Source organism: Ylistrum balloti, unplaced genomic scaffold, assembly GCF_031769215.1.
Source record: "Ylistrum balloti isolate Yb309-2 unplaced genomic scaffold, AGI_CSIRO_Ybal_v1 Utg371782, whole genome shotgun sequence".
Lineage (NCBI taxonomy): Eukaryota > Metazoa > Mollusca > Bivalvia > Pectinida > Pectinidae > Ylistrum > Ylistrum balloti.
Window position 1 is genome coordinate 4,947 of NW_026782890.1, and position 72,089 is coordinate 77,035.

Here is a 72,089-nt window from a genome sequence, read left to right on the forward strand (position 1 = left end):
TTATGAGGGTGGCGATAATATGTCCGTTACGGTTTGCTGAGTTATGTATACACGCACACTTTAGGGGATCTACAGGAAATGTGCAATTCCACAAGGTCCGTCTTTTTATATCTTTGTTTAATTTTTAATTAACTGTCGTAAATTGCGTGCTGTCGATATGCTGTATGATTCAGCAGATAATTAATGTCAGGATTATGTCATTCAGACTGGTTTATATAGACATATATACCGTAACCTCGAGAAATTGGTGATCGTGACAGGTATTTGTTTTCGGCTAATACATGTAAATTTCTCGGACAATGGATGAAAGTCAGTACAGATCCAGTTTCGAATAAAACGTTATGATGGTCTTTAAAACATTCGTTTGATTTAAACATATTTCATTCCAAATAAATATTTACAAAATAATTTGACATACGTTTTCACATTTCATCACAGTACATTTCTTGAAAATACATCATAGATACAAGCAATAGATCGATAGGGCAATTTACGCAATTTATTGATCAACGATCTTATTTGGAAATGATAAGAGAGAGAGAGAGAGAGAGAGAGAGAGAGAGAGAGAGAGAGAGAGAGAGAGAGAGAGAGAGAGAGAGAGAGAGAGAGAGAGAGAGAGAGAGATAGAGAGAGAGATAGAGAGAGAGAGAGAGGGAGAGAGAGAGAGAGAGAGAGAGAGAGAGAGAGAGAGAGGGACAGAGAGAGAGAGAAACAAAATAGAAACATTCTATCCAAGAACTTTGCCGTTGAGAGCGGACCGCTGTGCTACCGTTACGTTATTGATTCTAGACCGATTAATTGTACAATTTAAAAAAGTTAATTTTTCTTTCAAAAATGGAAATTGAATTGATTTAAATGATTTAAACATATTTATTGCCCCAAAATTGAGCAGAGGATTAGGCACAAGTTATTTCAACTTATGACCGCCTTTCCCTCTAATAATGATAATATTTACATCATAACATTAACAAGGCATACATAATATATTTAACAGTTAGTACATTTTACTTCAAATCTGTTGCTGGATTTGATAAAAATTTGCACGTGTCTGAATACTTCTGTATTGGAAGTAAGGGACAGATTTTCATTTCCAAATAAAAATAGATGTAAATTCACTTGATTTATATTCAACATGTTTATACTTTGAAAAAGCGTTATTCTTACCCTATTTTAAAGCTTACATTCTAGGAAAAAAATGACCAACATCCTCACAGTAATGTCCACAAGCACACGATGGGTTATCAACATCTTAACACGGAACAAATCACTCTTCAAAGAGCTGCACTGATGTCTGAGTCTCGTATGTAATAAATTTAGATTACGTTGGCCAAAATTATAATAAGATGGAGGACAAGAATTAGCGTCATTAGATAAAGAAGATTTAAAAGCATTCAAAGATGGTAATGTTCTTATTGAACAGTCTAGCGAAATCCACAGACGTAAACTTGATGACAGAAAAGAAAAGTTACTTAGGGAGAATCTGAAAGAAGGAATGATATAATCATGTTGGTTCCGTAAATTATACTGATTGTTGTAACCCACTGTGTTTGGCAAAAGGGCCGATAAATAAGAAGGGGTTAAATTATTTATCATTTTGTATAATACATTTAAATTACGTGTCTTCCTTCTGTCTGATAATATTTCCAATCCCGTTTCAAAATATAGTGATTCATTACTAGCATACGAAGGTAAATCTGTTATAACTCGAGCCGCTTCTCTTTGTGCTTTCTCTAATTTCTCAGAATCCAAAACAGAGCAGCCATCCCATACCTCACAAACATATTCAAAAACAGGTAGAATGAAGTATTTATATATTTTTAACAAAAAATCTCTTTTTAACAGAATTTCAGTTTTCGTAAAACATTATTTTTTTTCGTAAACAAATTATAAACTGCCTCAACATGACTTCCCCACATTCCATTTGAATTAAAATTCACTCCTAAGTGTCTGTGAACTTCTGTAAAATTAAGAATTTTGCCGTCAAAAAATAAGTCTAGATCCCCGTCAGTATTGACTGAATTTGAAATAGAAAGAACATCTGTTTTTTGAGGGTTAAAAGAAACAAACCAACATTTAGCCAACTGATTTAAAGATTCAAGGTCCCTGTCTGTAATTCGTGACATGAAAAAAGCAGACTGAAATAATGATGTATCGTCTGCAAATAACCTAGAGGCCGGATCAAGAACATCTGAAATATCATTGATATGTAATAAAAAGAGAAGCGGCCCGAGTATTGAGCAGAAGTAATAACAAAAGTAGTATAAAATCAAAGTTTCGAAAATTAATTAACATGTCACGATTTAATAAAGTGAGCAAGTGTATTAACCAGCCATGTAGTAACAATAATAAAGTAAATATTGAACTTATACAAAACGAGTAAAAAATGAAAGATTTTACAAAACATCTGCCGTAGACCTTGGAATAAAATATACCAATCGCCATTCTGTGACCCATGCAGTCATCACCCTTATCGAGAAATGAATACCATGAGGTCACAGAAAGGCGAGGAGGATAATTTATATCAGAACATCGTGCGATCCAGCAACACATAAAGTTTAGAAATGGTTTATGTACAATATATACAATACAGATATAGCAAAGACAAAAACACTTTGCATACATAGACAAGGAAAAACAAACAAAACTTATAAAAAGACAGTGGCTTGGATTTTAAAGAATGACTTTGATGGACAGTTTTCATTCTTGAAAAATAAATATAAATACAATCTAAAACCAAATATGAGACATTTTAGATAATTTTACAGCTCGAAAGTCTCATTTCCATATTACATATAAATACTGAAACACAGATAAAGGGAATATTCAATACCCAAAAAGGTATTATTAAACAAATAGACGAGATATAATGAAACGACGACAGGAGGATAAATGGTTACTAAAATCAAACAAACGGTAGAGTTCGTATTCCGTATTAGGGAAGGCTTAAAAATACATATATAATAATATTGACTACGTACATGTCTATGTATGCTACTAACATCAGATAATACTGACGACATATGATAATAATGACGACATATGGTACTACTAGCGACATATGATACTACTGACGACATACGATAGTACTAGCGAGATATGCTACTACTGACGACATATGATGTTAATGACGACATATGACAATACTAGCGACATATGACACTACTGACGACATACGATAGTACTGACAACAAAATAATAATAATGACGACAACTAGCGACATATGATAACAATGACAATATATAATACTACTGACTGCATACAGTACTACTGACAACATATAATAATGACGACATACTTCATATAATACTATTGACGTCATACGATACTACTGCCGACATATGATACTACTGCCGACATATGATACTACTGCCGACATATGACACTACTGACCACATATGATACTACTAGCGACATATGATTATACTTGAGACATATGATAATACTGACGACATATGATACTACTGCCGACATATGATACTACTGACCACATATGATACTACTGCCGACATATGATACTACTAGCGATATATGATTATACTTGAGACATATGCTAATACTGACGACATATGATACTAACAGCGACATATGATATGAGACATATGATATACTGATGACATATGATACTGACGACATATATGCTGACCACATATGATACTAGCGACATATGATTATACATATGACTGACATATGATACTACTGACCACATATGATACTACTGCCGACATATGATACTACTGACCACATATGATACTACTGACCACATATGATACTACTGCCGACATCTGATACTACTAGCGACATTTGATACTACTAGCGACATATGGTATTACTAGCGATACATGATTCTACTAGCGACAAATAGCTACTACTAACGTCTTAGGAAACTGTGGACGACATGTGCTACTAATGACGACATGATACTTCCGGCGACATGATAAATTTCATAATTGTTAAGACAGTAACGCTAGCTTGACTATAATACCATGTGTAATTAAATAAAAGATGTTCATGACTTCGTCAAAAGGATCACTATATATATATATATTTTAAAAATGTCAGGCTAACGACATTTCACGCCCGAAATATTTGAACATTTTTTTTTTGGACAACAAAAAAATGGTGGAAATTGGAAAAAACATTTGACATTTTTGGATGATAAAAAAACACAATGGAACTTTATCCGTATGGATGTATATGGTATTTTGTTATATACAACATAATTGCAAATATAAATGTATGTTATCGCGAGAAGATTGATTACTAAACCATAACTTTGTCAGAAACCGCTTCACGCTAAGCACATTTTATTCCTGGTTTATCAAGTTTTTGTAACCGGGAATCAAACGCTCCATGTCGGCGGATGTTTTAATGATAGTGTTCGAAGATTCAGGCTTTATCTGGAGGAAAATGCGACCATCGCTTGTCCAAAAGGATCTAATTTGGAGCTTATAACAAAGTTTGTTCAAATCATTCACCAGAAGCTGGCGGAATTTGGTGAGAGCCTCTACGACCATTGTTCCGTCCGGATTTCCCTTCAAACGTTTCTTGCTATCGAAAACAGATTGTCTCTCCTGATAACGCACAAAACGAGCAACCAGCGTTGTTTTCCCATGTTTGACGGGACCAAGAGGGTGGCAACGAGATATGTCCTTGGGAGACAGGTACAGTTGAGACAAGTCCGTCGGGAGTATTGGGCCGCTTCCTCGAGTTCAGCTTCCCGGGCTCGCTGGACTTTCTCCAAACGTTTGATGGTTTCCTGTAGGGAGGCAATTTGTTGTTCCATCTTACCTACTGACGAGGTTTCGGATTTCATATTTTCTGACACCAAATTTCCAACAATATCATGTACAACTTTCTTTATTTCAATATCATTTTTATGAAGTGTCTCATTTGCGGCTCGAGTTGAGAATTTATTTCATGTGCAATAGAATTCGAAAGTACAGCAGGACGTGCATCAGAGACCGGCTTGATCAGTAACTGCACCAGGTGATTGACAAATGACGGTTGAGACAGAGCTTGATAAATAGCGTCAGAAAGTTCACGCACATGTTCTGACACCTGGTGTAGAGACTGGACATCAGGAGGGGAATCGTAAGGTTGGAGCCCTGTTTAACTTACTAATAGAATTTACACTGGAAGTTTAACAGAGGGAACAATCGTCCAGCGTCTCCCGATCACCTTTGGATTTTCCGTAGGCACCTGCTGTTGGATTTCAAAATTCAAACCCCTAAAGGGCGAAACTGTTGCAAGGTACAGTTTATTTGGAGTGGAGAAACGCCCACCATCCACCCTTTTGAGTATTCTTTATATCAGGCCAATAAAGTTGGCTGTTTGGGTAAACACTCATTTGCATATATAGTACACAGTTTCGCTCAAAATCCAATGTAACTAATAAAACCAACCTGACAAGAGGTATTTATGTTTAAAACAACAAATTACATAGCAATATTTTTACGAAAAAACTCAAATATGGTGAGATTTTGAAGCTATTGGGTACTGGTGTAGCGGATCTGTTTTACATACGTTCAATATACGTTACCTGTACCGTGATACACAAAGGATATCAGGTAAAAATGTCAAATAAGATCATGTAAACGGAGGTGAGGACCGAAATTTAATTTCACAATTTACAAAATGCAATACCAGATATTACTTCAATGTCTTATTTTCTTAGTATTCTTAAATTAGTGTATTTTGAAGTGAATAGATTTAAAACACCGCATTTAATGTTTTCCCTGTTGTATATATAGAATACAACAGCGAGATAAGAACACGCCTTCATGACGAAGTCAAGTGTGGCTTTGCAGGTAAGCGTGGTCTGTCACGTGAGCAAAGCTCCCGAAAACAGTGTTCACCTTATCCCCTTTCCTAGTCGCAGTTATGAGGGTGGCGATAATATGTCCGAAAAAAAATCAAATATGGTGAGATATTGAAGCTATTTGATTAATTTGCAACTACGTTAATTTCTATGGTATACCATGGGTTATGTCCCCTTATCGCTAGTCGAGTCGTGGACATCTGATAGAATGGATGAGTGAGAGTCATGGATGAGTGATTTTATCATACTTAGACTCGGAGACCCGTGCAGTCATTGATATATAGGTATCTATTTGTAGCCTACATAGAGGTTACACACATATAGTCCGTGCTATATCTATGCTCAAAATCACAAACAAAAAATAGCCACTTATAATGATTATTATAAATGATTAAATAAATGATTATTACAAAAAATGGAGTTTTACAATTCAGTTCAACAATATTTGTTGCATAAAAATATCACATTTTATTATATGAGTGCATATGGTTAATTATTTCGAATGACATGTAAAATCGAAACTGAGATTCACTTGTAGTTTACCTTGACAGGTGTGAACTATAGTCATCTCTTTCATGGGCTAATTTCTCATTGTCCAACTCTGTGTCCTATATGCTTTCACGCATTACTTTAGTCAATATACGAAGAAATCATCTGATACCTCTGACTTCGGTTAAAACAAATAAAACTTCGAGCAGATCTATAATTTGAAAATACATTTAGACAGAACAATTAATTATTACTGTAGTAATTAAAATTTGAATATTAACAACTGAGAACTCTTAATCAAGGATTCGGACCGGAAGGGATCTAAAACATCTACCGTTAACTATAACTTATGGTAACCCATTACACTAATGTAAAGGACATTGATCAGAAATTCGTTAACCTCAGCATTTAAAAAAAAGACATTTTCCTCTACTGTGGCAATGCTTCTGTACGATATAAATACATAGTGCAGAGCAAATCTCGAATTAACTGAACTCGTACATTTTATTTCTCGATAAGATTTATGACTTACATTAATAAAGAGCAGTCAATAAGTCAATTCTGACTTTATATTTTTGTTTACAAAATGATAGAAGTTTAGAGTAATATAGAAGAAATGAAAATAAAATATCTTTTCTGACTGTATGAGATTTTAGATAGTTCATTGCGGGGACAAACTGTTTACATATACAATGTATATGATCACGTGCGGCACTGTGGAAACAAAACGCTTTAAATTACGAGTGTATCAAACTATTCAGTCTGTATCTTATAGATCTATATGTGTGTATATATTCAGAAAATAAATAAACCCTATCCCACATTTATCTATGTCATTCATTTATATCAGCTACGATAGATTCGTACATCTGTGCGATAGCTTATTTCGCTTATTACATGGCTAAAATCCGCTAATTTGCCGAATATTGGAGCGATACAGGTCTGTTTAAATAAAAACATAATAGAATGTTTAATGAAGCTTAACATTATTGTAGTTCTCATTTTTTCAACCTCAGGTGGGTTGAGCATCTAGGGAAAATCCAGTTTTCCTAACTGTTTAATGGGATTTCTCCTTCAGATTTTATCAAATGAAAATTTATACACAAGATACTCATCACCTGCATGTACCAAGAGAAAACTTAGATTTTTTACGCTGGTGTGAAGCTGTTCACCGGTACTAAAATATGCTAAAAAAACTAAATATTTTCATATACCATTAGATTTCTTTTGAAAGAAAATCCGTCACTGATTGTAGATCTAAAACCCCGAGCACGCAAATTAACGAAATTTGATTTACATTAAATTGTACGGAACACAAGAAGCCGCCCATCGCCCTTTAAACGTATTTAAGTGAAACAAAGGGATTGACTACAAGCTATTGAAATCATGTACAGTCATCTCCGGCATTGTTACAAACAGTTACAACTGATCAGATAGCAATCTTACACATAAATAATTTATATATATCAATATGCTACAGTCATATATCATATAGTTAATTTATAGATAATCCCTTAACTCACAACACTTTTCAATATTTACATTTTCTTTTCATGCCTATGCTCCAGAGAGAGAGAGAGAGAGAGAGAGAGAGAGAGAGAGAGAGAGAGAGAGAGAGAGAGAGAGAGAGAGAGAGAGAGAGAGAGAGAGAGAGAGAGAGAGAGAGAGAGAGAGAGAGAGAGAGAGAGAGAGAGAGAGAGAGAGAGAGAAACTAAACACAAACTTTTCAAGGATGAGCAGGCGTTCTTTTGATCATGTAATCATGTCTGCAAAGAAACAAAACACATACAGTTTAAGAAATGGGATGTCAACACTAGATACTTAAAATGGTGAAATGTGAAAAAATAGATAAACGCGAGAAAATATTTATAATGGCCCTTAACATTTACTAATTGATGTGTATTTTCACTAATTGAAATCTGATCATAAGAATCTTTACAATTGTCTTATGCTGTATGATATTGATTTCAATAATAATTAAGCGATAAAGATGAACAATCAATTCTCGTTGGCCATCTCATAATTAGTTTACTTGTTTGACAGGTGTAGGTGATCTTCCGTTGATTCTATGTGCTGTAGGTGATCTTCCGTTGATTCTATGTGCTGTAGGTGATCTTCCGTTGATTCTATGTGCTGTAGGTGATCTTCCGTTGATTCTATGTGCTGTAGGTGATCGTCCGTTGATTCTATGTGCTGTAGGTGATCTTCCGTTGATTCTATGTGCTGTAGGTGATCTTCCGTTGATTCTATGTGCTGTAGGTGATCTTCCGTTGATTCTATGTGCTGTGATAACTTTTGATTGCCGTAGATACGCAATATCAAAGGTTCGTTGGCGACGGTACAAACTATTTGTGTTTATATTCTATAAGTATATACCTGTTGTAAATTTATCACCCTTTGTTGAACGTAACTCAATTATGGATTATATGTATAATGACTATGTTAATTGCTACAGATAACATTTTCATTGGTAAGAAACATCATCCCAGAACATTATAAAAAAATAATTCGTATTTCCTCTTCATTTTTTAGATCATACCATACGATTTCATTCATTCGATTCATTCGAAAATTCATGACTTGCATGCTTTCGTTTGGCCAGTATAACTTAGTAAAATTAATTCCTCAAATGAATGATTTTTGCTTGATCAAATCTAGGTAAATCAAATTACAACTATTAAACGAAATTTTCCTATATTAAGCTGTATCAAAATAACGGTTTTGTAATAGATAAAACAATTCGCCCTTTATAAAAGGAATATACTTTGTTGGTTTTCTTTTATAAGGCTCAATAATGTAAAAGTATAATTTAAGTTGATCTCTAATTGTCTAAAGCTGGGCATAGATTACAGATTAAGGGGAGATAACTACAAACCGATTTTGAATTTGATAACATTAGTACGATTTGAAATGAGTCAGCACATTAACCTCAATGTCATTTTGATCAGGCAGTTGAATAACATTTAGTTTTATACAATGTGAAACAGATGCCAAACAGCTAAACCAACAGGTTCGAAAATATACCGTTTCTTTGCAACATTGAACAGGTCGTGTTTTGTGGACAGAAAACGAAATTATCTAGTACTTATCAAATTCCGAAGAATTAGCTATATATTTTTTTGCTGGTGTGTTTTGTTTATATGCTGATAACACCAATCACTATAACGTTGCTATAGTTACAGTATGTCAATCAATGAAATAAATGAAGAAAATAGATGTATTCTGAATCAATAATGAGGTCGATCTGTTAACATTGAATTATACTTACCACTTCCTTGTTGAATGTTAGATGTCTATTGATTTTATAATGCATACAGAGTATTTCTCTGTTTCTCCAATATAAACAGTCCAACACTCAGAAAAGCGACAAGAGTGAATAGAGAGATATATTTAAACATGCACATGTTATGCATATAAGACGCGACTGTTACCCTACGTTGACATGGATTCAGGAACCTAAAATAAATATAATAAAAAATGGCACATCATAAAGACGTCACAGAGTGGTGTAACATCGCGTGACCTTGAATCAAGTGACAATTTAATTAATTGTTATTACGATTTTCGACATATTTGTATGCTGATAAATTAGATGAATATCAATTTATTCTCCCTTCCCCCTCCCCATCAACAAAATAATAATAATTAAAAAAAAAACACACAGTTTAAACCTTGTAGGTTACGAAATATGACGCCAATGATTATTAATTACAACGTTTGTAAACGCTCTGAATGAAATAGCGTTACACTCAGCAAGGTATGTTATACCTAGTTCATGAAGTTTTCTTGGCTGGATATTTGTCTTAGAGAGAGCTGCCTATAGCATGTCCCATGCTCAATAGGATTTAGATGTGGGGAGAAGGCTGGTCAGCTATTTCTTTGAATTGTCTCTTGCTCTAAATACTGCTTCTAAGTCACTTTCACAGATCTTACATTACATCATATTTATTGATATTAACTTGTAATATTGCAGTAATAATGATGATGATAACAAATGATATTTTAGGAAAGATGAATGACTAATTATGACCTGAAGACAGAATTTCACAAGATGAAACGTGTATATGACATACCAGTGATGGTTTCAAGAAATCTTAAATTCAATACATTAATGGACATTTACATTTTCACGTACTGCTTTGATCTTTCTACTAGCAATACAACGCATTACAATACAATTCAATAAATTTATTGTTTACAAGTTTCACATATCAATATCGCATGGCAACAACAAATTTACATAAGAGTAAAGACATTTCAATTTTAAAATATACAAATAGTATCGACACTCAGCCCACTTTTGCCTATGAGACACTGGAAAGCATTGCACCACCTTACAATAAGTAAACCAGTATTATAAAAATAATTATACTAAAACTATGACACATATGATAAACAGCAGTATTTTTCTTAAATGTAATGTTTGTACTTTACAAGATTTACGTCATTTGTGTTGTATTCAGAAACTTGCAGTTTATGGAAGCTTGTGTTAAGAGTATTACCGGTTTTACAAATCGCTACTGTGTCTGAAGTTACAAGAAAGGACATGAACCATCTAAATGTAAACCCTTATCTATGTCAAGAATGATTACCGTAAAACAAGCTCATTAACAGTAAATGTAAGATCAAAGACTGTACAAAAGACACACAAGTGAATAACACCTTTTCATAATTTAGAGTGATACAGTAGAGCCAAAAAATGGCTTGAACTGCATCATCTAGCTGTTTCGTCCTTCTAGGACTCGTCAGTGATGCTAAGGGCCTAAACTTTGAAGCAAATTAGGCGATGTGATCAAAAGAAAGTCAAAATCTAGACAGGGAGGTGCAGCAGCCCCATAATTAGATATATTTTGTAATTTTCATACATTAGATAAATTAAAGTAACAGGGGAAGATTTTAACGTGAGAATGACTTATGAGTTATTTATGATTGAAATTAATTTCAGCGTTTAGTGGTTATTATTGGTACACCCATTGGAGCGAACTGATCCTATCCTACACCCCAATAAACATTGCGACTGCTTACGCAATTTCACACACAAATGGAAGTGATGTTTCACATGATATATCATTCCAGAGGCCGTTTAGTAAAACCGTCATACAATTCTCTTTTAAAAAGTAGTTATTTGGTTCTCCGGGAGACCAATGTGCATTAGTGATGGGTTCCATGGTGCTGGCCCAAATCCACTCTCCCTCATAACAGATGTCAGTCCCTCCTAAATAGTATTCATTATTGACTCCTGAACGAATAGAATTATATGAGAGTTTAAATCATAATCGAAATTGAACTGGAACTTAATGTATAAAAATAAGATTCTAGCTAAATTCACAGAAATTACAATACAGATTGGTGAATAGGATGTAAATGCTGGTAGAGAACATTTAAAATTGACACCAATACTTGTTTTGGAAGTTCTATGGTGTTTACAAGGGCTGCTTATTAAAAAAAACAACCTTAAATAAACCTGCAAAATAATATAATTTGACATCAGTTAATATCAAGACTAAAGGTAAAGTTGGAGCAGTTTGATAATTAACTTACGAATTCTGCTTTTAATCGTGTTACGAATGAAAACAAATTCGGCTTCGTCCTTAGGTTCCGCAAGTTTTGCGTTGAAATTCCGGCAGTAGCTCTGCAAAACCGATGTGTATTAGTTTCATGTTAAGATATTTTATACTCTTCGATCAATTTAGTTGTTTGTTAGCTGTGAAGAACTCTCACCGTTTCTGTTTTACAGATATCCGTTATGATTTCTTTCTAATATGTGTAAAGTTTTCTATACTAAATAAACTGAATTAGTCATTAGTAATTAAATTAAAATAGTACAATTTCATTGAAAAAAAGAAAGTGAAATTGTACAAAAAGCGCTTCATGACCTTAATTTCAAAAGATGTTTGGATTTTATAAATTAAGACAATTTCTAAATCTATTTTTCTGGTGCTGTTGTTTGGAGGAGTACAGTTTTATTAAGTGATAAAGTGATTTAACAGGTAAAATATGTAACTGCACTTTATTCTCGACAGGCGTCAGAATATGATATGTAATAACAGATATTCGTTAATATTTTTGAGGAAATACGTTTTGGATTGAAAATCCTTCTTTTCCATTAAAATTTTTAAGCGAGTGATACTAGGAATATAAAACAAAACATGAAAATGCTAAAATTAATTTGATTTTACGAAAAAAAAACCTTCAATTCCATTTCTGACAATGTTCTGAAATATAACGGTTGAAAGACGTTCTGATTTGACAATTTTTGATCAATTAAAAGTGATGGTCGATGTGCTCAATGCTTGTTAGCAATTTTCACTTAAAGTCACAGTTTTCTTCCCATTTTTGTTTTAATCATGTTTCTTCATAACCAAAAATACGTGGGTCATCAATTTGGTCACCATTGGTGTCATTGACCTTCGTGCAAGTTATCGTTCGTTGAAGTATTGAATTTAGTCAACGAATTTATATAAATCTAGTAATGAAGGTCAAAGGGGTCAATAAAGTGACATATCTTTCAAAGATATATGATAGCAATGGTGACCGGGTTGTTTAAGTTAGTTTCAACAATTATGACACTTCCGAGAAGTCAAATAGTGATAATGTATTTGCAATACTCAATACATTGAATTACTTGAATTGCTTTTTAGATACAGCTTGATTCCTGTGAAAACAGCTCAAGTGAAAGAAATCGAAATGGAGGCCAAATGTTGATCACACCCTTTGGAAGTTTTGGACTTCTGAGTTTCACACAATCTTATTTAAGGGTTATCATTTAAGACATAGCAATTACTCACCCCAGCCTCTGCCCACGAGCCTGTCTGACGACTGAAGAAGTAGCAACGTTTCATATGTTTTTTCCATCCTGGTGGACACTCTACAGCATATGTAAACAGATACAAAATGTAAAGTCACATTGTGGACACTCTACAGCATATTTAAACATATACAAAATTTAAAGTCACATTGTGGACACTCTACAGCATATATAAACAGATGCAAAATGTAAAGTCACATTGTGGACACTCTACAGCATATATAAACAGATACAAAATATAAAGTCACATTGTGGACACTTTACAGAATATATAAACAGATACAAAATGTAAAGTCACATTGTGGACACTCTACAGCATATATAAACAGATACAAAATATAAAGTCACATTGTGGACACTCTACAGTATATGTAAACAGATACAAAATGTAAAGTCACATTGTGGACACTCTACAGTATATGTAAACAGATACAAAATATAAAGTCACATTGTGGACACTTTACAGCATATGTAAACAGATACAAAATATAAAGTCACATTGTGGACACTCTACAGTATATGTAAACAGATACAAAATGTAAAGTCACATTGTGGACACTCTACAGCATATGTAAACAAATACAAAATATAAAGTCACATTGTGGACACTCTACAGCATATATAAACAGATGCAAAATGTAAAGTCACATTGTGGACACTCTACAGCATATATAAACAGATACAAAATATAAAGTCACATTGTGGACACTCTACAGCATATGTAAACAGATACAAAATATAAAGTCACATTGTGGACACTCTACAGTATATGTAAACAGATACAAAATGTAAAGTCACATTGTGGACACTCTACAGTAAATGTAAACAGATACAAAATGTAAAGTCACATTGTGGACACTTTACAGATACAAAATATGTAGACAACAGATATATAAATGCAAAAGTCACATTGTGGACACTCTACAGCATATATAAACAGATACAAAATATAAAGTCACATTGTGGACACTTTACAGCATATGTAAACAGATACAAAATATAAAGTCACATTGTGGACACTCTACAGCATATGTAAACAGATACAAAATATAAAGTCACATTGTGGACACTTTACAGCATATGTAAACAGATACAAAATATAAAGTCACATTGTGGACACTCTACAGCATATATAAACAGATACAAAATATAAAGTCACATTGCTATACAAAAGGCGAATCAGCTTGCATTTCCTCTACGTTTCTTACGTAACTGTTGTCAGCTGTATTACTTAGTTCAAATCTTATGAGAATTTATTTCATTTAACGAGTTGAACGATTTGACACGACTAATGCTTTTTGCTAGTTTACCTCATAATTTTCAGAAGAGTTAACTTCATTCAATATTCATTAGAAAATAAGAAAAAATGTAATTGTTAACATATAATGCACCCGAATATTCATTCATGCAGAATGTTTTTGTCCTCATCCATATCTTTTTACAAGTATTGTTGTGCAAGATTTCGTTATCAGATCTTTTAATAATTCTATTCATAGGCAGAAGCTACAATTGGACTGCGAATATCAAAATAGTTATAGCACAAACAAGTATTTAGTTTCCTTATTAATTAAACACAACAACTTACTGCCGTCTAGATGGGAAGTAGTCAACGATTCTTTGATGGAGACTAAATGGTCTTGGATACGTTTAATATCTGCAGAATGAATTACACCCAATCATACAGCCATTTCGTCCTAGTAGGACTCGTCACACTAACGAATTACATCGAATCATACATCGATTTCGTCCTACTAGGACTGGTCAGACTAACTAGTTTCACCGGATATTGACATTTTCTTACGCAATAGAACTCGTTAATTACTCAATCATCTTGATCCAGTGATCTGTTTTGGTGCGTTGATAACATATCTGTTAATAAGGGAGATTTAATATCAATATTTGTTACATATTTTCGGAATACTTTTTTAAGTAAATGTTCTTTTCCTGGCGACTGCGTATAGCTTTGTTAGATGCCTAAGACGTTCCTATATATCCTGTTGAGTTGTCATGTTATATTTTTACGGCGAACAAAATGAAGCCCATCCTAAGATATGGTCCCAGACTTATGACCAAGTGTATACAGTGTAGTGTTTAGTACGTGTAAACTGGGTAAAACTGCTTTAAATTCCAGGTAGACGGTTATCAATTGACAATGCCATTTTTAGTAAGCACTTCGAAGACTACTGGCATCGTTCTACGTATTAAATAGGCCGAATATTTAGGCTCCAATATGTTATTCTATTGTCTAATTTACACTATTTTACTAAATGCTTTGATTCCCACGCGTTATCATTAACTTCACGTTCTGGCAAATAATGAAATATAAAGAAAAAATGCTTCGAAGACAATAATTAATTAATTAATTAATAACCGTATTGTTCTGTTAAAGATCTATACAACGACTGCTTTGAATATATCTCGATTAAGTCAGACAATTTGACCACACGGGGACATTGCATAGTTTACTTGCCTAAATATAAACGGTTTAAACTTGAAATCAGGCATTTGCAGTTATCTCCCCTTAACAAATGCTCAGTAACTTTTCATTTAAATACTGAATACTATTAAATCACTGACAGTAATTTTAGTTAGATCAAAATAAAATATACTGCTACCCCAGTTCTGAAAAATCAAGCTAGGATTTTGGGAATGATTAACGCGAAATAATAAGGGAGATATTACGATGGATATGAACATATTTGTTTTATAAATCCCGAAAATTGTATTGATATTTTACAAATACAAACCAACATAGGATTATGTAGTTGGCCAAGGAGTGAATTCTGTTCGAACACAGCCAGTCTGTAACCAGTTTTTTTTTTTTTTTTTTTTTAGAAATTTTCATTGAACACCAGAAACAGACATGGTAGCATTTTAAATGCCGTAGTATCTAAATACTTAGAACCGGTTTGCTTGTAACAATTATGCTAAAATAATAAATAAAACTTAATGTAACGACATTATAGCACTGGATATTCTGTTTTTTTTACTAGTACATAATAAACGCTTTCGTAATTATCTGATATTTTCAAAAGAACGTAAAGTGTATGTTTCACGACAAACATCGAGAGTTAACATGACGCCATTGTTATTTTGTTCCGTCGTTTATGAGCTTTATAAGGAGTGTGCAGTTTAGCATTTAACGTAATGTAAATAAAAATATAACTGAATACCTAATCGTATACAGCTAAATATAGATTGCAGGGGAGACAGGCTCTTCAAAATATCTCAAAACAGTAATAGCATTATACACCCTTTTGCACTGTTATAATTGTAATTTGTTTGTATAACAATGTGGACCTTACAATGTCATAGTACAGTCCAGACTAGTTTCATACAAAAAGGATACAACTAACTGACATACATGATTTTTGAAATACCACCGTTTGTCTTTTACAATAAATAAGCCAATGTTTACGCAAAACGAAAGTAAATGTTTCGCATACGTAAAACGAAACTAGTCGAGTGAATTTCGAAGCTTTGTATACTCTTCTTATTACGCTTTGTTTGTGTATTGACAAAGAAAACCAATAGGATAATTCTATAACATCAATACGTAAAATAATCAAATAGAGATCCTGAACCGTTACCATGATTTTGCTGGTTACTTCTGGTCACGTGTTGATTGTATGCCGCTGTGAGTTTTTCTGCTTCGGTCATTGAACGTTCGTGTGCCTCTGTGCTTTTTTCATAAATAACAATCAGGAAACTTAACTTTCGCTCCAATATGAACAGCCCACCACTAATAAAACCGACAAGTATTGCCAAAGAGAAAGATTTAAATAATTCCATTCTGTAAAGGATGTCACTGACCTAGATCAGAGATATATACGTCTCTGCCTGTATGCTATGGTTTTCGCTGTGTGTCCTATCTTTAGATGACACGCTGCGTGTAAAAATAAAACCGATGTTACAGAAAATACTGTGACCGTGAAATTCTGTGACCGCGGCCAATTTGCGCATGCGTGTCCCAAGTTTCATGGCATTACGTAAAACATGGAAGTACCAGTTAAAATCAGGATTGAATGAATCTCAGAGCGGGCAAATGGATTTCGCAAGGGGCTAAATGTACGCTATGAAACACTACAAGCCAATTAAAACCTAAAAAAAAATGGTTTACTTGCAATTTTGCGATTTACTTTTGCCGTTGAGGGTAGGGGAGGCGTAGTATAACATGTATATGTGGTACACATGTATATAAATTGCTTATGGAATTCCGATGTTGATGTTAAAATGTTTGATTTCTTGTTTGATGTATTTCTAACGTAGATCTAGCTATAGAAATTTCAATATGCTCGAGTAAATGGTAGTGTTAATTTTAAATCACTTTATCCAACTTAATATTATATTCAAGTCTCAAATAAAATTTAACAACAAAGCTGTTGTAAGCATCAGATGTGCAATACTTAATCATTTTACCTTCCATGGGTAAAATAAAGAACCGACTGTAAAAGACGATAGACCCTTCTGTCGTAAAATACTGTGAACGTCTGTAGATACTGCGAAATTCCCATTGCAATCATGAGCAGCATTGTAAAATAATTGGTACTCCATCTTTACAGAATGTAAAGTTCCCATTTCTGAATATAATACTGTGTCATTACTTATGTGAAAATGTGATCGTCAATCTACATAATACGCCAACCCTGCCATTATAGCACTACGTCCGCTCTGTCACTCTATTCATCCTTTACATTATTGTGACTTTCCTGTAAACGTTGCAACTCTCCCTCTCAAAATCCTGCGGCACTCTGTAAAATACTGTGACCCTCCCTCTGTAAAATACTGTGACCCTCCCTCTGTAAAATACTGTGACCCTCCATCTGTAAAATACTGTGACCCTCCATCTGTAAAATACTGTGACCCTCCCTCTGTAAAATACTGTGACCCTCCATCTGTAAAATACTGTGACCCTCCATCTGTAAAATACTGTGACCCTCCCTCTGTAAAATACTGTGACCCTCCCTCTGTAAAATACCGTGACCCTCCCTCTGTAAAATACTGTGACCCTCCATCTGTAAAATACCGTGACCCTCCCTCTGTAAACTACTGTGACCTTCCATCTGTAAAATACTGTGACACTCAATCTGTAAAATACCGTGACACTCCCTCTCTAAAATACTGTGACCTTCCATCTGTAAAATACTGTGACCCTCCCTCTGTAAAATACTGTGACCCTCCCTCTGTAAAATACTGTGACCCTCCATCTGTAAAATACTAAAATATTCCCACCTGGAAAATACTGTGACTTTGCTTGATTGTTATATAAAACCATTCTCCCATAAAAACTCTTGCATTGGTGCTACATGATACTGTATTTCTCCTGTAAAGTACTTTCATCCCTCAGTTATAACTGAAATTCCATCTCAGGTCAAATTTGTTTTCACGTAATGCACAACACTTGTGTTTTTATTCTGATGCAAATTTTTGTTTTCCAGCATCCCTTGTATGTTGTTCGGAAACTTTTGCAGTTGTCTTTGATAAAGAAGACGCTTTATCCTTCCGAAACACGTGGTCTTTTTCTCCTTCTGTTAACATTTCTTTTGTTCATTTTTTTGTTAACTTTGAATGTTGTATCTACTTGGACATAAGCAGCGTGTTAAGAAAACTGGGATGTTACTTGTTTGAAAATGAAAACATCGTCTTTACACCTATTTGCAGTTCAGTAGTATTATATCATTTTGACGAAGATGTAAGTTCATATCCAAATAAGCGGATGACCCAGAATCAGAGGTGTCCTTGATTTAAAATGCTTTAAGTTTACCTAAGTCAACACATCGTTAATTACCTAAATGAATACACAAACAAGTCAACAAAAGTAAACTGTTTATTCCTGAATAAATACAAAAGTAGCTTGTCGGAAGATCCTGCCGTAAAACCGAACCAAGGTGTTGTCAACTTAAGAGTTTTCAACGTTATAGATCAGTGGAATGTAAGTGAGGAAGGAAGTGATGAAAGTGGACGCTTGAAACTTGTACCGGAAACTCTTAAAATCAAGAAAATACCGAAAATGTTGGAAATACGTAAAAAAAAAAAAAAAAAGGACAATATGTTAAATACGTGTCACCGACATCAGAATGACATAAAATAACTAATATGTAAATTTCCAACATGAAATAGTGTAAACAAATGTCAGAAACGAATACCAGTCTATTGTAATCCAGTTATAAATCACGTGACAGCAACACGGACACTCTTTGGTGACAGAATTTGTAGAGGAAGTTTTTTTTTTCATCTGATTTAAGAAGCCTTTACTTCAGTACAATTCCTGGTTGGTAATCATTGAGTTTATTTATGTAGTTTTCCTTCTAGTGTTCGAAAGTCTTTCTACCAACAACAGCAGAACAGAAAGTATTTGATAGAATGTGCAATTAAGAATTCAGTTTGTTATTACGTTATTACGAGAGTTTATATTAAGCGTACCGAGACAATTGCATCAGTAGTATTCCATATGAATTACATAATAAAACGAAGGGAAGTAACTCTGGAAGATTAGATATATGAATAAGATTTATCTGTCTATTAACATACCATTTTTCTCGTTGTTTCATATATTTACGTGAACATTTTTTTTTTATTTTTTTCCCTACAATCTTCTTAATATAATATAAATACGTTTTGATACCCTCATAACACAGTTTATCAACAATGAAGTTTTCTGGGAAACTGTTATGCCATGGTTCACCGTTTTCAATATACTTTCTGACTTCTGAAAACTCCAATCGATGTCTCACTTATCATTCATTTATACAAATCGAAAAGTAAAACTTGAATTTTTCATTTTCTCCGTGTAAACTTCATCAAAGTAATCACTTTGGGCAACTGTAAAATGGTTTTTCCAATCTCCGATTTCACCTGTAACCATGAAAATCTATACTTATTATGTGTGAAGAAATTCAACTGATACGTGGGGACAAAGCATTGTGAAATATCATTCCACTGTCTCTGTCGTATTTAAAACATTATAAACATTGTTTGGCATACAATTAAACTCAAACACATAATCATTTTCTCTCCGTAGAAAAATAACACATGTACTGGAACTGGCCTTGTACAAACCTATTACATGGATATTACAACTTTACAAATGAAAATTATTTTGATAGGCTAAAGGCAGGTCCTTATAGGAACGCGGACTGAAACAAATATTACCGGTATAGACAGGACTTTAATATCTTCATTTATGTCCGCGGACTTGTATGAATTTTTCTGGTACTTAGACTGAAAGTAGTCCTCTACATCATACCTCGGACAGAGAAAAAATTCCCGCTTAAATTATTACTTTTAAAGTTAAAAGATTGTACGAAAGTCACACAATTCAGAGTTAGATACAGGAAAGCCAAACAAACTACAGCATAAGTCTTTCCAGAACTCGTCAGTGAAGCTAAGAGCCTAAATTTTGAAAACTAAAGAGACGCCTAAGGAAAAGGATCGAAAGAAAAGTAAAAACAAGGGATGGGGTGGGGGGTAGGAGGCAGTAGTGCAGTTCTCTAATATTTACCTTTCCTATAGATTGGAAGCCTTTTGTCTTTCATGACAGCTTTCCATTGTTCGGATGGTGTAAATTCTTTTGTAGCCTCATCTGCCATATTTCGGAATGTACATTTATCAGTCACCGCCTCCAGGAACTCCGTTTCGGAAGAAACCCCAAGAAATAATGCAAGCTTTTGTACATACGATCTCAGGTCCTGAAAGAATTAAACAAGAGACACACAAGACAATAATATCTTCAGTTGTGCCCGACCACATGGATTTTCCCCGGGTCCTCCGGTTCCTTCAACAGTAAGATCCCTCGCGCGCTTTTTTGACCGGGCCAACAAAAGTGATTACTATAAGCTTATTTCGCAATTGTTGTAAAATAAAGTTTATTTATTTATTTATTTATTTATTTATTTATTTATTTATTTATTTATCACCCTGGCCTTAGTCTCCAATATATATGAATATGTGGCGTCATTTTATTATCTTCCTCTGACATTAGATTCCATAACACGATAGAGGTGTATTCCTAGACTTATACGTCAATCACGTGATAAATCACCATCAAAGATTACCATCATGTTATCATTGTTAATTGAATGAGGACATATACATAAATGACAGTAAACTTTACACGGTCATACTAGTAAATAAGAAAATTAGAACAAAGATTTCAAAAGAGGAATTGATTTTTACTTCATACTTGATCAAAGATTTACAAAAGAAACAAATGGACTGCACCATTTAATACAAATTTATGATTATAGATACTGCTGTGTCAATTATTCTGTTAAAATCGTTCATATTTTTTGTCTTTCTCATACTAAGTTTAGAAACCTATGAAACTACTGTGAAAAATTCAGTGAGAATCACGTTATCGAAAAATTAACATATATTAACGCGCATTTGACTTATCAGAATATTTCTGCTGTCAGCGCGTTGATCGTCTGTGTGCTTATATCTAACCTGATTTTCGATTTCTTGATTGACCTGAAGATCGATAAAACTGACCTGTTTCATGTCCTCGTAGATGAGATACTGTATGTTGTTTCCCTTGTGTTCTCGTCTCACTTTATCCCAACTCTGTATGTGATCAAACCAGGAACCGTAGAAAACTGGATTAATAAAAAAAAGTACATACACCGTCAAAAACTCCTAAAGTAAAAACTATCAAAGTATGATGTGAAACTGAATTTATTATTTATGAGACTTCAATTTCTGAATGAATCATATTTTCTTTTTTACATATTTTTGTATTATTGTGTTTACTCATACTAGGGACTATAGAAAACAACCTGAAATTAATTCTTTTATAACGAATTGATTTTGATACGATCATCAAAAATATCATCCAAATATGAGGTCCATGAATCCTGAATCCATTAATCATCCATTATCAATATATATAATGCCCTCTTCAAGTATTTTTTTTTTTTTTTTTTTTTTTTTTTTTTTTTTTTTTTTTTTTTATTTTTTTTTTTTTTTATTTATTTATTTATTTTTTTTTTTTTTACATTTTTTACATTTTGTTTTATGTATCAAATATTATTTCATGATATTCGATAAAGCACAGCAATAACTACATAATGTAGAACATTCGTATTTGCAAGAAAAAAAATAACAAGAACGTGTTTAACGCAAGATGAAGTATCCTTATAGAACAATTCTATAAATCAAACGGTTCTCTATCAATCTCAACCTGAAGTAGGAAGAACGAAAATCAAATGATTTCACAAAAGTCACACAAGTAGATGGTACTTTTCTATACATGTTAGATTCAGTGTAGTCGAGCTGTATCACACAGCTGTTTCGTCTTTCTATGACTCGTTAATCATACTAAATTTTTAAAAAAAAAAACTCAAAGGCGCCACTAGAAATCAAAATGAGTAGAAACCATCAAAAAATTAAAAAAAAACGATGATTGAACTGATATCAATACTGGATTATTTCAAAAGAATGTGCTGTACATGTATATAAACGATCCTTTATTCGAATGAATTCAAACGTGGCACCTTTACAGAGGTGTGCTCAGACACTTACTTCTACCGTCCATGAAAAATTCAAAAAAACTCTCCCATGTCGTGTTGTAATTTTTTTTCATTTCTTCGTGATCCATTTTCCTTGCGAATAGTTCTAATGATGTGAAGACGTCCTTCGGGTTCCGAAATACTGTCACAACCTTGCCTTTTCCCTCTTTGACTTGTTTCGGTAAAAGGTCAAAGGTCATATGAGTCGCGAATACTCTAGGGGACGGAAGATTATCGAGTGTCTCCATGTCAGTATAATCTAAAAACGTTAGTGATCCAGGGTAAGTTGTCTCCTCTTTACGAAGCATGTTGACTATTGTGTAGGTCCAGTGGGTTCCTAGGGGAATAAAGCATTTTATTTACATCCAACACACTGAAGTCAAAAGTATAGATGTTGCTTAATATGTGTGGGTTGGTGTGTAATGTGAATAACGTTGATTGACTATTGTTAGTATTTGTGTGTTGTAATATGCATTTTGTTTTCAAGAAAAAAAAAAGTAAAAAAAGCAAGACAAAGGTTAGATAAAACACGACAAGAAAATACCAAAGAAAGAATAAGTATATTCTCCTACTTAGACTACACCCGCCATGTAAATCTTGATTATCATTTATTATTACGTTCTCAAATGAGAACAAGGTATACAACAACGGAACCATCAAACAAACTTACGAGTATCAAGCACGTCAAGCTTCCATATCACACAAAGAAATAAAATGCTTGTGTATGAGGTCACTATGACAACCGCAAAACTTCGCCACGATTTACATTAACACGAATAGTTTGAAACTTTGTGTTACAAGTTTGTCCATCAGTTGACGACTTCTTGCAGGAAATCGTGATAACGGGAACATGCCCTGGAATATTGAAGCAACTACGACATGTAAATGCCGTAGGTTAAGGAGGAAATGCTACCAAGAAAGGGAAAATTCACAATATGGAAATTAGAATTATCACGAATATCATACAGCTTATTGAAAAGCTCTCCGTGGTAGTTTCGTTGTAGGAAAAGATCGGGAAATCAACCAATGTAGAAACGACTTGTGTCCTTGATTTTCAATGCTGGTGAGTATATTAGTTAATTAAAGACAAGACGTTATCGATATAACTGAAAGTGAAATGAAACTACTTTGCAAGGTCTTCGTGACACGATTTGGTAATTTCATCCTTGTAAGAAAACAAAAACAAATCACACAGCACAATTAATACTAAATGTATGTTAATAGTCTGTTGGGATATCTTACCACCAAATTAATCAATTAGTTTTATTATTTTGTCATCGGTTCATTTCGTCTTTAATTTGGACGTATTTTTCTTAAAATATGCTTCAGTATAGTTCACAACCATATATCTGTATCGTCGTTCACCTTTCTTGGTGAAGAAAGCTATCATTACACAAGAATGAAAGCGTTCTTTCAGTTTAGAATGGGATATTGTACAGAGTGAAAAAAATAAAATGCTCTTATGGAAGAAATTCTAAAATAGAAGAGGGCGTGGAAGAATTGTTAAAAGTTCTTTAAAATACACGCATCTTTAATTCCACTTTTTGTGTATACAATATCACTGTTACTCAGATTTGATAGTGTTAATAATGGTAGTTAGTAGTTTGAACAAAGTTTTGGTTGAACAGCCAGACGAGCCATCAATAAAACGTTGTCTATATGAAGTTCAGGAATCCAGTGTAAACGGGCGAGGTCCGTATCCTTATCATTAATCATTATCAATCTAAATTATTTTAATACCGGAGTATGATTAGCCAATATTCCTTCTTTGGAAAAATTGCAGTTTCTTTCGGTAGGCGTGTAAATCTTGAAGTGTGGAATTAACATCAGGATTGAGGAACGCTGCCCTGTGGCGCTAGTAATTAGTCTGGAGAAAACAATGTTGCCTTTTATCAAATGGTCATCTTATATCCCTGTTAATAATGGTTTTAATTTAAAACTATAAGAGTCATTCGAGGTGGGTTCTTTTATTTCATTCAAACTTCTCTGGAATGTGATTTCAAGGTCATCTCCAAGGTCATCAAAGAAGACACTCTCACAAACACAGAATGAGATCAGCATCACATCTCAGGTGGACTAACAGAAAGAGGACCACTATCTTATGACCACCATATCAGATAAAGAAACCATATCGGGTTATGTCCTACAGCCTACCAACACTGCGCTCTAGCTCACTGAACTATCGCGCTGACAATCCCCCCCCCCTCATCCCCCATCCAAATGAAAGGTACCTTTCGTTTAGTATAAAGATGTTAGAAACTGCATCATACAGTGGTTTCTTCCTTTACGTACTCGTTAGTGATGACAGGGGCCTCAATAAAAATCGGCAAAAACATTAATACAAAGCATCCATTCATTCTCCAATCCATCTGCAAGAATGTACTGGCACACATTTCATTTACATACGTACAGGTACATACATACGTATAGACAGACTGCCTGACAGAAAGACAGACGGCGTGGCAGAAAGACAGACATTCAGACGGACAGACATATGTTCATTCATTTAGAATTGATCATCTATGGATAAATCACTGTTTTTACATTTACCAATTAGGAATTATCTCTTTTTTTTTCAGAGAAAATAAAGTTGTCAATTCAGTTTACATAACAGATACGCTGGTTAAAATCAACATTAGAGGGCACTAATGTGGACATTTGATAAGACAGGTTTGGTGTTATCGCAGGTAAAAAAAAAATTCAATCAATACACGTGGATTTTAAAATATTTGGTATGTGCCCGGACTCCAGAAAGACATGCACTTTAAACACTGTTGTAAAATATTACAATTGTTTTCGAATACTTCAACATGGCTTCGCAAAATGGTGTTCGGCCCATGTGTGCTAAAACGCATATTTTCTCCTTGAAATAATAGCATGTTCCAGGATGAAGTTTATAATAATTGATATGCATATTCGACGCAGCAAATAGACAAATATACAAACCTGACTTTGGGTATGATACGACGAACGTATCATCGTCTCTTACATTCATAGCTTCTATTGCAGCGAGGTGATCCTTGACATTTCCGATGAAATGATTAACATAGTACCTGCCATCATACTTCTTCATTTTCATAAAATGTCCTTTGTCGTCACGTACCTCCACCAGCTCTGCCATCTTGATATCTGCAGACTGTGGCAAACATATACTGATTAGGTGTAAGCCTCGTTTTAACCATAGTTTGTTTTGCATGATAACGAACGTTGACGCTGAACAGCTTAAAGTATACCGAAATGACCCTAGATATTTCAGGTCCATAGAGGATTGTACAGAAGACACAGTAACGAATTGTATTACAAATTTAGCGCAAGATATAGTAGAGCCAATGAATGAATCAAACTGCATCTTTCATCCCAAGAGTCGTCAATATTGTTAAGGACATACAATTTGAAGCCTAGGAGGCAACTGAGGAAAACCAAAAGCTGTGGGACTTAAAGTCCAACATCAGTGTCAACCATATATTTTTGAGAAAATTCTGCATTTGTATTAAGAACTTACTGCAGAAACAACAGGAAAATACCAACATGTTAACAAAATCTTGATCCAAACTTGAATTCAATAAAACCAGACCATAGGTTCCGGAATGGTAAGTGTCCTCTGCTTCATCCACGACAACCACCATGTAAATCGCCGTAAATCCAAGTATGTAATACCACTCTCAAATGCCAACTAGGTATATAACAACGAAACCAACAGGCAAACAAACCAGCATCAAACACGTCCACTTTCATATCGCATGAAGAGGTCAATGAAATCGCTATGAGGACCGCAAAATCTTCTCCATAATTTCTATCAAACCAAATCTTCTTGAAACCCAGCGTTATCAGTTTGTCCATCAGTTGGCGCAGTTTCCTGCACGAAAATCGTGATAAGTGGGTCAAGACCATGAATATCGACGGTACGTAAATACATTGTGTCAGAAGTATGATTTTTTTCTTCAAATTTTACACTATACGTTAAATGGATGAAATTCAAAACTTTTTTTTTCAAGATTATGTTGATCTTAATGATTCAGAAAATGGATATAAACTGCAGTGTAATATAATTTTTATATCACTTATCTCATCAAGTGAGAAAAATATGAAAACAACATCTGTTTGCATATCCATTCAGTGAACCATATCAACATTTAAAACCAAAGCATTTGTGTAGTATATAAGATATCAATGTTGTATTACATAACAACCACATCAATTTATTTTGCATGATTTGTTTGTTCTGGTTATTTGGTAAATTATGCAAGCATCAAAACGAAAAGCAAATTCGCCATTTTTGAAGAAAAATATCTATCTATCTATTAATCCATGTATTATCATTTCTTTCATTCATTGCATGAGATAGGCGATCTCTGAATCGGATGTTGAAACTTGACTAATGTCCTTTGAATAATATTATATTAAAACAAAGATTATTCTTTAAAACATAATGTGTAAAGAAAAGTGTACATGTTATTACTTCATTTGTTTATGTGAATCCTATACTGTCAACATATAGGTAAAGATATAAATGTGTGCACTATTAAAACCATATAGAGTATTTTTATTTCATATACTTTATCTTTGATATATTGTTTAGCTTTATTTCATAGAAAAGAGCGGATGTATTCTGAGTTATTTTTGAGTTATGTATTTATTTATCCCTTCAGTAACCAACATGAAGCACAAAATGAGGAAACTGCTGGCGTGATGCCCAACCACTGACGAACATAAATATCGATTGTAATAATGATAATGATAAAATGATACTGTATATAGAAGCGTTCAGAAAGCCTGCTTACAACAGTATATACATCATTATATAAACATTACCGTTACTGACTTATCTCTAGCCAACCCGTGAGTATATGCAGATGCATGTATTGCAGGTCCGATAATACCTTACAACGATTGCGTGATCCTGTCTTAGGGAATGTCGTGGAATATTTATTCACCTATTGGAGCGAGTTATTTGATCTTCTGAGAGAAAAAGAATTAAATGTACAAAGGAAACCGCCTGACAAATAACAAGTATCGAACATATTTCATTTCCTGTAAATTGTATACACAGGATATACAAATTTTAGGAAAAAATATTAAGTGGAAGTACAATAAAGAAACAACATGCATCACTTGTCTTAAAATGATTCTTTTAATAATTTTGAAAAATATTTAACTAATAACATCAAATTGTCAACATAATCATAATGAAAAAAAAATACATTGAAAATACTGGTTAAGTAGAAGGAGAATAATATCAAGTGTTCCGGAAGGGAAAGCGTCTCCTACTTCATCGTAGACACCTTCCATTTTAATCCTGGCCAATGGAAGTAAGTCATGTGATCAAGGTAGTTGTAGTTGAAATATCGCGTCAATAAACTAGGCTTTACCTTAGGTTTGTACAACAGACACACAAGAGAGTAACATACTAATTTAGAATTGGACACTGTTGAAAAATATATGCACTATACACCGATTTCTTTGTTCTAGGCGTCAGCAATGATCCTATGGCAGTAGAGTTTTGAAACATAGGAGATGTCTGAGGGGAAAAAATGATGCAGAGAGATAGCAAAATTCTAGGTAGGGATGCACTTATCCCAAAAAATTAAAAAAAATTATGATTGTCAATGATGGATGTTACAAGAACATCAACGTTACATTTGTAGGTTTGCTTATATGCTTGATTTATAGAACTTCCAACCGCCTAGATCGTCTTGTGGCGGTGTCTCCTCATAGTAGATAATGTCTACCTCACTGAACAACATGCGGGACGTCCGCCGCATGACATTCAGAGGAATAAGAATAAAACGTCTTGTGAGGACACAACCACGTAATAGCTTTTCAAAAACCTGACAAGAATGGGAAACGTCGGACTTGAACCTCGGATGTTCGTCTGGGGTTAGGAGGTCAACACTCTTATCGACTGAACTACATGTCATCATTGAAATGAATAGAAACAGTAGGTTACGGTCAATGTCAAGTACTACAGTCCACCAATTTAATCTTACCACTTACAATCTAAAGTTATCTTTATGTTGTTCTATATGATAAACTATCGATACGGGATGCACGGACACAATTTAATTTTTAAATTCTGATGTCAGGATTTCGCGTCGATCACGTGACTTAGTAGACATAGATGGATTCATTATGAAATTTTTGATTCACTAATTGGTTTATAAAAAAATAAGTGCAACTTTGAATATATGTACGTCGTAATTCTTCTTCGGTCTGAATTTGATGATAATAAAAAACAAAAACAAAACAAAAACAAAAAAACAAAGAAGGTAGGTTCTTTACAACAATCTTACACAATTTGCTTGAGAATTTATAATGCATTTGTAAGATACTGAAAATGTAGTTACTGAACGGTAACTTTCTGAACAACAAAACAGGATCTGCATAATAACACCGTAGATAAAATTCAACACGTAGGTTACAACACAACAGAATATCAATGCCTCGAAGTTGAGAATAAACTCCTTAATTACTTCATTTGTCGCCATCTGAAATCTCCCATATAAAGGTCTATTTCATACATCTACCCTTCAAATCTAAAAGTGAAAGTCGAATTTTTCATTCTTTCCATATAGACTTTGTCAAAATGTTCATTCTGGGCAACTGTAAAATAGTTCTTCCAATCTCCAATTTCACCTGTAAAAGATAAAAGACAAATGTCAATGTAGATGTGGCAAATAATATTCCGATCACATATCAGGGAATTATCACTCCCCAGAACCCTTGTTACTATCCGATGAATATTCAGACTGGTATCTCTTTCCAGTAAGAGGTATACGTAAATGTATTTTTTTGGGGAGGAGCAATCATTATTTGTTTTTACTGAAATTTACATAATTATTTGTAGATGGTGAAACTTACATTTGGATGTGATGAAATTAAAAGCATTATTTGATTTTTTTTATTTACGTCATTTTTTGCATATTTGGTGAAATTCTCGTACGTTATTATCATTTTCCAAATTATTGATACAACTATGAATTGAATGATGTCTGCATATTGCATAAGACATCCACTCATAAAACGTCCGTGCAGTTATTGTTATTGTCACATACGCTTTACACATATTTGTGGCCACAGAACGGAAGAATGACCGAAAGTATCCATAGATAATTTAGAAGTCTACCCCATATGTATGAATTCATTATGCAGTGATTATTAGTTTTAGCTGAGTTATCGAATCAATAGATTGCTAGAGAACGCCCCTCCCTCAAAAAAAAAAAAAAAAAAAAAACAAAAAACAAAACAAAAACAAACCAAAAAAAAGGTGGGGGGACACAAGAAAGGTTTAAACGGGGACTTCTGAAAAAGTAAATGGTGCATGTGTTCCGGAAGAGTAAGCGTCTTCTGCTTTATCGACAATGAAATAGATTTGAGGCTAAGATGAGGTATATAAATCCCTAATCCGAATGTCATTAAATGTGCCCTAACAGGTAGTTCACATGTAGAACAAACACCTTTTTTCGTGTATGTGTGTGTGTGTGTTTTTTTTTCTTTTTTTTTTTATCTTGGAGTATTTGCAGAAAAGGAAATTCCGGGAAATGTTCACTGTTCTTCTTTATTCATGTGTGTGTTTTGTTTGTTTAGTATGACGCAAATTTCAGCGCGAAAACTGTGGCATCGTCGATCGGTATGGGTAGGTCATTGTTTACAGAAGAGGATACGAATATCTATGGTGGTGACTAATCTCAGATTGAATTTTACCATTTGGTGAAATTTTACTTCATTAAAATTAAATGCTCTCTCGGGCGAACTTCTGTTTCCAGAGTTCATCTTTTCTCTTGTTGGGGCCAAAACCAAATTGTAATTTTAAAAAAACTATCCACACATTTTTGTCTTATTGTCTTCTGTTTGATAAAGATATATTAAAGACCCTTTGAACTAGGAAATATATCGAGACGTTAGTGAACAACAGTAAGAAAAGGAGAAACTATTATGTTGATTCTTTATCCTGGTGCTATAATTATTTTGACTTGATCAATATTCTGGATTACTAGCAGTACCTCACGAGGAACTTAAGGTGAAGACCAGGCCATATCTTTCAGATCTCTTTATTTTCTATTTTTTTTTTAATCACGGATCAGTTGGTCGTTCTATCATCTCATGATTCATTGCATTTTTGGGAAGCTGAGATCCTAGCGTTTTCCAGTAACGCTGCAATATCAATTAATGATTTTCGCGCAAGATGTCGTCAACTGACAAACTCATATCACAGAGTTTCAATAGATGCATGTTGATGGAAATTATTGGGAATGTTTACCGTCGTCACTATGGTTTTATCAAGAGATATTCTATTTCTTTGTGCAATATAAAGCCAGACGTGTTTGTAGCTCATTAGTATAACTGAGTATACCTTGTTCCCGCTTGGGAAAGTGACACAACTGACTTTGATTGAACAATATTTACATGGCGGATTTCGTTGCTAATGCAGGAGACGCTTACCTTATCGTAACACCTGGTCCTGTACTCATTGTACTCTTCAGTAGTCTCTGTGTGAATCTTTATTTTGTTTTTATGTTTCCCTATTTTAATCGAAATTGTTCGGAATGTTATTCCATTATAATGTCGACATTTTATTTCTTTATTATTATTTTTTTTTTGGTATAATTAAACTCCTCTTGTTGAACAAATGATTGTTTGTTTTGTTGGGCTGGTGTTGTGTTCTTGTGACAATAAAGTCTCCACGTAATTTTGTTCCATACCCTTTTTCTCAGTGCAGTAATATTATTATGACCAAAAATGGTAAATCTATTGTCATGTGTCCTTTGATAATATTGTTTTTCTTTTTTACATCTGGTTGTAACGATGGAACTTTTAAATAATCGAAACCACTCACCAATTATCCCATTTTATTAAAATGTCAACCCTTTTGAAAGTTATAAATGATCTCATAAGTCTATTGTAAGTACATTATATATGTGTTAAATCATTTCCCCCATATTTTCCAATGAGGCGCATGTGCTATGTTTATCACTTACGCTATACCTTACCTTTGTTACATTTATCGGACAACGTTTTTTCCCCTTCCTTAATCAAAATCTATGTGTGTACTCCTTGACCAGGGTAGTATTGATAAAAAAGATAAGATATCACTTGCCAGTGATCAAACACATTGCGTATATCTTAATTCAATCATATTCATAGTCAGCGGCATCTACGTATAAGTTTACCGTATAGAGTGTCAATCATGGAGATATATAATATCACATGAGTTTTGTTTATGTTTAAGCATGCATTTCGGATTGTTACTAGCCTGAACGACATGATCCGTCTTGTTCATGTTGGTACACATAGAGCGGAAGTAAAGAATGAGTCATAAAATATATATGAATAAAATTACTACATTTGAAATCTGCATCTGTATACTTATGTGTCTCTGTATATGTGTATCTATATACTTATGTGTCTCTGTATACTTATGTGTATCTATATACTTATGTGTATCTATATACTTATGTGTCTCTGTATACTTATGTGTCTCTGTATACCTATGTGTCTCTGTATACTTATGTGTCTCTGTATACTTATGTGTCTCTGTATATGTGTATCTATATACTTATGTGTCTCTGTATACTTATGTGTCTCTGTATATGTGTATCTATATACTTATGTGTCTCTGTATATGTGTATCTATATACTTATGTGTCTCTGTATACTTATGTGTCTCTGTATACCTATGTGTCTCTGTATACCTATGTGTCTCTGTATACTTATGTGTCTCTGTATACTTATGTGTCTCTGTATATGTGTATCTATATACTTATGTGTCTCTGTATACTTATGTGTCTCTGTATATGTGTATCTATATACTTATGTGTCTCTGTATATGTGTATCTATATACTTATGTGTCTCTGTATACTTATGTGTCTCTGTATACCTATGTGTCTCTGTATACTTATGTGTCTCTGTATACTTATGTGTCTATATATATGTGTCTCTATATACTTATGTGTCTCTGTATACTTATGTGTCTCTGTATACCTATGTGTCTCTGTATACTTATGTGTCTCTGTATACCTATATGTCTCTGTATACTTATGTATATCTGTAGACTTATGTGTCTCTGTATACCTATATGTCTCTGTATACTTATGTATATCTGTATATTTATGTGTCTCTGTATACTTATGTGTATCTATATACTTATGTGTCTGTATCTTCATGTGTTTCAGTATACATAACCGTATCTTTATACTTATGTGTCTCTGTATACCTATGTGTATCTGTACACCTATGTGTCTCCGTATTCTTATGTGTCTCTATATACCTATATGTCTCTGTATACTTATGTGTATCTATATACTTATGTGTCTCTGTATACTTATGTGTATCTATATACTTATGTGTCCCTGTATACCTATGTGTCTCTGTATACTTATGTGTCTCTGTATACTTATGTGTCTCTGTATACCTATTTGTCTGTATACTTATGTGTCTCTGTATACCTATGTGTCTCTGTATACTTATGTGTATCTATATACTTATGTGTCTCTGTATACTTATGTGTTTCAGTATACATAACTGTATTTATATACTTATGTGTCTCTGTATATTTATGTGTCTCTGTATACCTATGTCTCTGTATACTTATGTGTCTCTGTATACCTATATGTCTCTGTATACTTATGTATATCTGTAGACTTATGTGTCTCTGTATACCTATATGTCTCTATATACTTATGTATATCTATATATTTATGTGTCTCTGTATACTTATGTGTATCTATATACTTATGTGTCTGTATATTCATGTGTTTCAGTATACATATGTGTATCTTTATACTTATGTGTCTCTGTATAACTATGTGTATCTGTACACCTATGTGTCTCTGTACACCTATGTGTCTCTGTACACCTATGTGTCTCTGTATTCTTATGTGTCTCTGTATACCTATATGTCTCTGTATACTTGTGTATATTTGTAGACTTATGTGTCTCTGTATACCTATGTGTCTCTGTATACTTATGTATATCTGTATATTTATTTGGTTCTGTATACTTATGTGTCTTTGTATACCTATATGTCTCTGTATACTTATATATATCTGTATACTTATGTGTCTCTGTATACTTATGTGTATCTGTATACTTATGTATATGTGTATATTTATGTGTCTCTGTATAGCTATATGTCTCTGTATATTTGTGTGTCTCTGTATACGTATGCATCTCTGGATACTTGTGTGTCTCTGTATACGTATGCATCTCTGGATACTTATGTGTCTCTGTATATCTATGTGTCTCTGTATACTTATATGTTTTTTATGTGTCTGTATACTTATGTTTATCTATACACTAATGTGTAATATAACATACAGGTACACAGATGAGTATTTCTATGCTGATTACATGTAATTGATCTGGCTGACCTATAAACGAGTAATCATTTAATTAACAACACGTGACTTAAGTTACACGTCCGTAAAAATTTCCTACCTTTCCTGTAGATTGGAAGTGTTTTATTGTTGGTGTGTTTTTTCCATTGTTCCGATGGTGTAAAGTTTTTTGTAGCCTTCTCTGCCATATTTCGGAATGTACATTTATCAGTCACCGTTTCCAAGAACTCTGTGTCAGAGGAAGTCCCAAGGAATGAATCTAACTTTCGTACGTGTAGCATTAGATCCTGAAACAAGTTATCTCACATTTTATCAATATCTAGGTTATACTTGAAAGCTGTTGATATCAATAATCTTAATTGACATTACGAGGTGTGCAAATTTCCTCGTCTCTCCTCTGACATTTACCCGTGTGTTTCCTGATCACAACAAAGTTTATCTATTTCAAAATAGGATGCAATGCCTGAATATAAATAGGATGATAAACAAAAGAATGTGTTTGTATTTCATAATAAAAATCACCCAAAATACTGTCATATCAATGAAATGACGCCGTAAATTCTTAATGAGAAAAAAAGCAAGGATTAAAGGGTAACTGATAAAAATATTGCAGAAACAATGAGATGTTTCGAAATGGTAAGCGTTTTTGTTTTTGTTTTTTTGTTTTGTTTTTTTTACTTTACTGACGCTTTCGGCTATAACGATTAAGGAAAAACGAAAACCTTGATCACAGAGCGATGTATACGCCAACCCTCTCTGCATTCGCGGATAGAAGGAATTTATCATAATTTCTCCCATTAATGTAATGAGTCAAGCGTTACAGAATCAATCACAGTGATTTTTGTAATGAGGTAAGCTGAAAGCAACATCCCTGACATATGTTTTTACATATCGCCCTCAATCCAATAGTCAAGGGCCTATTCACAGCACGATTTTCGTGCAAGGAGTTGTGGGCTGACGAACAAGCTCGTTACACAGAGTATCAAAAGATAAAGTTGATGAAAATTATGGGAATGTTTTACGGTCGTTATAGTGACCTTATGACGACATGAAGCTAAACGTGTTTGATGCTCGTTAGATAACCTGTTGCATACATTGTTCTCATTTGACATTTTTTTTTTTATTTGACAAAGATTTACATAGCGAGTAGATGATGCGGAAAACGATCATTCTTCCGGAACACCTGGTCTTCTAAGCCATAAAAATGTTTAAGGAGTTTCCGTGTAAATCTTTCTTTTGTTCATATTCTGCTCTTTGATCTTTGATAATAATTATGATTACATGTTGATATTACTTGGGATTGTGCATGGTTATCTGTCACTTCCATTAAAAAATAGGGCAAAAGACACGCAAGTGAATGTCAGCTTTCAATAAAAATCAGAATTAGGTACATAGTAATTCAATCGTATCTTAATGCAATTTCGTTCTTCCTGGACTCGACAGTGATGCTAAGAACCTCAATTTTGAAACACTCATTGAAGATTGAAGAAAATCAAGAGTATTCGAAAGAAACGTCAAAATCTAGATTGTTAGATGCCCTAGCCCAATAATTAAATCAATTTCTTAATTTTCATATTTGATTAAATAAGTACAACATCAAGCTCATGTGTATATTCTAAACCGTGTCACTTTTCGAATGAATAAAAACTTTGGAAGCACTTTACGGCGAACCTTGCATATTGGTAGTCTTCCTATTGCAATCTCGAGTATTGTCTGAAAGAACAACATCTTTTGATACAATTTTAGAATTATATACATTAGAGTCAAACAATAAATAACATTGTATTATAAAGCTGTTTCCTCCTACTCGTCAATGGTCCTAATGACCTTAGTTTTGTAATCAAAAAGACGATTTTTTTTATAAATATCGATAAAACTGACCTGTTTCATGTCCTCGTAGATGAGATACTGTATGTTGTTTCCCTTGTGTTCTCGTCTCACTTTATCCCAACTCTGCATGTAGTCAAACCAGGAACCGTAGAAAACTGGGATAAGAAAAACAAGGACATAGTTATCAAGATCCCCCGCCGTGTTCATTGGTAAAATGTTTACATTTAAAGTGAGTGACATGGAACACTGGAAAAGAAATATGCACAGAATTCGGCGATAATCAAAGTCAAGTCTACAAGTCTTATCATAACCCATTCGTTCCTTCAAAAGATATTAATCAGAATAATCTTATCAATTTTTAATAAATTGATGTTCAATCTGATGTAACACAAATTCCAAAAAGTGTGATATTTTTAAACAAAAACATAAGGTTCATTACCTATATCATTCGCCGATTTTCTCTTTATTCCAGCAAAAATCATTTTAAAAGATGTCTTTGTATTATAGCGCTTAATCATGCAATATAAATGTTAATTGATTTCATGTATGTTCTGAATTTTCCAATCTCGTTTTTTTTTTCTAATGCAATTTTGTATACATATATTTAGTACTTTAAATGACATTATTTAAATGTTTCATTCAGAATTATAATTCATCGAACAATAAGAAATGTATTGTGGAAAACACACAAGTAAATCTGAGTTAAAATATAAGTAGAAAAGACAGCTTAAATGAAACAGTATACAATTAATTGACTTGTCATATTAATTTCCTGAGTTTAAAACGTATATCGTCAAAAAAATATATACATCCCATCTAAAACGGAAATTGAAGGACTTGGCGAGGTGTTTCTTATTTTTCTAAATTTTCATAGTTGTCTATTTGGTTTGATACATATTTCTCATGAAATAGTATCCCGTGTTGTTCACAACCTTAAATTATACAGCAAAATAACTGAAAACTCTCAAAACTATTATCCTTTATTTTCAGTTCTTCGGTATCTTCAGGAGTAACGAATGGAATACATTTTACTGAGAATAACTGACAAGATTTTAAAAATAAGATTATTCTGTATTGATCTCTTTCATTAATATCCTTGCTCCATCGATAACGTTTGTACTATCTCATACTATTGATATATCTGATTTCTACTTCTAATGCTTATTTGGGTGGATTTTAATTATAATTAAAACATTATATTAAACGGTGATATTCACCGTGTCTTCAAGAATGCAAATAAGATAAAAATGTGATAGACACTCTAGGAGGACTTCAAGCCACAGAAGTTTCCATAACCTATAGGTACGTTTTTATTCATTCTTATAGTAGCGCAGTTCAGAGCAAAAAAGGCACACAAGTGAATTACCCCTTTTCATACAAAAAGACTTAAACACATTATGGACAAATAATGAATGAAAGTGCATCATATATACATGAATATGCGCATCGTGAAACTACCAGGAAATTAGGAAATTTTGATCAGTTCTTCTCATCAATCTCATAAACTCTTGTCATCACTGTCATCACTCCTAGAAAATTGAAGCAGCTGTATGAATTTCTTATTGTATTGACTTGGCGTTATTCACTTTTGTACCTTTTGTGCAATCTCCAAGAATGGTCTTCAGGAGATGCAAGTTTATGATACGTAAGTGGTCGATAGTAAAATACGACAAGGTTTTATGAGTTTCGATAGTTTATGAACTGCCTAGGTGTTGATATTGAATTAACGTTTAATTATTTTGCGTGTCAGGTGTTTCTATTCATGCTTTAGAGTTTTTTTTACTTCATACAGAACTTTGTTAAAACTCTCTTATATAGAACTACATGAACTTTACAGTATATACCTAAAACTTCTGGCCTTTCGGGAAGTGTTCAAATAATAGGCATGCTTTTCACTAGATAGTGAAAACCACATACAAAGTGGTGATATTAGAAACCTCCTTCGAAAATTAAAAAAAAATTATCTTCAATTTTTTTTATTCTTTTTTTCTTTTCCTTACTTCTTTTTATGTGTATTTTTTTCTTGACTTGAAGTACTTACTTCTGCCATCCATGAACAATTCGTAAAGACTCTCCCAAGTTATTTTGATTATAGTTTCCATGTATGCAGTATCCCATTTCATTGAGAAGATTTGTAGCGATGTGAAGACATCCTTTGGGTTCCGAAATATTGCAACAACCTTTCCTTTCCCTTCTTTAACTTGTTTAGGCAGAAAGTCAAAAGTCATGTGAGTCGCAAATACTCTTGGGGATGGGAGTTTATCAAGTGTTTCTACATCAGAGTAGTCTAAGAACATTGGCGATCCTCTGTAGATGATCTCCTTTGTACGAAGCATGCTGACTATGGTATACACCCAATGTGTTCCTAAAATAACAAAATATATGTCTTTTTAACCCTAATTGTAGTCACAATAAACAAAGACGAAGCCTCAGAGATACAAAGAGAGAATGTTGCCAATTTAGATTTTGTTGGCAGAATAAATTACTGTTTTTTTCTAAGGGTTATGATATATATCCTTTTACGTGTTTAAGTACCATAACATGGAACAGAATACTTTTAATTTTTATTGTAAGGTTTACATTTTTCATTGCTGAATTTTCTAATCCAATTGTCGCGGTATTTGTTCACCAAGTGTGGAAGAGCTAATAGAATTCGTCACGAATGTTGTCACGTGACATTGCCTAATCATGTTTTTATAATATTCTCACATGACATAATGAATATCATTGGGTTCTAGTGATCATTTTCTTTCTAAATATGTGTGGCCATGGAATAGTGAGACAATAGATAGATACGCTAGCGGAGAACCAGTTGAATATTCAAATAATAGCGAGGGAGAAACTGCAGCCGGTGAATAAAGAATTTGGAAAGAATCGTGTGTTATATTCTTACGGGATTAATGATGTGGTCGTGCTTGTATTTGTTGTGTGTTCCTGGATGGTCGGAATGATGACCACATCTACTGATGTAGGTAATGGCCGACCGTGCGGAAAGGAGAGAAGCGTGATTAGACTTCACATGATGTACTTAATTGTTGATATTACTGTAGGTAACACAGGCATTTGAAACAGACGAAACGTATCACCGGCATGTACTTCTTTGTTTTTATACACATTTTTGTATGATTTCATTCCACGGAAATGACCTTGGTTTTGTTCTAACGTGGCAGTTCAGAGCAAATGTAAATACTTCCATTTCATATGAGATTTATGAATCACAATTTACCATACCTCACCAAAACTTTGTTAAAATGAAACATCACAAGATTCTTTGGCTTTTTTATCAAACATATATCAGATTGAATCTAATGTAAAGCTATCCACATTTATATTGTAAATGTGCTTATGCGGACAATTCCAGTGAAAAAACCTTGAAAATCAGCATATCAGTTGCTTGTTTAACCTAAAAATTGTATATCATCACCTGCTCTGTTTGTCTGTCTTTCTGTCCGTCTGTCTGTCAATTCATAAAAACAGCTTTGTGGAAACAACTTTAAAACTAGACAGACAGATGGACGAAACGAATAGTCGATGTACGAACCTGACTTTGGGTACGTGAGTATGAATGTGTCATCGTCTCTTACACTCATAGCATCTATTGCAGCAAGGTGATCCTTGACATTTCCAATGAAATTAGTCACGTAGTACCTGCCATCATACTTCTTCATTTTTATAAAGTTTCCTTTGTCGTCTCGAACATCTACAACCTCCGCCATATTGAGAGCAACACACGGATTTGTAGTTGTTACTTTATCTGTGTCCTTTACCTTGCTGGTTGTGTATGGTGATTCAGTGAGTCGGTAGAGAACGATTGTACAGAAGGTAACCAATTATAAAGCACCTGTCAGTACAACTTTGAGAACCAATTAAAAAACAAACCAACAAAATAGAAACACTAAAGCTAAGAAAAAATAATTGAAATGCGGCATACAACTGTTTGGCCATTGTATGGGTCGTCAGTGAGGCCAACGGCCTGTTTACTTGGAGCTCAGGTTGCCATCGAGGAATATCCTAAATTGTCAGTCCCAGATTGGGAGGTACATTAACCCAGAACCTCAATAAATTTTCAATTTTTGCGATTTATTCAATATTTTCACCTTGTTCTCATTTGGAAGCATGACATTACTTACTGGAATTGAACAAGATTGATACTTTGGGAGTCATACTTCAAAAGTAGAATACACGCATATCCTTCCGGAGCACATGGTCTTTGCCTAATGGCACATTTTACTGGTGGGCACTCTTTTTGAACATTATTCAGTTTATGTTTTGCCGTTATTAAGTCGAATTTGAGTCACTTGAAAAATTAGTATTTTTTTATCGTGGTATTTTACATAATTTTGTTGCTGAACTTAATGTTTCACCAATGAAGGAATATTCATATAGTGTTGATATATATTGCTACACATATGTCTAAAGCAAAAAAATACATTAAGGTATGATATTTAATTGTGGTAGACATGGGCCACCATAAATATGACTCACGTAGTGATGTGAAAATTCGGCGGTTGGTTTGGACTTTAAATTATTCTACTGCACGTTATATTACAATGTTAGATTTATCTACACTGTCAAGTACTTTTTACCTGACCTTTGACCTGGATGCCTTCGAATCACGCTGATCTGATAAAGGCGCTATCTTTAATAGAGCCGCTGTTATGAGTTTACATACTTGTTTTGTTTGTTTGTTTGTTTTTTTTTTTTTAAAGCCTCTTACTCAAAATTCAAACTTTAATATATCGATATGTTGATACCGACAGTGACAGCCATAATTGGTGACTACACTGTCCTACACAGACCAAATCACTATAAATTCTGTACTGTGCATTCAGATTTTCTACAATTTGGTATATTGATCACATAAAGGCATACATGAATTTATATATATATTTCTTTAATATTATTTTCTGTAATATTACCTGAATGAGTAACTTGATTTTGATATGTACTAGAATATATGTGTAGAACGATGCTTTGTACTGATAGTTATATAAAACGTTAAAATAGAAAGTTTATGTCAATTTCTACTGTAACATGTATAACTGTTTAATGGATTGACCAAGATCTACATGGTGGTTTGTGTCGTCGATGAAGCAGAAGACGCTTACTCTTACGGAACACTTGATCTTACTATCACTGTACTTTTTAAGGAACCACTGATATCAGCAAATTGTTGCTTTCGTTCTTTCAGACAAAGTATCATTTTGATTGAATCGATTGATCAATATCATTTAAAGCGACATATTTTCAGTTTTGCGAAAATGGGTATATATTTTTAGATAAATCTGATACATTTAGATAATTTTTGAAAACAATCGAATCAAGTGTAGCTTTGATACATATCCATATGGCAAATTATAGAAAAGTTCTGATACACTGATTTTTTTAAAAAAACTTTTACAAATATTTACACAAGAATGTACCAAAGACATAGAAGTGAAGAGGGCTTTTTTCAAAATTTAGAGTGAGATACAGTAGAGCAAAAGAAAAGTTCAAATGTCAAAAGGTCAAAGTTCATATTATCCTCAACATAATCAATGTTTTTATGGTGGTGAATGTGCCTTTAGATATGCATTACGTGTATCATCAACACTTCACTCTTTAGTGGATCAAAAGGATACTTTGTTACACAAAACAGGTGCTAATCCATCAGTGCATGAAGTTTAGTCACATATTTAAATTCGCGCATAAGCATACACGTAAATTGCAGAAAAACTATTCTTAGTATCTAAATATCTCTCGCTAAAAGGTGTTAACCGTAAAATCCTAAACTGTTATTTTCAAATTTGCAAACGCGTATTAGGCTCACATAGGTTAACATTTTTTTCACATGAAAATATTTTATCTGGCGGCTATATTTATCCTACAACGAAACCAACATGGACAGTTTTCCACCAAGCTGTATGATCAGCTGATGATTTCAATTTCCCTATTGTGAATTTTCCATTTCTGGATAGCAACATCGCTGCGTCCTCTACCTATGCTGTTTACATATTGCAGTTGATTTGATAATCAAGGGGTGTTCCCATTATCACGATTTTTATGCAAGAAGACGTCAATTGACGAACAAACTCGTATTACATGGTTTCATAAGATGCAAGTTGGAGAAAGTTATGGACACGTTTTACGGTCGTCAAAACAAATAATTACATTAACGTTATGATATTTTTGTGGTAGATATGGGCCACCATAAATATGACTCACGCAGTTATATGAAAATTCGGCGGTTGGTTTGGACTTTAAAATATTCTACTGCACGTTATATTCACATCTAGATTAATGTACACTGTAAAGTACTTTTTACCTGACCTCTGACCCTGACCGTTGTTTTATATCTTGTTCTCATTTGAGTCATTATTTATTTGGATTGACCAAGATTTTCATGGCAGGTGTCGTCGATGAAAAGAAGACGCTTAATCTTTCGGAACACCTGATCTTATTGTCCTTGTACTTTTTTTTAGAGTCTCGGTGTAAATCTTTCTTTTGTTCATGTTTTACCATCATTTTATCATATTTGAGTTTGGATTATAATTATGTTGACAAGTTGGTAAATTACAATTTGTACAGTATCTTATGAAATCCGGAAAATCGCAAGGGAAATAACTCTTACTGCTCTAACTCAGGATCATTCACCGAACCACACAATAACTACAACAACACATAGTTGTTATCAAGTTTAAAGCTGTAAATAGAGATAAGATTAATCTTTAACCATGATTTGAGGACGCAACGAACATCAAAAAATTTGTGCGTAGGAAATTATAGATTGCTATCGACACAATAACGTCATACATGTATATAAACTCGCTAACCTAAGGCATGTTATGTCATAAAAATAGATTTTTGTATGTTTTGCTGTTAAAAACATAATGGAGAACGCGGCAGTAAAAAAAAAGAAATTTAATGCACTTCAGTTCATTTAAAATCTTATTCAAAGCTTAAATATTTCTTTCGTTGAATTCAAGACAGTTCAACGTTAATTTTTTTTTTTTTTACATAACGCCGACAGGATTACAGCGGAAACAGTGTGTTGCCATTTCGTCACACCAATTTCTATTTAAGTGTACTGAAGTATAGCAGAACCGAACAGTCGTGTCAATTCATTACAATCTCGAGCACTCTGTACAAATACACTTCATGTTGATTGTTCGTCTGGTGAAGATGACAGCGAGGTCACCGAAATCATTAGGGCTTTTCACCATTTGGTGAAAAGACCTATTGTTTTTGTTCGGTTTCTTCTTATTATTATTATTCTTATTATTATTCTTCCAATTTTGTGGGTTCGTAATCTTTTAAATTGTAAAAGCTAGAAATACAGTTTATTCATTTATTTGTAGATACGTATATGAACTTGTCGATGCCGATATTTTAAGTAGGTCAAAAATTCAATATGGCCGCCATGACGTCATAAGTTAAAAACTTTAAAATGTCAATATCTCGAAAACCTTTCGTTATACAGAGTTTGTGCAATTATATTATTTGTAGAGAATTTCCTTATCTAATTTTTTGTCCGACATATTATCAGTAAATATGTCAAATAAAAAAGCTCGCTGTTGGGTAAAATTTTCAAAAATTTAACAAATTTTTAAAATTTTTTTCAATTTTGAACTTTTTAAAATTTTTCCTCTTCAGATCGATGCAGCACGTCCTTCCGATGAATTTAGTGTTTTCAGTTCTTCTGAAACCTTAGCCATTTCCGCTGTACGCCATTTTGAAAATTTCCTTTGATCTTTTAAAAATGCCGACAAATAGGAAAAACTCGTTCTAGATCAATATTGATGGGCTATATTTTATCAAATTGTTACTGAAAAGATTTCCCTTAGATATCTTCTACCATTTAGTGACATATTCAAATTCATCGGAAAAACAAAATGGCCGCCATGACGTCATATCCGATTTTACCTAAAATGCCATAACTCAAGAACTGTTTCAGCTAGTGATCTCAGTTTTAATCATGTTATGTAAAATAATAAGAAAACACTTTTCACAAGAAAAAAACTGGGATCAAAGGTCAACTTCCGGTCTTCGGTAGGGGTCAAAGTTCAAAAGTGTTATTTTGAGATACCAACTTTGACAAACTTCTTCTCAAGTTTTGCAAAGCCTTGAGTCTTGATATTTCCTGTGTAAGATGTCTGATCAATTATCTATCGGGTTTGTTAATATAAATGACCTTGACCCACTTTCAAGGTCACAGGAGTCAATTATGTAAAAATAGTTAAATGGTAATTTCTCCTTTGTTAAGCTGCCCAAAGTCTTCAACTTTGGACATAAATATTCTGTATACATTTCCTGTCGAATGATATAAGAGAAACGTACCTCAAATTCAACTTCCGGTTTGCGGTAGGGGGTCAAAGTTGAAAAATGCTATTAAGGGTACCAATCTTTGAAAAACTTCTTCTCAAGTTCTGGAAGACCTAGAGGCTTGATATTTCATGTACAAGAAGGATATGTAACTGGCAACAAAGTTTGATAATATAAATGACCTTGACCCACTTTCAAGGTCACAGATGTCAATTAACTAAAAATCGTTAAATGAAAGTTTCTCAATTTCTAGAAGGCATACAATGATGAAAATTGATTATAAACCTTCTGTGGAGACTTCCTAGTGATTGTCATAAGGAAAACTTCCCTCAAAATGTCGACTTCCGTTTTCCCAAAGGTGTCAAAGTTCAAATATACAAAATAGGGTACCAGTGTTCAACAATCTTCTTGTCAAGTCTCACAAGGTCTAGAGAACTAATATTGGTGATATATTGATTATCAGATGTTACATTATAAGGCTTGCAAATATGAATAACCTTGACCGACATTCAAGGTCACAGGGGTCAAATATGTTTGAACCTTTAAAAAGTGTATTTCTACATTATTATGTAGTTATATCTCCTTAACGTTTCAAGATTCAAAATTCATCTTTGCATATGTTGTAGAGACTAACAAACAAGGAATCTTTCTCATATATCGTTATCAGGATAAATGTAAACTTCCGGTCAACTTGTCGCCAAAGAAGTGAAAAGCCCGCCAAATTGTTAACAACAATTTCTAGTTATAATATTTACTGGTTATCACAAAAAATAGAATCTTTATACATACAAACACGAAGAAAATATTACACAATGTAGTTAGATATAAAAGTTGACGTTGATACAAGGTAAGAATATTTGGGTTAATGATGTAATGAAACTGATTGGATTAAATTTTGTCCGTATTTTTCTTCTTTGTTATTAACGGTGATATTCATACACGAACTTACAATTTTTTCTTATTTTAAAAAACAGATATTCTTATTGCTGATATAAACTTTGTACATCTGGATATAGGTTTTCAATATCTTCTATACTCTCTTCGTAACATAGTTAATGGGCTAGCGTTTGACAAATGAATTAACAGCTCTCAGCGTCTGGTACTCGTTGCCTCTTGTGTCTCAATGAAGATTGATGTCGACATTTTCCCCACACGATGTAATTGTTAGACACATTTATCATTAAATCTATTGTTCATAGCTTATATCATATCAACAACAGTTCATTCTAGGTCACTCTCTGTGAACACTGACCAACAACATCCTTTATCGATGAGGAAATTTAAACCTTAAACTCTCCTTAAAACAACGTTTCGTCCAAGTACTCTGAAGACCAGTTTTAATTGATTTTCTTTTTAAGGAAATAACAGATCTTCGCAATGTTGAATGATAGTTGAGGTTTTTCCGTTGACTCCAATAGCTATAAGCCATGTTGTATCGACATTGGACGTCAATGACCTGGCTGTTGACGCTGCGACCCATTCTTGTCAATCTGCTACGATATTGCTAGTACTTTGTTCCTTGGTGTTATATGTTTGTACTCATGAGTTGATAACGGATGTACTTTCTGTGAAGCTCGATCGATATACAGTCTTCATATCCAGGGAAAGTTTTATAAATAAGTTTTCTCATTAATATAAGTCAAATCTAGAGGGTTAATGTAGATGAATAAGGTTGGTCTTTTTCAGCATTTCTACTGTTCCATTAGAGTAAGCGAACTGGCATTAAGTTATGTAAGTCCAGTTTATAATCATTCAGAATATCATGCGTAACGTTTCAATGACTATTTTTGTTTGTTTTTTGGTTTTGTTTATTTGTTTGTTTAGGTTTTTTCCATCATTGGTCTGATTGAGAAATTGTCGAAATGTCTATAAAAAACGTCTGTATGTATATGAGCTAACCCTTCCGGAACATTGAGTCATATTCTCCAAATACGTTTTCAGGGATCTCCGTGTAAATATTTCTGTTCTTCATATTTTGTCATAGCTTCATGGAATTTGAGTTTGAATTCAGGTTCTGTTGACATGTTGGTATTGTCTTTATTATTTCTTAAATCTATGATATATTTCAGCTCCTGGTTTGGTATTCGGGTGACTCTTTTTGTCGGTCAATATCGTGTATTGTCTTGTTGGTGCTTAGCTCATTGTTACTGATTCTAATTTTTACTGTCGATTTGTCTTCTCAATGCAAAAACTTTCGGAGTGTATGTTTTCCCGGTTGTCCGGTTTAGGTTAGATAATGGGTATTTTCGAGATTTTCCAGTTTAGGTTGGTTAATGGATATTTTCGCGGTTGTCAGGTTTGGGCTAGTTACTGAGTATTTTCGTGTTTGTCTATCAATTTGTATCAATGTACTATGACATAACATATATTTTTTTAACTGTTAGAATGTTTGCTGTGTATCTAAATTTTGCGCTATATTGAATAACCGCAAAATTAGCGAAATATCCCGCTGATATTACTAATTATACAGAATCATTTATTTCAACTCAATAGTAACAGACTTTCGTCTACCTCAATATTATATGATTTCATGAGTCAATTGCTGAGAACCACCACTTCAGTAGAATAGGAAACGTTTTTTTGGCGGGGTCTCTTTTCGGAACAGATTAACACGTGTTTACCTCACTGAACATCAAACATGATACCCAGCACTTGTTTCCCAGGGTCATCGAACTATAATTCATAGATATAAATAGCACAGGATGATATATGATCTTGGTTCCGACAAACTTGTCCCGGGTAAGGATCTTTGACTAAAATCTTTGATACTGTACTGACTGACCTTTCACGACTCATTGTTCACGATCGTCTGATTATTGATGTATTGTATCCAGATAATCGTACCACATTATTTACATTTTTTGTGATCACGTGATCACAACATTTTTGCAAGAAAACAAAGTTATGTTTGTTATTGATAATTATTGGATAAATGGCGTCTGGTATCCGATCAACTGAAGTAATATATGATTTTTTTATCATCATGTTCAAAGAAGAAATTCCCGTGGATGATGTAGAAGAGTTGTCTTTCTTGCCTCACACACTTAAACGTCTTCTTCTTTTTTGCAAGTAATGACATCCTTTGTGAATTATGATATTTTTTTAGACTACTGAAGTATATTTATGTATTTGGAATCATTTCTCCATATCATTTGTGAATTACATCGTGATTTTCTGGGTTAGACATTTATCAAACACTAACTTGTGTTATAATGTATACTGTATATTTTCTACATAACAATGAGCCATTGTTACGATTTGACATAATGTAATATTGTATTGCATATTCTTAGATAATGGCTATGTAATTTTATTGGATAATTTCTATGATCTAATCCCCGATATATTTATGAATTTCCAAGTCGTTGCCATGATACTAATTCTGACGTCAGCCCAAATATGGCGGCCATCTTTCCTGAATAGGCAGACGATCGACCTCAACATTGAAGAAGTTTATAACAACATCCTCAAATACGTCATCAAAACGTGAGGATGAGAGGACGATGAGGAAAGTCCTGGTGACATTGTCTGATTCACTTTTCTCCGCTTAAAGTAAGTTTGTTGGTAATGTCAGAATGTCGAGACAATACGAATTACAGAAGTGATATTCTCTGTCCTGGGATCAGCCAGATAACTAAATAAAATAATTTAACATGGTATTGTCTTCTACCTTCATGTGATGATTCTAAAGAAGACCATATATAAATTCCAGAATCCAATTTAAAGAAACGTCCTGACAACTTTGCTGAAGTCTTTCATCACGGGTCGAAATCTTTCCACAATGTCTGTTGTTTCATCAATCTGTTTTAGTTTACAATCCAGAGACAAACATGGCGGATTTCAGGTATGTATAGATGTTATAGGTAGATAAAACACACTAATAAACGTTTTAAACCTTTTCATATGCGTCAACTAACATTCTGACCCGAATCTATTGACAACTTGACTTGAAATTGGACGGAGCTTCTACGTCATCAATTGTCAAAAGCAGCGATTTGATTGGCTAAGAACAGACGAGAGACAGTTTCGAACAAAAATGTGCAAATACAATGTTTTGTTGATTTTCGATAATATTGCGACAATTACATCACTTTTAGGCTCAAATTATTTTAGAATGGGGATAGTATGTTTTTGTGGAGCTCCGTGCGACACCGTTTCGTGTTAAAACCAAAATTTATTATTTGAAATCAAGTACAAGCATAAATGCAAACATATTGTTATGTATGTTATAGATATATACCCATAAGAAATATTCTTACGATTTTGCAAGCATTTTTATGTTATATTGTATATTATGTATCTAAGTTAAACACACTATTAACTTACGATATAACAGGTAGCGTGTGTTATCGTGTATGTCGCTGTATACCGTAAACAACTAGATATTGTTTATGATATATATTTGATATGTGTATGTTATGTTTTAATATTATCTTTTTGTAACATTAAAAATAGTATAATGTTACAAAATGACAAATTTTCATTGTTTTCATTTCGGTAAAAGCCGATGGATGCTTGCAACAAAACACGTTATACATCACAGCACTGCAGTAACCACACGAACTCTCGAGGTACAGCAGGGTATTCGGATTTTTTTATTTTATTTTATTTTATTTATTTATTTATTTCTTATTATTATTTTTTTTTTATTTCTTATTTTTTTTTTAAATTTTTTGTTGTTTTTTTTTTTTGTCACTTTTCATCCCTTCGCTGCAGTCCAGACCAGCCTCCATTACTACTATGTCGGTATGTAGTGACATAGAAATGGTCACACGAAATAACAAACCGCAGAAGTATTGACCTCAATTTCGCTGATGAAATAAACAAATAAATAAATAAATCTTTAAAAATCGAATCATGACTTATTATTGAACTGATATCGATTACAATGTAAAGAGTTTGAAAATATATTGAATAGAGAAAAGGTCTAATTTCAAACTTGTCTATTGATTCCAGCTGTAATATAATTACTTCCCAGCATTGAATCCGTTACAGTACTTCAGCATCTAGCCATTCTAAATATCTGATAAATTAAAAAATTCACGAAAAAAAAAAACAAAAATCCTGATTACTTACGAAAGATACACATACTTTAAAAGTGTCTGAAAATACCTTTTTTCTTGGTTTTCAATACATTAATTCAACTGTAAATTGATTTTGAGATAAAATTTCCCGACATTAAGACCACTCAGCATCAACGTTAAAAGGCGAGATCTAGAATTACCAACTATAGAATATGGATGGCTGGAAATATTTCTCGATACAGAGAAGTTTTATACGGTACGTTTTACAGGCCTCCAAACTCTCCCGTTATCATGTGGTGTCATATCTCTTTTCTCTAATATCGTAATAACACGTGATCTTAATACTAATCTGTTAGCTGATAAGCCCTTCTTCTCACCTGCGTACTATGGTTGTATTATTTGATGTGCCACAATTAATAGATTCTCCAACATTCTATGCTGAAGTTTCTACCTCTTTAATAGATATAGCCTGCACTAACAGTCCTAATATTATTCGCAAATATGCTATGTTTTATCGAAGTGTTCTTGATCAACCAATTATTCCTAAGCCGATGCAGCAAAGTTCCAAGCGAAACGTTTGGTTCTTTGGTCTTGGAATTACGACTTATTTAGAAACAAATTAAGATCTGCTCACTGGAATACATTGGTTGATGTTGATAATATAGATACTTCAGTTAAAAACTTCACAGATAAACTGCTTGACATTGCCCGAACTTGTATTCCAGATAAAACAGCAACATCTAACCGACCACCTTGGATGTCCAATGAAATTCATAGGTTAATTCGGAAACGCAAACGTTTTCATAAAAAAAATCCCAAATGAACGCCCACTATTGTTCACTGAACTAAATTACGTCTAATTTGTAACAGATGTATTAACATGATTAAACAAGCCAAATATAAACAGATTCTCTATGGGTTCCTTAGAAACCTCTAATCTCGGTGTGACGAAGTGGTGGAAAGCTGTGAACTCTTCATATTCAAATCATAGACAAACCGCCAAGCCACCACTTCTTTACAATGACACTGATATTGCAGAGGATTTCGATAAAGCGTCTTTGTTAAACGTTTCTTCTGTGTCCGGTCAACTATTGATGATTCAAACGCTGTCCTTCCAAATGTTGATATCGACTGTAATTATATTATTCTTTATATTAATTAATATAACCCCAACTGATGTCAAACATACTTTATAAAAGCTATGCTGACTAGTAGAGTGAAACTTTTCGTTGAGACAGGATGGCTACCTCTTCAGCAGAGACGTGTATTGTAACTGGTGGGACTAGGCTGACTAGTACAGTGAAACTCTACGTTGAGACAGGGTGGCTACCTCTTCAGCAGAAACGCGTATTGTAACTGGTGGGACTAGGCTGACTAGTAGAGTGAAACATTACGTTGAGACAGGGTGGCTACCTCTTCAGCAGAGACGCGTATTGTAACTGGTGGGACTAGGCTGACTAGTACAGTGAAACATTACGTTGAGACAGGGTGGCTACCTCTTCAATAGAGAAGCGTATTGTAACTAGTGGGACTAGGCTGACTAGTAGAATGAAACATTACGTTGACACAGGATGGCTACCTCTTCAGCAGAAACGTGTATTGTAACTGGTGGGACTAGACTGACTAGTAGAGTGAAGCATTACGTTGAGACAGGGTGGCTACCTCTTCAGCAGAGACGTGTATTGTAACTGGTGGGACTAGGCTGACTAGTAGAATGAAACATTACGTTGAGACAGGATGGCTACTTCTTCAGCAGAGACGCGTATTGTAACTGGTGGGACTAGGCTGACTAGTAGAGTGAAACATTACGTTGAGACAGGGTGGCTACTTCTTCAATAGAGACGCGTATTGTAACTGGTGGGACTAGGCTGACTAGTACAGTGAAACTCTACGTTGAGACAGGATGGCTACCTCTTCAGCAGAGACGCGTATTGTAACTGGTGGAACTAGGCTGACTAGTAGAGTGAAACATTACGTTGAGACAGGGTGGCTACTTCTTCAATAGAGAGCGTATTGTAAGACGTGTATACAGTGAAACTAGTGAGACAGGATGGCTACTTCTTCAGCAGAGACGTGTATTGTAACTAGTGGGACTAGGCTGACTAGTAGAGTGAAACATTACGTTGAGACAGGATGGCTAACTCTTCAGCAGAACCGCAAACATCATAGAATTATTCATTTCTATGAAATGATTGACGGTCTTCTGCCACAGTACCTACAAGAAATTCTCCCTTATGACAACAATAGTGTCCATGATCACAATACTCGTGCTAGTTAGTACTTTCGTACCCTTTCCTTTCATGGGATGTTTTTGACGTCCGTTATTAATCTCTGGAATTCCTTTCCAGATAGAATAAAAAATGAGCAGTCAGTAACTAAACTGAGAAATAGCCTAAATGAACCAGACACCAAAGTTCCACCATATTTCTATAGAGGTAGTAGACTGGGTCATATTCATCATGCAAGATTCAGATTGGAAAGCAGTTCTCTAAACTTCTATCTATTCCGTAGAAACCTTGTTAATACTCCTGTATGCTCGTGTTGTGAAAAAGATGAGAACAACGAACATTTTTTTTTTTTTTTTGATTAAAATGTCGGCTTTTCTCCGACCTTCGTATACGATGTTTTGGTCCTTTAGACAACCCTATCTCTTCGGTAACAACAAACTAACAAATGATGAAATTCTCTTATTTTTTTTCTTGTGTACACAGTTTTCTTATCGATTCTAAGACATTGGAATGATTTTTGTTTATGAACATAATGTAGCAATGTCCTACCATCAGATTGGTCAGGGTATAGACAACTTGTCTTATTACCTATCCTAACTCTCCTTTTCTTATTACTATGTCCAGTTCATATATATACACATAGAAAACAACTATTTCCCACTTGTCGGATTTATAGCTTCTCTGTAGAAACGGAGACGGATAAATACAAGTTAGAAAACTTGTTTCCGAATCCAAATCCCATGATTGTTCATGTATTGGTGTATATGTATATAAGAAAGACATAAAACATCTACATGTCGTAACTAAGGGCTGGGAATGCACGATGTCCTAGCTGCTATTCATTTACTGGTCTCTGTTTGATAACACGTAAGGCTTGTAACATGGTTCACTCGATCATGTCATTTGATTGGTTTTCTAACAACGTAGGAAACAAAAACAAAAAAACAAAAAAACATAAATACAATAATCTTTATGAATGACGGTTTTATTGTCTTAATTTTGTGAAGAACCCTACACAGCTTACTATACTATGACAGATTTTCTTTATCTGAAACGGAAAAAATGCATGGAGTTCCACAATGCAAACGAAAAGTTTTAACAAATCTTCATTCTTTTATCATAGGTGCCAATGAAGGACTGTTTCTTAGAAATAACTTGTCGTATCATAACGAATATAAACTTCCATTCTTAGTCTTATCATACATCTCTATCCAAACTTTCGAATTTACTGTCGTTAGTATACAAACTTCTACATGAGGCAGTGTTATTGAATCATATCTTAAATACTATGTTAAGTATATAAAAAGAAATAAGACGATATTTCTAATTAACACCGTGTTAATCATTTGATTGGGAGTAAATAAAAACCATGGTCAGACATTTAGTTATAGCGGAACCTAATTAACATAAACAATTAGTAGTAGGGGGGGGGGGGGGGGTGTGAGGGGGGCGGTGGAGAGGACTGTTTAAAACAGCCTTTGTCATAGGTAAAGATTACGAACAGACCAAAGTATATGCCCGTGTCATATAATTAAAAAGAGTTTATATAGCTATGTCTTAAACTGAATGGAATTATAACTGTTTGATACCGCGAGTATTAGAATACAGATATAGATATTAATAGAGTTATCAAATGTACGTTTATCTCAACGAATTTCTATTTTAAAAGAAGAGCATTCTTATTACACGCTTTTATTACTATGCCAGGCTGGTCTTGTTATTACTATGCCAGGCTGGTCTTGTTTATTACTATGCCAGGCTGGGTTTTTTTCTCGAAAATATAATGAAGCAGCTTTAGACACGTAAAAACATACCCGATCATAAATTATGTAATAAAAACCATGTGTTTGTCATTCTAGATAAATAATCTTAGCTACTAAGGGGAATCTCGATAGTCCTGTCCGGGGGAGGGGATGGGGTTAGGACTTGAACAAAAAAGAAGAACCTTCAAAGCTTTGCTACCATACATTCGACGGTCCGTTTATCCCAAATGTATGACCCAGCGAAAGGTTGAACTGGCTCCGTTGTTGTTCACCATGTTCTCATTTGGGAATGTGTCATAACTTACATAGATCGACGATGTCGTCGATGGAGCAACAAGCAACAGACGCTCAATCTTCCGAAACACCTGGTCGTATTCTCCTTGTACATTTTCACGAGACGAGTCTCCATGTAAATCCTTCCGTTGTTCATGTTTTGTCCTAGTTTTATTGAATATGAGTTTTGTGTTTCATCTTTTGATTTGATTTTTGATTGTATAGAACTGATACAATAAAATATGTTTAAATCAATCTTTTGATTTATGATATACCATATTTTGTTTCATTGACTATCTAAACAAAGAGAGACGTCAGGACAATACTATTATCTGTTGATCAGTGAATGTTGGAGTTTAATACACATATACGACATTTTTGTAAGATTCTCAAAAGAATCCAGAACACTAATTCCAAACTTTTGATAAGTCCCGGTACTAAGAGATATATTGGATCTTCAAAATTTGAGCGAGTTCCACAGGAAGTCAATGAGTTTGGGACTGAGTCCCAAAAATCAGTTAATATGTATGTATATATATGTTTGTATTTGTACAGGAGCCTTTACATTGTGTAGTTTTGTAATGCTTTGTTTCTGTTGCTATATAAACGCAGTCCTTTGAGCGCTGTACACCTATTCGTACCTTACAATCTTTCTGTTCGGACATTAAAGAATACCGCTGTTTTGATGTGGCTATTTATAGAACATTGACTAATCACAATTACGGACATTCACACTTTGAAAAAATATTTTCCATCTTTAGAAGAATCCAAACAATGAAAATATCAAAAAGTATTCGAAATTAGAATTATCGATTTTTTATCTTAAACAGCTTTTGTTTCAACATATTTTATACTGATTGTGAGATTAGCGCATAAAAAATCTTAACGATCAAAAGATTTTCTGTCTTTGGAACTTTGACTTCTAATTAGTGGTATTCAGAAGAATCAAGAGACTTTATTGAAAATACAATCATAAGTAACCGGTTGACATCAGTTATGAAAGTGAAACCTTTATTGAATCAATTTCAGGTTGTAAGAGATTCTATTAAAATGATATTGCTTTCCCGTCAGGTTCCTTTGATGTTTTATGGCGAGATCAACAGGATGTCTTGTTGATAGTAAATAAACTCACCTGACAACTTGGTTAGACCTGAAGTTAACTAGGACCTAGATATCAAACGCTTTGATAACACAAAGATTTCCTAAGACTTTCTAAGGAAGTCAATATCATAGCATGGTCATACTTAATCAAATACTGCTGGCTATAAAATGATTTTGTAAAATATTAATAATACTATTTAAGGAATATCAATAAAAAAAACCCCACCTATAACGGAATCAATACAAAAAAAAGAACATAACTTGCACCATTTCGCCATTCAGTTCATCTGAAATAGATTGAGATCAGTGACGCCTCGCTACATTAAGTAGTGATATGTTTATACCTATGTCAGTTTTTATTTTTTCTAATTATGATAATGCTATTTTCAAGATGTTTCATTTCTCGTTATTTTCTAGGATAAAGATGAAACCCGTAAAACTAAATACATTAAAAACGATTTTATAGAGATGATTTGATCTGATGTCATTTTTAGGCTCGTTAATCTGTTCAAACATTTAACAGATAAGTGCATGCTTCACAATAACTAGACAAAGTAATTGACTCTGATTCAAAATGGAAATCGACAAAACCGTTATTTTCAATGAAATCCTATTGTATAGAGGAATCTGTATACTCCCCTATTCATATAACTCTCAATAACTATTAATCAGTAAATCATTTATAGACTAAACCTGCAATACGAACTCTCCCCCTAACCCTTTGGTGGTATTATGCATTAAACCAAAGTGATTTCTGACAAATTTGGATATTTTTGAACATTGTATCTAAATTTCCCGTCAAACGTATACAAAAATAGATATCGATTGCGACAGGCGTGTCCTAAATCATGTATAAAGTTTTATAGAACTTAGTTTTCCTTAGATATGTATGTCTGTGTAATAAAATCAAATTAAAACTATATTCCATCAAATCTCTCTCAAGCTTTCACTCACAAAAATATTTATTATTTCAATATGTACCAGTGTGATGTGACACTTTAAATTATTGACTCAATCATCGAACGTATTGAGATCTACATGATCGATATCGCGAACATGATCCAAATCTCGTCCAAATCTCCCGCCTCCGAGACGGTAATCATCATACTCTCGTTTTCCGAATCGTCCACCTCCAAGTCCATAATCCAAATCCCACCTTCCCTGTCGTTTGTCCACACCGGATATGACGTCATCGGATACTGATAATGATGAGTCATCTTTGATTTTAGGTACTTCCTGAATTTTTACTGGGTCGTTCAATTGAATTAATAGATCGAAACTTTCCCTCTCTTTGCGAGCGTCACTTCGCTTTTGAAGTAGATCTGAGTCGAGCTGATCTGAGTAAGCCGCATTTCTGTCCTGTATAGTACGCAAGTCTGCCAGAATATCTGTCAGGCGCGCTACTTGTTTGGCGCTACGGTTACCGAGGAGCCGAGTTGGCATACAGTACGTCACACAAGCGCTCAGCGCCAACACAAGCACTAGGACCAGTAGACTGTCTTTCTGGTTAATCATGATCTGTAATATACAAAAAAGAAGAGGGACGTTAGATAATTGATAGAAAACAGAATATATCTTAGCATGTATGTACAGTTACAGTGTCAGTAATACCTATCTATCGTGGAACCAAGAACCAATGGACCATGACGAATAATTAAATTTATAGTAAGCGAGATATGATAGAATACTTTTCTTGGAATTGGGTCGCTTTCACTTTCCCCAGTAACCCTTGATGAAATTAGAAATATATTTATATTAATCAGAAACAAACCGTTTATTTTCCCTTTTTTTCCTTTTTGGTTGTTTACAAATATGTAAACGGCATTTTAGAATAGACATTTAAGATGATGTTGAAAGATCTGTTTACCAATGCAGGTTACATACAAATAAACAACAAAAAAGGAACAATTATTTCTTATTTCTATCTTTTGAAAGCATTTTTTTCTTGATTTACGTTCCTTAAAACAATAATCGCCTTTCGTTTAACGTTATACGCACTGACTAAATAGCCGAACAACAGATGGAATAGCAAAACAGCTGATTCCAATTTCGCGGGAAAGTTTGTCCGGAAGTTAACGGAAAAATGTTCCACAATAAAGTCATATTTTTACTACATTTTTTATGAAATATCTTAAATATTTTCATTCACAAATTGCTTTCAGTTTTATACAAAGTCAATTCACAAAATTGAAAAAAAAAGAAAAAGGTGGAGACGCACTAATTTTTACCGCAAGTTTTACGGCGGTCAGGTTTCCAAGGCACCAGACTTGACGTTTACCGCAGTGTAAACATCAATTTTGTTGGTAAGACCATATAAGGGATACACACCGGAAATGTAGATATAAAGGCATCATCAAGGTTTTGAAAAGACCATAACCTGAGGAATATATCGGCAAATAAATGTGTGGAGAGTGAGAAAAAATTCGAATGATCTAAAGAAATGTCAAAATCTAGACGGGGAGGTATAATAGCCCCTTAATTTAATAAAGTTCGTAATTTTCATACATCTGATTATACTGAACAGGGCCAATATTCGAACGAACTACAACGTGACATGCAGGTTACGGCAAACCTCGGGGACTAAACATGTAATAGCACTGCAATCTCGAATATTGTACAAAGGACACAGAGGTGAATTGCTTAATACAACTTTGGAGTTAGATACAGCAGAGCCAAACAATGAATTAAACTGTACCATACAGCTTTATCAGAACACAACGGGATCCGTTGTAGCAAGATAGATATGTCTGTCTGCGAAACAGTGATTTTGAGGCCCGATCTATTGGTTACCCTTATGCTTCGAGGCGCGCCGAAAGAGCAATTAGTTGTGAAACAATTCAATTTTTTATTTCAAAATGCAAAAATTATATAACATATCCATACAGGTGAATATTCCATTCAACGACCACAAGAACATCTTGTTCAGTGACACGACCATGGTTGTATAGGACTTTACACAGTTCCTGGTTCCTGAGACATACAAACGGTCTCTTACAGGGATCGAACCACGCACTTCGGGTGTTCTTTTTAACCCGTATAACTCCGGGCACGACGACAAAGGCAGATACAATTTTAGTGTGTCCCTAATAAACTGATTTATATACTAATTACAGTGTTTCAGTCCAACATTCACGTGCAGCGTCTAAAGGTCACGGACGCCTTCCCCAATAAGTCCTTCAGATACTAATCTTAGTGTTTCAGTCCAACATTCACGTGCAGCGTCTAAAGGTCACGTACGCCTTCCCAATAAGCCCTTCAGATACTATTTATAGTGTTTCAGTCCAACATTCACGTGCAGCGTCTAAAGGTCACATACGCCATCCCCAATAAGCCCTTCAGATACTATTTATAGTGTTTCAGTCCAACATTCACGTGCAGCGTCTAAAGGTCACGGACGCCTTCCCCAATAAGCCCTTCAGATACCAGTTACAGTGTATCAGCCCATCCCAAATAACCATAAAACTTCGCAAATTGTTCTGATAAGTTCTGTTAAACCTGTCTATAAAGGCCACTTTAAGGTCTTTATATACAGGTAGGTTATAATACAGGATTAACCGCTGTACTATTAAGATATACTGCGATTTGCTGAATGGATTAAGATGTTTAGCGGGTAGTAAACATTCTTACTATATTCCGTAGTGTAATTTTAAGTTCACTAGAACTGATATTGATAATGACCAGGTGATTACTACTGACTCAGGGGAAGACATCGTCAGTATAACTGATTGTTTGTTGATTACAGGGTTCCTGATATGTAACTTCGTAACTATTTAACAGATAACCCTTATTAGGCAATACATGCGTTTAGTTTTCAAAAATTGATTAAATCCCAGCTTGCCTGGATCAGTTAATAAATAGTCACCAACATCTTAAAATAATGACGTCAGCCTGCCTGTGTATGATATATTAAACAATATATGACATTTTATATATATATAATTTAAAATGAACGGTATCACACATATGCACAAATGGCATATGAAACTGCACATTATTATTTTTCCAGGTATATAGATGAGAATCCATGTCTAATATTCTGCAAATAGCATTGCCAATGCAACGGAAAGTTTGCCATTTTGATTTTAAATATGAAAAAAAAACACAAATTTTGAGGCATAAGTCTTGCATTTTGTATCAGTCACATAATTTATTTTGAAGAGAAGAATTATGTGCTTTCTATAAAAACCGCATTGTAGAAAAATATCTACAGCGTCATTCGTAGCAAGATTAACGTTACGTCACGTTCATACACAGATCAGTGTTAGGCCAGATAACATAATTACATACATTCTCACACAGACCAGTGTTAAATCAGATAACATAACTATACACATTCGTACACAGACTAGCACTAAGTCTGATAAAATGATTAAACACAGTCTCGGATAGTCTTGCATTAAGCCAGATGAAATAACTATGCATACACATACACATACTTGCACTGACCAGTGTAAAGTGAATGAAATGATAATGCGTATTCCTGCACAGATTAGCATCAGAAATTTAGTATGCAGAGTCGCAGCAGTTTGACATTATGACAGAATATTTGGCCTTAGAATTTGAATGTCATTTCGAAAATTAATATAACTGAAATGAATGAAATCTGGATTATCTCAAGTAATAAGAAAACCTTTTAACGAAATTATTTTGTGAACTTAGCAAGTCTGTCATTCAATGAACGATGGACCCTCAATAAAATTGTTTCACTTAAGTGCTGAAGTTGTGAACAAATGTTATATTTATGATATTCCGGCGTCATAAATGCTAAACGACGAATTCCCTGCTGTATCATTTCATTAACTCATATCAGATTGGATGGCCGTCTGTGTTGTCATTATACGGTATTATCTCTTAAATACCTCGTGGATATTCACTATAGTACAACCTACCGAGCAATATATTGTCATTAAATGAAAGTACACGGTGATAGTGAAAACAAGAGTGAAGCATACCGTCAAAATCTCAAGCCAAAATCGAATTTGATGAAACTAAGACAACTTAAAAAAAACAAACAAACAAACAAACAAACAAAGGAAAACAAAAAAATTCGAGGGTACTCCTGGAGTTCATTCTGTTAACATTAGTACGACAATTTGACGGAGGGTTTCAAATTTACAAATATGAAAGGAGATTCGAATAATTCCAGCAAGTGATGGAAAATGTCATAGTGCCCTGAGGACGACCCCCTCCAAGCGGCACAGTTCATATCTGTTAGTGTCAGTATGGATATATATCACATCTGTTGTCTAAGAGCTTCTTTTTATATACCTCATTCCAGACAAAAGATACTTTCCCACCATCTGGTTATGGGGTTTTTCTTTTCAAGGGAAGGCGAAAAACAATACTTATTAAATATTTAGATGAGAACTATTTTGTACTCGTGTAAAGTATGTAGAAAGACGCAAAAATGCAGATTTAGGACGAAAGAGTTCTCCTTGACCGAATATGGTCTGTTTATCGAAAGGTGTGTGTGGATTTTGTGTCTTCGATATTGCAGGTGGTAGACACTGCTAATAGACATTTAGTCCCAGATATTAGCCACGTTTTAATTCATTTTGATTTGTACACGATGTTCTTACGATATAAATTGTTTGCTTGGTTTGTTTTTGGGGGATGGCAATATTGTGATTTTGTTTTATAGCATGGTTTTATAATGAAACTGGTGTTATCAGGACAGAAAACCAATACCACAACCAAGCTCTCATTTTTACTTCCGAGTGTTGAATTTTTACGTTTTTCGTGTTAAGCAAACAAAAATTTTGGGAAAAGAAATGTTTCATATTTGTCATGGTAGCGCTTACGTTTCAAAACACATACAAACACAATACTTTATAAATTAGTAGTAAATGTATTGCAGACACTGATATTTTGAGATCGCAGACAATTTTAAAACACTCGGATCATCTTCAACTTTAATGTTCGGTATCACTTGATACTAACATTCCTAGTAATGCTTGTAAAAGTTTCGCCCCCTCACTTGGACAGCGAGCTGATCTAAGTGTAGCCCTCTCAGAACCTACCCAACGCTATATTAAATAACCAAGTGATCGAGGGCTCCCTTGTTTTTATGCCAATCCCGGCGTTGATTTAAACCCGAAAGCTGATGCGGTTAACGCTATGGTAAATATTGATATTAACATGGGGAACAATTATACTCGTGAACTGACGGAGGAAGATTTTAAAAGCAGATTAACTCGCTGACGTTATCAATGCATTGGTGGTTTGGACGTCATTACAAGGGGATGCGATGAAACAAATTGTGATGAAGTGCCGGTCATTGCTGTAGAAAATGTTATTATCATTTCATCAGTAACGAAAGGATGGTCTTCCCGTTCTAGTATCAATCGGAATATGGTACTTAACGCTCCGCGGCCATCAGCTTGTCGCGACTTGTCATCCGAGGCCAAGGTCAAGGTCGTTGCAAACAGAAGCAATACACTGAAATCACTAATACGTTAGGTATCTCATAATATTTCTAATTTTTAATGCTAGTTTTTAATCGTTTTAAAGAGGCAATGTGATAGTATTCTCGCTGATTAAAAATATGATAAACTATGTTTTATTGATTGAATCGTAAAATTTTCTTGAGTTTTCGGCGAAAAATGTCTTAGATAATTACAAGAATTGTAATCTGATTACCGCGTGGGAGTTTTCTTTTGTTACAATTGCTATTTCTACTCTACATTCAATTTCATTCAAAGATAAACAACATACTTTGGTTGCGATGCTTACTGACTCTTACTTTCACGAAGATGCACATGATACCTGACCGTGTGTGATTGCCAAAGATTATTTTCTCAGACTTGGCCTGTACGTATAAACATATCTGTGTACTTTATCGTTTTTCATACATCGTTGTTGCCTATTTTAGCATCATACTTTGAAGATTCCTTCCAAAGATAAGTTTTATGCCTGCTCAATTACAGTTTATGGTTATATTTTAAAATCAACGACCAAAATATCGACAAGAGAACAGATTTAAACTCAAATTCGATAAAACTTTGGCAAAATATTAACAAAAGAAATGTTTACATGGAATCTCCTGGAAAAGAACAAGAACAATAAGACCAGATGTTCCTTAAGGGTTAGAGTTTTTTGCATCAGCAACAGAACCTGCCATGTAAAGTGTGATCAATCCAAGTAAATAATGTCACGTTCTCAAGTGAGAAGAGTATACAGACATACTGATGAGAACCAAACAAATGAGATTTGTCATGACCGTAAGTAAAACTCTTCATAAACCCGCATCTCTTGATATCCCGTCTTGTGAGTTTGTCAGTTGGCGGCCCCTTGCATAAAAATCGTAATATTGGGAACACGACCTTGAATATCGGATAACTTTCGAATGTTCCACGATAGATGCGCAACCATTTGCCACTTAATTAAAGAAATGCTGTACCACACTGTAAACACGCGGCCTGAAGAGTTTCAATAGAGTGTCGAGACCGCAATGACAGCGAAACAAAATCAACAAGAAATATCAATATGTAAACAGAACATTGCTTCACAATCAAAATCGGTTAAACGAATGAAAATATTCAAAACAAAGAAATATTTACATGGAGATCATTAAAAAGTACACATAAATTCAATAGGATCGGCTTTCAAAAAAAGAAAGTTTGTTTTCTGTTTAAGTGTTTTACGTCCTTACAATAGTCAGAATCAGGATAGAAGAATGTTGATATGATTAAAATGTAAAAAATAATGATCGGGAAAGAAAACAAAAACATAAAAACAGACTTACCTATATATGGAATATGATAAAACATTATATTAAGATGATGCATTAATATGATACAGAAATATCAATCAAGGCAGAGAAAAATCATATTATAAAAAACATATTTTAGCAGTAATCTTATCTAAGAATATTTTTCGCTAAAGACATTGCTCTAAAATATGATCGCGGTGATTACAGTTTCAGTATGACGTTAATATAAAGCACTAATTAATGTTCAGTTATTTCAAAATCTGGAAGCATAAACGATGAATGCCTCAGGAAACCATCCAATAGACGAAAACATCTTTTTCGTGATTTCATTCATCGCCAAGATTGTACAAACGATACACAAGTGAACAGCGCTTTTTTATTTCTAACTTTAGAGTTAGGTGCAGTAGAGTCAAACAATGAATTATGGTGCATCTTACAACTGTTTCGTCCTTTTAGGGCTCATCAGTGATGCTACATCATACAACTGTTGCACCCTTTTAGGACTAGTCAGTGACGCCACATCATATAACTGTTTCGTTCTTCTAGGATTCGTCATGATACTCATAGCAAAGAAAAAGAATTGCGAAAATTGTCAATTGTTGGTATGTATGTTTATGTTTCGTTCATTTCCAGAAAATCTTGTGATAATGACCAGGAGAACGATATACTTAAGAACCTTCACTGAATGACAAAGAATACGAAGGTTTTGAAACAATTTCTACAGGTTGGTAATTATTGAATATTAAATACTACAGTCATTTAGAGACTTGCTGTGTTATTACTATCCTATACATTGTATACCTTTGGTGCAAATACACTTCATACGTGTCTGATGAAGGTGACATTATCTGCACCGAAACGTCACGCCTTTATTTATTTTATTGTTTAGACTTTCTAAAAATGACATAGAGATACAAATTGTAATATCAGTTGTAAAACCATAATTACCTAAATATTATTTGTCATCACTCTTTCATTAATAATCAGCGTGATTGAGTACACTAAAAATATGAAAAAACAACATTTCAACACAATAATAATCCTAACTCAAATTCAATCAAACAAGGGCAAAATATGAACAAAGGAAAAATGTACATGGAGACTCCTGAAAAGTGAAAAGAGAAGAAGACCAGGTGTTCTGGAAGAATAAGCGTCTTCTTCTTCATCGACGACACCCTACATGTAAACCTCGGTCAATCCAAGTAAGTAGTGTCACCTTCTCAAATGAGAACATGGTATATAACAACGGGACCAACAGACTAACGAGTATCAAGCACGTCGAGCTTCATATCACACAAAGAAATAGAACATATTACTATGAGATCACTATGGCAACCGTAAAACTTCCCAATAATTTTCACAAACTTGTATTTTTTTGAGATCCTTTGTTAAGAGTTTGTCCGTCAGTAGTTAAGATTAATTAATACATAATAAATAATGATGTCAGTTTTTTTTTCAACAATTACGAAACAAATTATTGAAATTTATACTAATCACTGCTGACGGCGCAGTTGTAAGAGGTAGATGAGTCTACTGTTGGAGAAAACCGCAGCATCTGAGGAAAACCCACGTGGTCCCATAACTAAAATTAAACATCAATACTGAATGATTTTCATATATACGTAAAGTACATTTATACAGTTTGAGCTTGCCATTATTACAATTAATATTACAGTTGCTACAGGTCACTCGTAAACTGTAAGTAAATATAGAAATGTGTTCCCATTGTTCCTATATATTTGAAAATTGTACAAAAGACAAAACGAATTTCACATTTCAATACAAGTTTAGAGTTAGATACAGTTGAGCCCAATGATTTGTATCAAAATACCTCATACAACTGGTATGTCCTGCAAAGACTCGTCAGTGATCACGAGAGCCTAAAATTAAAAACTTAGAAGAGGACTAATTAAAATCAAAATTATTCGAAAAAATATCTGGACAAAGTGGTGCAATGTATACTAGTCTCATAATTTAATAGATTTCGTAATTTATATATATCTGTTATTTCAGAAGAACAACAGGTACGTGTGTATATTCTGAACTGTGCCACTATTGGAAAAAATTAAAACATGGCATGCTGGTTATATAGCAAACCTCGGGAAGTGACACTGTAGGACTTCTTCTGTAAGACTGAACAGCCGTTTTTCCCGCAACAGATGCCATACAAATGTATAAGAAGAGGTTTAACGAGAAGTAAGTATTTAAAATGAAACTGGAAAAAGGAAGGAAATGTTTGTTTCCCTAGGGTTTTCTTGAATATCTAACCACAAAGAGAAGGTTGATATAACAGATAGTGTGAGCATGCGTTTAACGTGGGTACGAAAGTTGATTATATAGTTTGTCATATCTGGGCTCGTATTCATAACACCATTCTCATGCTCAAGCATAGATTTTGTGTTCAAGCAAACTTTTTGATAATTTTCCTAAATCATATCAAATAATACAAATGTCAAATATAAACATTGATTATAACTTTGACTTGAAGTCCTTTCAATTTTTTTATAAATCTTTGGCAAAATCAGCCTTATATATTAATTTCTAACTTAAACAAGACATAGGATTTGAGCACAAAATTCATGCTTGAACGGTTTCATGAATACGGGCCCAGGAGTCGAGGAGCGAAAACCCTGGAGGTAATCGTCTGTGATGACGACTTACTGGCTGAATGCACCACTGAAACCTTAAACCCTCTTGTTTGTTGAATCTCATGTCAAACTCGAATAATTTTCTATCATCTGCATCGGTGCATTGTTTCCATAGGAAAGTTGATATATTCTACAACTAATACATTTACAGAGTATCAGCATCATCGTCATTTGGCTTATACCTTCTATACCTTCTCGGTTTGGATGCAATGCTGTCGAAAATTGCCGGTTTCATATCATTGACGTTCATTTTTTCAGTGAACCTTTTATCAACAAAAACATGTCCTCACATCGAAGAGCAATTATTCAACACACATCATCAACACTGTCAAATAATTTTATCACACATACAATTATATGCATGTACCCACACGTGTATATAATTTGATACAATGTTGTATACGCATTTATTGACATAGACGCGATTCGCACATATTTTCTTACAGGGGACATCTTCCCCTTGCACGTGAACTCAGCTATGCTTGTATGAGTGGGATTCTTATGTGGGAATATACTAGCAGAAAAAAGAAACTTTACATTGGTTTAATATGCTATAACTTAGGAGGTATATAAGTAATCGTCAAAAACATTCCAACAGAATTTTTTCTGACCTTTATTTAACACAAGCTTAATTGATATGGTTATTGTATCAGCAGCGTCTTGGATAGAGGTCAGTTTTCACAGACGTTCTCTAAACAAAGTTCAGCTCATCAATACCCTGTATATCCACCATTGGAATAGACGCATGCTTGACAGCAACACCCCACTAATGCGACAAGTGTGCTAAAAATGCCCGGGAATACAATTCAATATTCTTACAAGCACATGTGACAGGTCAGGTAACGTCAACGTTGTGTTTGTTAATAGTTAACCCATTAGATTTGGAGCTATATAACGTTTTTGTCAGGAATAAAATTCTTTCTTAACAAAGTCTTCTTTGATTAGGAGTTAATGGTTTGTTGGTTTTGTCGTTGATTCCAATTTACAGATATTACGACTAATATTTATTTGATCGTTTCCACATATTGAGACACGATCTCTAACCGTAGATATACCAGGATTGTAATCCTTACATATCACATCTATCCTTTTCAGCTCACCACAAATATTTTTCTATCATTTGGTAATCATTTGGGATCACCCTGACAAATAGCATGCTCTATATGGTTGATAGTTATGTGGGCTCCGCAGTTTGTTTTATGGATAAAATCCTCGGTAATATTAAGCTTCGCCACACATTTTTTTTGCTAGCCTGTAAATGTATTTTTTTTTTACATAATTCAATCCGACGAAAATTTCACGGCAAATTGAACAATGAAATAGAAAATTGACTCGGAAATCCGCGTGGCACGTTGATAACGTCATATTGAGAATTTAATACTAATACACAATTACACGGTGTTCCCTATTCGACAATTAAGTGTATTAAGTCATTCTTTCTCTGTCTTTTAAAAATTATAAGAAATCGATTTTATAGAAAATTACGTTATGATGAGGGTTTTACTACAGACGTGACTGACGACCTAGGGTCGACATTGTCAGACATGTAGGCTCTAGAGAAACACTGATTGAGTATGTCAATATGAAACTATATCGCCTTCTGGGGACGTTTCGTGTAAGTTAAGGAAACACTGAAGTGTATAGGGTGTTGTAAACGAAGCAACATAATACACGGGGACTGTTTGTCTCTAAAGTTTTACTATCGAATGCTTTTAATATTCAAAATAGTGAACCAGGCGCTCTTAAATTCGCTCGGCAACCATAGAATGGAACTACCTAAGAGTTTCGAATATCTAAAGAGAATTAAAATATCCGCCAAGTAGAGAATTGTAATTAAAAAAACGGGTACGTGGCATATTTCATATCAAAGGGCGCGTGAGATTGATTACTGAACTCATTCTGAAATAATTATCATTTGTCGTATCAATTATAAATGTTAAGCAAAGAAGATATAAGATATCAGTACAGGTTTTAAATAACAAATTACCAATATGTTTCGTAAATGTCTACATAAAGGAAATTCATCTTAATCCTAATTGATAGGATGACATAGATATAGAGTTGGCTCGTCTTTCCTGGGTTTCGATCATTTCAGAAGAACTTGCACTATATGAACTTCCTGATAAACACCGGGTCATTAATTGGCTCAGAACAACACTTCCGGATTTCAAAACAGGTGACATATGATAGTAATAAAATTATGACACTGTAATAGGAATCAATAAGGTTTTAACCAACTATGCTCTAAAACGGTCCGTAGCGTGTCTTACGACAAAACATAAAGCTTTATGTATGATGAGAGTCACGTTCTAATTTCAGAAATTGAAAAAAAACCTTTAAGATTGATATTTAGTTTTCCGCTGTTCTGCATGATAACACATGACATATTTTGAAGGGTGCGAGGAAGAGTGATGTTGTTTACTCGTCTGACAAATTAAATTCGTCTGAAATGCGTTTAAAAGTAATTTCATCTATTGTGTTAAAGTTTTGATCCCTCGCAATTAATTCTATGACGCCATACAAATAGGCGTCATTATACAAGGAAATGGGCCAAGGAGTTGGCAAGCAAGCATACATCGTGTTTTTATACAACGCCTTCTAACTCTTTTACTTTCTTATTTTCCAGAAATTGATAAAAAAAATCTATCAAAAGTTATTAATTTAAATAAAAAAAACTCACTTCGAGCAGAGAACTCGGCGAATTTCAATGAAGCGAATAGAAAGCATTGTTCTGATTTTATCAAACCGCCTTTCATACCATAATGCGACAGATTCCCGTTTAATTCTACATAAGAAAGCCTGATATTCCAAAAACTCGTGTTTTATGGAAATGCAAGTAATAGGTTTGAAAGAAAATTATTACATTTTTGCTCGGTTTAAGCTCGAAACAGAAAAAAGTTACTGCAGAATCATTAACATCAATCAGCGAAGATTATTTTTCTGAATTTTAGTTTAGTGTTTGAATTGGATTATCTCCCCTTGGGAAATTAATTGGTTACGTTACTCCAAGTTACTGCCTGAAGCTAAACAATTAAAGCTTATAGACTAAACAAACAGATATTGTTTGATCTGAGAACGAAATATCTAACACCTGCGATGACAGTCAGTAAATAAATACGACAGTTTATCAAAAAATAGGCTGGTATTATTGATGAAACAATTTACCTGTATCAGTCAATATGTAAACAGCTATAAAGGCGATGCACTAACAGATGTTAATGACAATAGTTATCTGTTTTAGTGGAATTGTAATCCTCCCCAGGGTATCACTGATTATTGGGGTACTTAATCAGATATCAAATATTGATATAACTCTTGATCGATGTGTAACATTATCATGTGTCCAACATAACAAAATACACTAATATGTAGAAATCTGTGAAACTAATTGTCTTCCATATGGCGATAACATCAATCGTTTAATCTGAGTTCCTCCTCCTTCAGATCGGTTAGCCACGGACATTGCTACTCGTTGTTGAGAGCTGATAAGTGACACTTGCCGATAACACTCGCCATCATCTCAGCTGTGCTTATAACACCGACTACAAGCTTTGTTGATACCTGTCGTCAACTGATCACAAACCATACAGATCACAGTACACACTATAACGTGACTTTAGTACATTATCAAAGTAATGTAAATACACAGGACACAAAATATAGAAAAGATTCTCTTATTGATGTAAATGCTGTAAGTAATGGGAGTCTGAAGTTGGTTCCCAATTCCTAGTTCCGGAATTCTGAACCAGATCATTGTTCCGTTTATAAAAAGAAACTGGGAACCAGATACTAATTCCGTTTATCAAAGGAACTGGAAATTAGATCGTAGTTCCGTTTAACCTTATCTTTGATCTGGTTTCCAGTTCCATTTTAAAACCGGATCAAGCACCTAGGAACGGACTCCATGCCTCCGTAAATATTTTACAAAATAAAGAGTTTAAACATCAATTAAAACTAAACGAAATGCAAGAGGAACATTAAATTGTATTTACTTAAAACTATGTAGCTCAAATATTCATTTCATTACAAATTAAACATTGTTAATCCCATGTCACGTTCTTGGACAATTGCAATGTGATGACGTTGGCGTTAAAAATACAGATCAATTGGTTTGATCCCAGTAAAATGAGAGTACATTTTTATGAAATATGTTTTCTGCAATCTATGAAGGACCGTGCGGAGAACATGTTCCTGTTCGTGCGTCGTTGGTCGTCAATTTACTTTTCACATTTTAACTTCTTCTTAAGAACCGCTAAGCCGATTCAAACTAAACGTGTTCACTAGGATGTCCATGAACGGGTAAACTTTGTGTCCACTGAGGTCAACGGCGCGGAGCAAACACGGTGGAAACATTTTATTTTTTAAAATTTCTCTCTTGGAAGCCAGAATTTACTAAGTACTTAAAATAGTTGTAATGTAAGAGAGTATCTCTAGCTAAATAGCAAACTTTGTGGTCTATAGATGTACCATTTAGCTTCCAGGGACGTACGAATTTTTTGGGTGGAGCCAAATACATGTACCAGTTTTAGATTTTGAGGAAACTGCACTATCCAGAGAGAAATGTTATTATACTTTGGTATTTGAACTCACTGCCTCTTGTCATCTTGATTTTATCAAAGATCACAGAAAGATCGTGATGTTGGCATCATAAAACCTTCATTAATTAACTTTATATAATGATCATATTACTGACTCATTCATTACTTGCCGTAAACGAAGAATACGATTTCACTGTCAATCGATTTAAAGCATTTTCTGCCAACCCAACCATCTTATCCTTAAATTACGAGAGAAATATATACTGTATGCAATTTCTAGGAAAAACCCCTTCAAACCTTTGTTTTTGATTGTGACTATAGGTTCATCTATATGTTCTTATGGAAAACAAATGAAAGAACATATTTTTGCAGGATGAAAATTTTAAACTGAAAAAAAAGTGCAACAAAGAGTGGTACTCCATAACCAACGCTATTTATTTCATCAACACCAATGTACCGACAATGTAGAAATGAGGTATGCAGGACACATGTCTACTCATTAATTGTAAAATTAAACAAGTCATTAAGATTTGAAGGGTTTTGTGAGTGTACTTTGAGGATAATTGATTCAGGAACATAATTAGAGTGGACTACTTTATATTCCGAAGAGCTTTTAGAAATAATTCAACAAAAACCAGATCTGGGTCCGTTTAACTAACATCAACTTAACGATATTTCAAATAACCCACATTTAGTGACGGTACACTTTTTGTCACAGCTATAGCTATGTATTACAGGTCAACCGGGAGACAAATGAATTCTGAAATCCATGGCAGGATTCCGTACAGTGCAGCAAGGTAGCAATGTCTTACGACATTTTGTCTTTCATCAAACTGTAAAAAAAATGTTGAAATTTATATAAACTTATATATGATCAATGAAGTAATAACGACACTACGGAAAAGTGGATTGTCAAATTTTCGAGGAAACCTGCCTCTTTATAAAGACACAAATATTAGAGAGATTATATCACATTCATAGAACATAAAACAAATAAAAAGTTTTACTCTAAAATCGAGAACGGTAGTGTAAATTTAGGTGTCTCGATAATCCCTGCAGCCAATGGACACGGAAGGCCCTTTATAAGAAGCGAAAACTATCTTAAGTTGTTGTATGAAAGACTGACGCAGCATACATATATATTTTTATTTATCCCGCAACTGGCACCGCCGTTGTTGGAATACACCTTCCACATATATTTTTGCTGTATATTCGGCAGTGACAGGAAGCAACTGTATTTTACCACGTGCGATAATTCGACAGAATTACTCTCTGAATTTACTTAAATATCACGTTTAGAAACATAAATAGTTGTTGAAATAAGCGATTTGACATGCTATGATGAACAAGTTGATTCATGAAAATTCATAAAATCGCTATTATATCCAATGAAATCTGGAACTATGTTCCGCGCGGAGCAATTATTTCGGGGTCAGTCATTAGGCAAAATTCAACGTAAAGATTGAACAACAGAACTGTTTAAGTTTCAGTAGTATGATTTTCAATCAGAGCTGAAAGATAAATAGAATACATGTCCAGTGTCTTAAAATATATGCTGCATTTTGGCTCGGAACAGAAAGACAAAAGAGGCGAGCCTCTGGCGAGCGACTTATGGCTTTCTTCACCATCGCCAAAATACAGCTTACATTTTAAGACACAGACCATGTATTCGCTATATATATAATTTTACATCAGAAAAATAACGGCTTGTGTAAATACGTATAAAGTAGATAACATAAACAATAAAAATCAACCTTTTTATAAAAAGATAGAAACATCATTGCACGAACATTGTAATCATTACTAGTAGCTTAATCGTACTGATTCAACATTCTGTTAACAGAAGATATATTCTGAATATATAATGCGTTTTTCTTCGTAGGATGCCAACTGTCATAGTGAATTTGTTCTAATTCATTCTGCTTTAACTTCAACTCTCCGACAACCCCCCCTCCTCCCTCACACACACACACACATCTCTCGCTCTCTTCCTCTTTCTTCCCCTCTCTTCCCCCTCTCCCTCCCTCTCTCCTTCTCTCTCTCTCTCTCTCTCTCTCTCTCTCTCTCTCTCTCTCTCTCTCTCTCTCTCTCTCTCTCTCTCTCTCTCTCTCTCTCTCTCTCTCTCTCTCTCTCTCTCTCTCTCTCTCTCTCTCTCTCTCTCTCTCTCTCCTCCCTCCCCCTTTCTCTCTCCCCCTCCCTCTCCTTTAGAAAGTTACTTTATTCTTTATTCACAGCCGCCCGCGGACGTCCCCTCTCACGACGACACCATACCATTTGACAAATAACACTTCTAGAGCTGGAACCGCCTTAAGCAACAATGCAGCGGCGATGACCATGTTATTATTTTGCCAAAATATGAATTATATTTTACTTATTCCTCTACTTTGAAAACAACTTTGTGTACCTATATATCACTGCACCTTCAAATAAATAGTTTGTTTGTGAATACTGTCAATGCCTGTAAAACAGACAGATTCCATACGTCGGTATCAACAGAACAAAAACACAGTCCCTGTATACTGCAAAATATAAGTTAAAATGATGAATCAAATTTAAAATACGACACAACAACTTCCAATTGACTTTTATTAAACTTGAAGTGGGTGTCTGACAGCTGTAGAACACATGTTCGTCTGAGGTCTATATGGGAAAACTGCTTATCAATAACACCGCTGATCAAATTAGTAGATAAATCGTTTGCTGAGTTAAATATCGA

The 72,089-nt window shown here is 34.0% G+C and overlaps 3 protein-coding genes across 3 annotated transcripts; all 3 read right to left on the reverse strand.

Annotated features, from left to right (window-relative positions):
- Positions 1 to 11,329: 11,329 nt before the first annotated feature.
- Positions 11,330 to 16,908, reverse strand: LOC132563595 (perlucin-like). Its single transcript, XM_060228335.1, has 4 exons — positions 16,707 to 16,908; positions 13,097 to 13,176; positions 11,850 to 11,940; positions 11,330 to 11,547 (listed from the first exon to the last, which is right to left on the reverse strand). The coding sequence occupies exons 1-4, from the start codon at positions 16,906 to 16,908 to the stop codon at positions 11,330 to 11,332; spliced, it is 591 nt and encodes a 196-aa protein (XP_060084318.1).
- Positions 16,909 to 19,861: 2,953 nt separating this feature from the next.
- Positions 19,862 to 25,743, reverse strand: LOC132563596 (amine sulfotransferase-like). Its single transcript, XM_060228336.1, has 5 exons — positions 25,569 to 25,743; positions 22,636 to 22,959; positions 21,607 to 21,710; positions 20,618 to 20,804; positions 19,862 to 19,971 (listed from the first exon to the last, which is right to left on the reverse strand). The coding sequence occupies exons 1-5, from the start codon at positions 25,741 to 25,743 to the stop codon at positions 19,862 to 19,864; spliced, it is 900 nt and encodes a 299-aa protein (XP_060084319.1).
- A 3,399-nt stretch (positions 25,744 to 29,142) lies between these two features.
- LOC132563597 (sulfotransferase 1A1-like) lies at positions 29,143 to 39,502 on the reverse strand. The gene is made up of 5 exons (XM_060228337.1): positions 39,328 to 39,502; positions 37,828 to 38,151; positions 35,838 to 35,941; positions 34,057 to 34,243; positions 29,143 to 29,255 (listed from the first exon to the last, which is right to left on the reverse strand). Exons 1-5 carry the CDS (start codon positions 39,500 to 39,502, stop codon positions 29,143 to 29,145), a joined length of 903 nt encoding a protein of 300 aa, XP_060084320.1.
- Between the last annotated feature and the right edge of the window lie 32,587 nt (positions 39,503 to 72,089).

Bases quoted from the DNA above. Each gene is read 5' to 3' on its own strand.
- LOC132563596 (XM_060228336.1), bottom strand. From the start codon at position 25,743: ATGGCAGAGCTGGTGGAGGTACGTGACGACAAAGGACATTTTATGAAA. The intron at 22,960-25,568 runs GTTTGTATATTT...TTATTCCCCTAG, and splicing joins CGTATCATACCCAAAGTCAG to GAACCCACTGGACCTACACA. The intron at 20,805-21,606 runs GTCAGTTTTATC...TAATTCTTTCAG, and splicing joins TCTACGAGGACATGAAACAG to GACCTGAGATCGTATGTACA.
- LOC132563595 (XM_060228335.1), bottom strand. From the start codon at position 16,908: ATGGAATTATTTAAATCTTTCTCTTTGGCAATACTTGTCGGTTTTATT. The intron at 13,177-16,706 runs GTAACGGTTCAG...CATATGCTGTAG, and splicing joins AAGTAACCAGCAAAATCATG to AGTGTCCACCAGGATGGAAA. The intron at 11,548-11,849 runs GTAAGTTAATTA...CTATTCGTTCAG, and splicing joins CACGATTAAAAGCAGAATTC to GAGTCAATAATGAATACTAT.
- LOC132563597 (XM_060228337.1), bottom strand. From the start codon at position 39,502: ATGGCGGAGGTTGTAGATGTTCGAGACGACAAAGGAAACTTTATAAAA. The intron at 35,942-37,827 runs GTAAGTACTTCA...TTCTTATCCCAG, and splicing joins ATTGTTCATGGATGGCAGAA to TTTTCTACGGTTCCTGGTTT. The intron at 29,256-34,056 runs GTAGGAAATTTT...TATCTTTTACAG, and splicing joins ACTTCCAATCTACAGGAAAG to GTGAAATTGGAGATTGGAAG.